Raw genomic sequence first — 72089 nt, 5'->3', positions numbered from 1 at the left:
ATTTAGACCTTCGTCATGATCAATAAGATCACGAAACTACTCTTGTGCATTAATCAAAACATCCTCCAACTATTTTTGAACAGTACTGGCCTCACAAGCCGAGTTGTGCTCTGAATCAGTATCAGAGAGTACATCAATAAGGTCTCTCCCTAACTGCTGGCCTGCACCAGTTATCTCCACAGAAGTAACTGTAACGTCTAATTGTTTGCTACCATTAACAATAGCATCAACAATTGTATCACCCTTGTAGGTATCAAGGCTGACCTCATCAGCTGTTTGAAGATCCGGTATGCCATGGGACGACTTGCTAGTGAGACGGTTACCATCCTCATTAATGTTCGCTAAAGAACTGAAAGCATTAGAGGTTTCCTTTTTCTTGTACACCAACTATTGCCTTCCTTTTACCACCTTCCACCCCTCTTCTCCGGATACAATGAACCACTCTTCTGAACTGCTACATTATTGGATTTAATTAGGGTTTTTGACACTGCATTTGTTTGGCATAATTCGGCCTTATGCCCCACCTGTCGACAGTGAGAGCAGGTCAATGGAATGAACTCATATAGATTTTCTTGTTTGTATTCCTGCCCTTTGATATCAAATCATACCTTTGTTGGACACGTATTATCTAAATCCATAGCCACACATATTTTAGGTTCTGTCCTTGATCTCATTTTGGTAGGTTTGTCCATGAAATTGGATTGCCCACACTAGATGAGATCCCAAATAGAATTTATGGTTCCCAAAATACCACTACCAAACCAGGGAGTTTAATCCATACTGGCACGGTTTGGCGAGTATGTTTCAAAGGCTGGACAGATGGATCCCATTCTTGAATGATTAAACATTTTTTGTTAGCTAACCATGGCCCCTCAGTGTGAGCAATTACCATCTCTTGCTTAGACTGGAACCTAAATAGTTGGAAACACCCATTGATAGAGAAGACCTCGAACTCATGTTTCAACTTCTACATTTTTTGCAACATACCCGTCATATAAGTCCGTTCAAGTCTACACCCCAAGAAATAGCCTAGGAGACAATTGTCCCATCTACTCAAACAAAAGTCCACCATCTCTTTCCCAAGCCTAACATAATATCTACACTCAATGGTTTCATTTGGTGAAGCCTGATACTCATCAAAATAAAAGACACCATTCTGGATACCCTTAGCACCAAAAAGAAGATCTGAACATTTACCCGAACCCCAAACACTTCTAGTAACAACAGGATTCATCCTATTTGATTTTGAGCCTGATATCAAAGGGGCAAACTCCTCCCTTTTGTTTTCTGAATCGTGGGAACCAAAACTAGATACAAGGACAGTATTTTTTCCAATATGAGTCTCATTGAACAAGACTCCAGCCACCATCATTCTAGCACGATTAACAGAGTTATCAACTTCATTGACGGCACTTTGAGGCTCATTATTAGCACCATTAACTGTAAAATCAGCAATTTTCTTTTTTAAAATAAAACCAATACCGTCATTGATACCTTGTTGAGAACCATCAATTAAATTATCCTTTTTATGAGAGGGGTTATTAATATCAGCACTTTGGGGACTCTTACTAACAACAATTTATTCATCCATACTAACCGAATTGTAAGCAGCATTTGCATTGATCAATACATCTGCAGAACCAGCCACATCCATAAGAGAAAGAACACCATGATCATGAATATGACCATTATGTTCACCTGAAGCACCCATACCACAATGACAGATAGATCCGCCAGAACTATTGCGAGAGGCCTCGATCAAACTTATTAGCACCACGAATATGCTCAGCCTTCTTGTTCATGCCATCAATGTTAGAACCAGCAGTAACACCATCACAAGCATCATCAGTAATACAATCACAAGAATCCTCAATCTCCACATATCTGATGCGAGAGGCAGCCCTCAAAGATCCCATGACAGGATCATGCTGAAGGCCATATTTCTCCGCATCCTTACCAACATCACTTTCACCACCATGAGCACCCCTTGCAAATTGAGGAACCTGCAAAACTTCATCGGATAGTATAGAGTGATCAAGAAAAGTAGCAGCCATACTTTCAATGATGGCACGGACAAGATTTCCAGTATAAGTCGTTGAAGAGCTATGAAGTCTATAGCTAGAATCAGCAATCACACAATAACTAGATCTGGCCTCATCCATCACAAGATATGATCCTTTATCAGAGCCAATCTTTTTGCGAGACACAGATCCATCAGCAACTAGAATTGTATTTTAAAGATCCACCTACCAGGATCTCCCATGGTACCTTTAGGATCCCTACCCAGCCCCAAAGATGATCCCCTACCATATCCAATAGGATTCCGACCAAATCCCTCACCAGAAACACCACCACCAATCTGCAGAGACAAACTACTTAGTTCTAGGGGCTCGTCGTCCATGGGAAGTGGCCCACCATGGTTTGGGTTACCTTGAGAATTCGTTGGAAGATTACTATCCCACACAGCCATCGCTCAGCACTTAGACAATGGTCAAGGAAGAAGACCAAGTCACCATAAAGATTACTATCGCATGCAGCCATAGCTCAGCATTTTTGAAAAAGTGGTAAGTCAGTGGGGATTTGGGCCCCTACACTTTGATGAGGATGGAGTCAGAGACCTCACCATGGGGCTCCGCAATACTAAAACAAATGGTATGTAAGTAGGTATTTGGGCCCCTACCGACCGCACCATGGGGCTCAACAATACAACCGCCAAGCCCCAGGCTATTCTCAAAAAGTGGTAAGTCAGTGGGGATTTGGGCCCCGACCTTTTTGGTGAGAACGGAGTCAGAGACCTCACAATGGGACTTGGCAATACTGCCGCCAAGGCACCAAGCCATTCTCAAAAAGTGGTAAAGTTAGTGGGGATTTGGGCCCCTATCCGAGACCTCATCATGGGGCTCAACAATACTACCGCCAAGGCCCCAAGCCATAGATACGACAATTATATTATAGTTTAATATAATTTTAATTAAAGAATTTTAATCGATTGTTCTAAGTTTTTCATATCAATTGATTTTAATAACATATGAATAATTCTATAATACAAATTTATTTTTATAGGTAGAAAATATTACTATAATTAAATTAAAAATCATAATAATATCCTTTCTATGTTACTTAATTTGATATTAAAATTTTATGTGTTATTTAGTATAACATGTAACTAACTTATTCATTTAACTAAATTTATGTCGATTCAATTAAATAGTATTTCAATCATTGTTGTTTGTTCATGAAAAATATTTCATCTCTATGAAAAGTATTTCATTTCTCTTTTGCTTTCTCCATATATGTGCGAGAAACTATTGTTTTTATTTTATTTCATTTTATGTTTTCATTTTAGATTTTGTAAATTTATTTTACGTATAAAAATAACATTACATGCATAACATTTTAATACACCTGGCACACCTTAGTTTTACTACTAATATATTGTTATGCAAATGGCACACCTTAGTTTTACATATCATTTTAGTGCCAGTGTCGTACCCCTTGGTAAATTTTGGGTTTCCAATTGACATGGGTGAAGCATCTCTTACGAAAATCAACTACCAAATGGAGTGTTTGTCTTTAGAGAAATAGAGAGAATACAAGCGGGATTGAAGAGATATTTTGGAAATCATTGAGGAATTAAATCATATCGAAAATGTTAAATATTTATCAAATTAAGAGACATTGTGTACAAGCAATCTATCAAATTAAATAGGATATGTATTGGATGGTAAAATTTAAGAGGAAAAGATTAAGTTTTAGATTTTAGTCTTTTAAGAACCAAAATTTCTTTCATTCAATTATTAATGTTCAGGGGGAGAGGCAGAGAGAAAAATTGAGGACAAACCAAGGATCAAGGATAATAAATCTTTAGTGAACATAATGCGATTGGGGAAGTTTTTCCATCTATGCGTGAGCTAAATAAAAATACCCCAAAAATAGAAATCCTTTTTGTCTATGTGTGAAAGAAATTAAAATATTATAAAATAGATTAGTTAACAACAAAACTGTGTACTAATTGTATGAAAGTGATTTGATTTATATGCAAAAATAGAATTCCTTTTTGTCTATGACCATGATAGCTGGTCTTCTTAAGAAGTATGAAAGTGAATTGATTTATATTGCATGTGCTTCTAAACCAACAAAACTGTATCCTAATTGAAATCAGTTAATAAAATTAAATAGAAAGAAACTAATCCTAGAAAGAAACTTGAATATTAACCAAAATGGCCCAAAGGTAAATATATAAAATCTGAAGCTCTGAAGCACTTAGATTCTCTATGTGATGAAAATAATTTCATTTTTTACTGTTAAAAATAGTCCCATATATCTTATATTTAAATAATTTTATTTTTTACTGTTAAAAATAGTCCCGTATATTTCATATTTCACAATCAAATCCCCTTTTGGAGAAGACAAAGTGTATTTTAATTTTGTCTCTTTTTCTACCTATTAGATTAAGATCAAATTTTGTATTTCTATAATTCTAATCATCATAACTTATAAAACATTTAAAGCTAGTCTTATACTCTGCATGTCTAATATGCAATGTCATTTATTTTAAATTATTGTTTAAATATTTTTTATAGGTATATAACAGTGAGAACTATGGACAAATCAAATTTGAGCTTAATCCAATATATTGAAAAATAGATAGAATTAAAATATATTTTACATTCTCAAAAAAGGATTTGATTAGTAAATATGAAATATATAAAACTATTTTTAAATATTAAAAAAAAAATGAGATTTATATTTAAATTTTGCTAGTTTAATATATTGCGCTTGGCTTCATTGAGCTTCCTTTTTCCATATTAATGGCACCAACATAGGGACGTAAAAACATGGAGGGAGGAGGGAGGGGGTGCGAGAAGTCTGGGATAGAGAGAGAGAGAGAGAGAAGTTGGAGATGAACTCCTTGTAGTATTTAATCATACATATGTAATACAAACAAAAAAAATCAGAAAAGAAAACCACACCCATAATACAAAAAAGAATCAAGCCAACATTGTGCTTAATCTCAATGTCAAAGCCCTCTTTCACTATTGAGTCCATCTCTAAAGAGGGAGTATATGTCATTTGCTATGTTCATAGCATCTTCAGATACTCCAAACAGCCCCCTTCTTGAGAGTCCAGCACAGTAGAGACCATTAGGTCCTCTCCAGTGGTTGGGATATTTAGCTCTAGGCATTCCATCTTCATTAAAAATTTCCTCCTCATCCTTGCAAAATAAACAAATTTTCAGTTTAAGTCTGCAAAATAAACAAATTTTCAGTTTTAAGTCTTCAAATACAATTCCAAGCAAGTATTCTAGAAATATAATATTGCAAAACAACTAGTGATTTTCCCAAAACTTGATTAGGATATAAAGTCATGCATTGATTTTTAATCAATTGTTGGAAACTTGATTAGGATCTAAACTCATGCACTAATTTTTCATTGTAACAAAAGGAGCTCATCTAGAACAAACATGAGCACAGAAACTATTTGTTGGAGTAGGGTTGAATGAGATTAACCTTGAGCCATGCCTTTATTGCACTCTTGTAGCCAGTTGCCAATATTATAGCATCGAAGACTTTCTTCTCACCATTAGAAAAATCCACTTCCTTACCTCTTATGTGTGCAATGGCAGGAAGGACCTGTTCGTTACAGAGAGAGAGAGAGAGCGAGAAGTTAAAAGGTGTACACTAATACCATATGCCAAATTCGAGAGGAAGATGAAAACAAGACACCAATTCATGTTAAGTTTAATAGAGGGAGAGACTGCACATATCTAATAAGTTAGAAAAAGTCGGAGATTTGAGCCCCTACCCTTTAATAAGAATTAAGTATAAGACTTCATCACGAAGTTCAGCAGTACTACCACCAAGACCCTAGACTATTCTCACCAATACTACCACCAAGGCCCTAGACTATTCTCACCAATTCCTATGCTAACTTTAAGCTACATGAGAGAGAGAGAGAGAGAAACCTTTATGTCCCCAGATTTTATTTTGTTAAATGTTCCTTGATCAAGGATGGGGCTCCTGCCAGTCTTCCTCTTTAGTAGAAATGGGCCCTCCTCTGGTCTTCGAATGCCAAACTGACTTGTATTTCCATACAACCACTGGCTACAAGCAACCATGAGCCTATCCACTAACCCCAGTGGAAAGTACCTTAACAGACGCATTCCCATGTGAATCAATTCTTTGTTCATCACATGGATCTGCACCACCATAACATACATGGAACATTTATCAAATAAGTATCCACATTGATCTAAATACCACGAAATGTGCTCATGGGGCATAATTTTATGCAAATAAAACATATGAAAAAGGCATGATAACAGATTTAAGGCCATGCACATTCTATTTGAGATTGGCTATTTGCATAACTTTTATTAATGGAGTCTTTGATCAAGAATTCATATCTTTTTCCCTGTGGAGTTTTTTACCATCTTAAAAATGTATTTTTTATCTAAACTTTAAGGGATTCATGATCTATGTTAAGATGATCATGAACATGAAAAATAAAACAAAATTCTTTATATTTAAAATATGACTATTTTGAAAAAAAAAAAAACTCTACACAGTATAAGCTTTATTTGTTTTTTACAACGTCTATTGATGGTGAGTCAGCGGGCTAATAGGGCCCCAAAAGGCTAAACCCCAAGACATGAGACCAAAAACATTTTCAAAATTACACATGATTTCCCCATCTTTTCAAAACTTTCCAAGAGAACATTCTTGTCTCATTGTTCGGAACTGACCTTGCATTTGGTAAATGTCTAAAATACTTCAAAATTTCTATGACATTTGGAAAGGGCGAATTATAGGTGGTCCTGTCGTACTAAATTGTGCATCTAGTCCTCCTACGCAAGCACCTAATAGTGCCAATTTACCTCAAAATTTTGAATTTCGTATTTGAAATAAATGTGATCATTCTGGGAAAAAAAAAAAGATCTCTAAATTTCCTTTGCCAGGCTTCTCTCAAACTGGATCCACTAGATCTCAATCTATACCACTAGATCGCAATCTATAAAAGGTTTTGATTTGAGTCATTTATCTATCTCCAATTTGTTTCGAGGTTTTTGTCTCTAATTGATTATTTGAGTAAGGCAAATGTAATTAGAGAGTTTCGCTGTCAAAGAGATCCCCCTTACATGGTGTTGGGGCCAAAGACCAAATGATTTGGTACTGAAAGAACGCCAAATATTCTTCCTTGAAATAAAAACATTAAGAGGGGGTGATGCTCCACTCATGTCAATAAAAGATGGGAAACTACTTTACAGACGGGTTTGATAGCAAGAAGTGTCTTCTTGGAAGTTTAGAACTTCTTAATATCGTTCAAGTTTCATGCTTGATAAAAAAAAATTGAACTTCAAACAAAACTTAAAGGAACTGTTCAAGTACCAATTTTGCTTTAAAAAAAAACGTTCCAACCCAAGGGTTGGAACTTAAACTTGGTACTTTTTTTTTTATGAATCACCGCCATATATAAAATGTATATATTTTATTGTATAATATACAATATAATTTATTGCATATTATATTTTATTTATATAACACATATTTATAATATTATATAATAAAAATGTATACAATGTAAATATATATATATATACATATATATATATATATATATATATATATATATATATATATATATATATATATATATATATATTATTTTATGTACATTATATAATAAAAATAAAGATTAATCAAAAAATTCACTATATAATATATCTTATATAATACAAATATATATCAATAAAAGATAGGAAACTACTTTACATGCAAGCAGAAACAAATATCCTTTGTACTTTGCTGCATGTTCAATATATATCAAGCATCACAACTATTCCTAATTTAAGCTTAAGGATGCTATGAGGGCTAAAATGCAGCTGCATACGAATACTTTTTCTGCATCTCTACTTAATATTTTCTGAGCTTTGTGTCTTTGTTTTATTTCTTTCCGAATAATACTTCCTTGATATATGGATGTGTTCTATATTTAGCAAGTGTCAAATATATGTCTAATTCATCGATGCATTGACCCCTAAAAATCATTTTCAGCTTTTGTAGACCTTTTCATTAAGGAAATCTATAGAAGCAAAATTTAGACCAATTTAGAGAATATAATATAAATGATTTCTTGGTACGCATACCATGTTGTGTACGAAGCATGTCGGTCCAAAATTCTATTTAGGGAAATTCGTCAAATTACTCGTAAGAGATGAATACTTAAGATTCCACCCATTTGTAACTATTCCAACTCAAGATCATGAGTTTTTTTTATGGATATTTTAAAATTAAATCAAAATATATGAGTAAGTTATTAAATTGTTTGTTTCTCATGGGTAATTCTATAAATTCTCTTTTAATTTATGCTATGCCATTCAAAAAAAGAAAATTAAGTTTTTGTTATATCATTTGTATACCCTGCTACATACGTGTAGATCACCACTACCCTTCATTTTTGTGATGGAGCACTTATGTAGGCCCGTGGGTGAGCAACACATATGCTATTACATAATACATATGGCAAAATAAACCCCTGTGTCAAGAGATGTCAAACTGGCCAACAACCCCCGACAACCCTGAATAACGTGATCTGTACTATGTATGGTATGCACACCATGCATTCCACGTGAATCGTAACATACATAACATGAACATGCAATTGCATTTTGCATGGTCATCTCTTCTTATGATATGCATGGCCACATTAGAAATCTATAGATGAAAACAAAGGAAAATGCTACGAAGTCTACAACATGCATGCAAGACGGGGTTTCTCATCAAAACAAAAACGGGTTTCTCATCAAAGTTAAAACTAGGACCCTGCATCTAGGGACATGTTGATGCACAATGCACGATTGGTAAGTAGATTGAAATCAATGGTACAACATACCGGGTTTCTCACGACAATCGAAGCATCGGCACCGTGAATTGAGAGATCCAAAGCAATCTCCATGCCCGAGTTCCCGCAGCCAACCACAAGCACATTTTGGCCACTGTGAGTCCTTCCTGACTTGAATTGGGAAGAGTGCAATACCTCCCCCTCAAAGTCAGGAAGTCCAGGAATTTCAGGTATTATGCCCACACTATTCTCCCCGGTAGCAACAACCAAGAATCTCCCACTGTAACACTCAACATTTTTTGTGCATGTGTTAGTCACATGCAAGATCCACCTCTGTACCTCCCTATCATAGGTTGCTTCAATCACCTCCCTCGAAAACAGAGGTTCTACCCCGAAACGGGTAGAATAATCATCTATATATTTAATAAAATCTATTTTTGATATGAAAGTGGGTGCGTCGGGCGGGAAAGGAAAATGAGGAAGCTCGCAAAATTCTTTGCCGAGGTGGAGATTAAGGCGATCATAGCAACGTTTCTTCCATAGAGAAGCAGAGCAGTCATCCCTCTCGATGACTACATTTGGGATGCAGAGGTTTTTCAAACATGCAGAAGTCGCCAGACCCGAAGGCCCGGCCCCTACGATGATAACGACCTGCTCTCTCATTGCCATTCCCATGTTTATCTAGCAATGCAAGTAACAAAGCAATGGCAAACAACAAGACCTATGAAGACTTCTTCTAGCGATGGCAAACAACTACAGTTATATGAAGACTTTATATAGCAATGGACTGTGAACTAGTTATTAGTAAAATGACTAATTTTCCCATCTTGCTAGATTTAACCTTTTTTTAGTTTTCCTTAATCTTTTTCTTTTATATTGAAAACATAATTCAAGATTGAAACTTAATCTTAAAATAATTTCCTTTTAAGATTAGTTTTCCTTAATCTTTTTCCAAAAAGATTAAAAACAAAATTATTCCAAAAAGATAAAAAAATATTGAAACAAAATTCATTTGTATATAGATTGAAACATAATTGGATTGTGGCCATCCAATTATTCCAAAAATATAAAAAAATATTGAAACAAAATTCATTTTGTACATAGAATCATTGAAAGTAATTTCATAATTCACCCTCTTATCTCCAAAGCGGTTGCACCTATGCTTTCAAGATTTTGCCTGCCCTCCTAACCATATTACTGGATCCAAACAATAAACTTACTTGATGATACTACATATTGGCTACTAGGTCATTTTAGTGCTCGGACACAAATGATTTCATGGGCATTTTGGTTAAATTGCTGTTAAATTTTGAACATTTAGGTTAGTTTATATTATTGAAATAATGTTGAAATTTAAGTGCACACTAAATGCAAGGATAAGGCCAAACAAAGGCATTAAACCGTTGCTGCCCTGTACCAGCTAGATTCCCTCGTCCTTTAATCCTCAAAATTCAATTTTTCATGGTTTTATTTTTTTGCTATGTATTGTTAAGGCTCAAACAATTGTTGATAAGATGCTTTAAGGGCGCATGGATAAAGTTTCTCTTAGTATGAGCCGCTTGCCCTTCACTTACCAAACATCCGGCTTCCCCATTCATGAACCACTTGTCTAAGTCTCTTGGTTACTCTCTCTCTCTCTCTGAAAAGAATGAATTGAGTCTCTAAGTTTCTCTCTCTATCTCTATGAAAATGAAGTGAATATCTTGGTTTCTCTCTCTCTATCCCTAGAAATAATGGGGAGTAATTGTGAAATCATTTGGCGTCTAAAACAATGTTAGCATGCCAAGAATACTTTTTATCCTTTGCATGTGTCGTCCTCTCTTTCCCATTTTGGAGACAAGTGATAAGCACAACTTTTTCTTGAGAAGTCTATTGCCAAATGGACTATTAATTGTGACTAAGTGGACAGAGAGAGTGAGTGTGGGTGTCAGATTTTTCAAATTTATAGAAAGAGTTTAATCATGAAAATTAGATATATTTAGAAACCCACATGAAGAGATAGACACAAATTTTTAATTATCTATAATTAACTATATACATATGGAAAACGTTTATACAAGGTTGCAACCTTAAAAATGTAGAGGTGCACCTTAATTGTATTGTTTAAGAATGCAACCTTTTATATATATATATATATATATATGGGTGCGGTTTCTATAAGGTTGCAATCTTAAACAAATCAATTAAGGCGCACCTTAAAATTTTATCATAACATGTAATTTTATTGTAAAAAAAACTTAGTATTATTTGAAAATCTATTTTCATACCTAATTAGAAAATTTTAAAATCCAAAAATGGTTAAAATCAAGTAGATCTATAAATATATGAAAATCTTGAAAAATGGACGGTCTAGAAAATTCTTGAGCTTTGAAAGAAATCAGTTTAAGACTTATATTATCGCCAAACTCACATATTTAATTAAGTATATTTTAGGAATAAGCTATGCCTGATGCCTCTCAAAACTCATGTTAATATAACAGTAAATGGTTATACAATCTCATATAAAAAAACAATCAAGAAAATACTATGCTTAATCTCAATGTCCAAGTCTTTTTTCACTTTTGACTCCAGCTTCGACTCTCAGAGTCCAGCGTTATAGAGACCATTTGTCCCTCTCCAATGGTTTATTTTGCTCTAGGCATGCCATCTCCACTGAAATGCCCATCCTCGTACTTGTACAAAAAACAAATTTCCTCTTTGTTAAGTCCTCAATTATAGTTCCAAGCAAGCATTCTAGAAATATAATACGGAGAAGTACACAATGAGATCGTCTACCTTCTAATGTGATTGAAATTGGGTAGCTGTACTTATGCCATTCACCTAACTCGAAATTCAAGAGATTTTTCTCGAACTTTGTGATACGTTCAAGCTATCAAATTTTATATGGTTGTAAGAAATTGTGTCTTCCTTGTAACAAAGAAGGTCTCATTTTCTATAATCTCATACAATATTCCAAAAAAAGCTAGTCATTTTTTCCAAACTTGATTAAGATCTAAATTCATGCATTAAATTTTAAATCAAATCAAAGGGGCACAGGTAGAACAAACACTAGTCAAGAAACTATTTGTTGAAGTAGGGCTACTTAAATGAGATTAACCTTGAGCCATGCTTTTATTGTACTCTTGTAGCCGGCCGGTTGCCAGTATTGTGGCATCGAAGACCTGCATCTCATAATTAGAGTACTCCACTTCGTTACCTCTTACGCATGCAATGGTGGGCAGGTGTTGTTCAAGAGCGAGAGATAGAGAGAGACAGAGAAGTTAAACGGCATACACCAGAACCATATACCCAATTCGAGCGGAAGGCAAAAAAAAAGACAGTAACTCATATGTTAACTTTATGAGTGAGAGAGAGTGTGTGCACATATTTAATAAGTTTAAAAAAAAGGCACATTGAAATGAAGTTCTAAATAATAAGGAAAAAAACATAGACACCAATCCGCATGATTAAAAAAAAAAAAAGTTAGTGGGGATTTGGGCTCCTACCCTTTGTTAAGAATGAAGTATGAGACTTCATCATGGAGCTTAAGGGTACTACCACCAAGGCCCCAAACAATTCTCACCAATTCGTATTCTAATTTTAAACCAAGAGAGCGAGAGACACCTTTATGTCCCCAGATTTTATTTTCTTAATTGTTCCTAGATCAAGGATGGGCCCCTGCTAGTTTTGCTCTTTAGTAGAAATGGGCCCTCCTATGGTCTTTGAATTTCTAACTGACTTGTATCTCCATACAACCAATTGCTACTAGAAATAAGGTCTGTATTGCTAGTGGCAGTTTTCACATACCTAGGAAATAGGGTCTCAAGCTAAAAATGAATGGAATAGTCATTTATATATTTTTTAAAGTCCATCTCAAATATGAAGTTGATTGTGCTGTGTGTGCGTGAGTAATGTAGTACTTCACAGAAAAATTCTTTTGCATTGTGGAGACAGAGACGTTCATAGCACCTTCCCTTCCACAGATCTACAGGGCAGCCTTCTCTCTCGACAATTATGTTCAGAAAGGAGATTTGGTCAAGACAAATGAAAGTAGAAAAACCAGAGGGCTCTGCCTCGAGAATGATCACTACTGCCTCTTTCATGGTTGTGTTATCAAGAAATGGAAAATGAGACTTTCTCCAACAATGGAAAAATAGTAAGATTCTTTGTAAAAGTAGAGAAGCTCGGCTTGAGCTAGTTTAACACAATACAAAAACTCTATATTATATCATGGTATGCAAATCTTAAAGAGGAAACTCATTTTGAGCTATTATATTAAATACTCACGCCTTGGAAATTAAATTGGTTAAGGCATTGATGATTACAACATAACCTTCCAAATTAAAGCTTGACTCAGGACCATGAAATCGTATGATAAAAATTCATATTATCACGACAACTTGCTTGTTATGATGTGATCTGCTGGTTACTTTTGCCGATACATACTGGTTTAAGCACTCATTTGAAAGCCCAGTTTTTTAGAATTTAGAAATAAAATCCCTTACAATTGGGTATCATTAGCTGGTATATCAATTTTAAGAATGGCATGCCACTATTCATGGCTGAAAGTTTGCAAATGGAACCCTGATCATCAGTAAGATGCCATTACTAATGATACTTTTTTTTATAGCCACGTGTTTACGATGCAAATCGGAGAGATCTTCATAGGAAGATCCCTAGGATTCGAGCACCACAACCTAATTTTAAAAATAAGTGATAGGGATAGTGAGGACAATCGAATTTTGATCTGAGGCCAAATCTACTCAGAAATGAGCACATCTGCTCTCAGATCAGTGGCAGAGCCAGCATTGATCCGAAATATGAAATACAAAATAAATTTATCAAAATTAATCTAATTCTAATTGAAATGAATAAAATAGAAAAGAAAAGCAGAAAGAGTAAAAAGAGTACCAAACCGGGCCAGATGGCCTGGGACTCCCACGGCTTCGAGGCCACGCCCGTATCAGGACCGGTTGGATTTTTTCCATGTGTCCTCTTTATCTCTCTCCAAGTTCTGACCAAGCCTTGGCTTGGTTGAATGACTTTCTTGATATAAGAGTGGCTTAAAAATAGGGTTTTCCTAGGTCTAGGTCAAGTCTCAGGTCTAGGTCAAGCCTCTGGTCTAGGGTTTAAGAGTCTAGATATCTACAGGTCTCAAATTATCAGCCTTTAATTCTCCACCTGTGTCTGAAACTCAAAAAACAAAAGCTCTCCAAATCTCCCCGGAATCATGCTTTTATAGCCCGAAAATCATCTACGATTGGAAACATGTCATAACCAGCAGATCTCCTAACCTGGACTGCCGTTTTGGTGGTCCAAGGCTTGGGCGACACAAGGAGCGTCGCCCAGGCCAAAATGGTCCAGGTTCAATGAACCTGGCCAAAATTGTCTTGAGAAGGCTTGGCATGCGGAAACTGCCATTTTGGAGCAGTCAGAGCTGGGTGACAGTAAGAGATCGCCCAGGCCAAATCTGCTCAAAACTGACAGATTCCAATTCAGGTTGATTTTGGGGCTGTCAAGAAGCTCCCTGCCAAAAATCGACGGATATGGGTCAGTCTTGGACTGCGCAACACTAGGTGCGTAGCCCAAACCAAATCTGTTCAAAACGGTAGATTCCAATTCAGGGTAGATCTTAAGGCTGTCGAGACGCTACATACCAAAAATCAGTGGATTTGGGTCTGTTTGGGCTGGGCAACACCTGGAGCGTCGCCCAGCCTTGGGTGACACCAGAAGCGTCGCCCAGACCAAATCTACCCAAAATCACAAATTTCCAATTCATGGCTGATCTACGAGCTCTTTTGATATTGCTTGCCAAATTTGGGTCAAAACAAGGTATTTTACTATTTTTAATGATTTTTTTACTAAAATAAGGTGTTCTGCAGAATTTTGGATCACAAGGCAGGCAGTATGGACTATAGTGGTCTATGATCTGGGGCTTTGCTTGGATAGTGTGATCCTAGGGGTTCAATAAAACCACAAAATTTGCTAGTTTTAAAATGGGGTGTCTACACCACGTATTAAAACTTTAAAATTGATTAAAAACTAGAAAACCTATTTTGTTGCTATTAGAAATATCTTGAATATTACTATAATTCGTTGTTGTCACTTAGAGTGCCTATTTCACAGCTACCCATAACGGCAGTAAAGGTTAAGGTTTGGATTGAACTATGGAATGTGAAAAATGGCATATAAGTAAATAATTCAATGTAAACCAGGCTCAAGCCAATTCTCGGTCTATTCAAGCTCAAGCTGGTTGCTTCAAACTGCTAGTCCACCAGCAGTTGAAAGCCATACTTTAGCAAGCCTAAGCTCGGCTTGCTCGGCTAATTTTCATTTTTAAGGGATACGCATTGTCCTCAAAATATTTCATAATTTAGTAAAGTATGATAGTTAGTTAGGAAATGTCTTTATGTTAATAGACATTAAGCTAATAAGGTGTGTTGGTCTTTTTTGAATTGTTCATTGTTACTCCTTGCTAACACGAGCGAATTTTGGTAATATATTTTAAAACATTTAGAATTGGGCCTTTTTTTCTCATATTCATGAACCACGCGTCTAAGTCTCTTGGTTACTTTTCTCTCTCTCTTAATTTCATTCTCTATCTCTAGAAAACTGAAATGAATCTCTTGGGTTTCTCTCTCTAGAAATAATGGGGAGTAATTGGGAGATCATTTGGCGTCTAAAACAATGTTAGCATGCCAAGAGTTTATCTATTCATTGCATATGTCATCCTCTCTTTCCCATTTTGGAGACAAGTGTTAAGGACAAGTTTCTCTTTAGAAATCTATTGCCAAATGGAATATTAATAGTGACTAAGTGGATAGAGAGAGTGAGTGTGGGTGACAGACTTTTCAAATTTGTAGAGAAAGAATCCTGAAAATCAGTTAGCTTAGGTTAAGAGTTGACGTTAAAATTCATACATACGACTGAGGCATTTGTTTCAATGTTGTCATATTCGTTTCGGAGTCTTTTTTTGTTTGGTGAAAAAATTGACGCAATTCGGTGCTCAATTCGATTCAGGGAAGACTTTGGACATCCAATTGGCCCTGTAAAGAGCAGACAATTCAGCATGGTTTGCAGTTGCACATCCAATTAGCCCTACAAAGGAAAAAAGAGTATTGCCACAAGAATCCCTTACCACTCCACCAACTCTAGCCCTTCCAAGATTTCCAAGGGAACCACCATCAAAATTAAATTTTAAAGTACCCAATGGGGGGGGCAACCCAACTTCATTTTGGTCAGCTGCTACAGGTACCAAGAAGAAAGAGATTTCCTAGATTAGCCAAAACATCGATCCTGAATATTCACTAGCCTTCTTTAGAAACGGATAGCCACGACCATATAGACAACTTGATTGAATGGATCAAACAATCTAAGGAAAGGAAAATACCTTCAAAAGTCTACCTATTTCTTTCTTTCCATATCTCCCATAGGACAACCCATTTTGCTATACACCACAAAGCCTTACCATCCTTCGGCAAATGTGGTAAAGACAATTGTGGAACAAAGGCAAAAGGAAATAAATCTAGGGAGAGAGACTTGAGTGTATAATCACCCGCCCACATATGGTGCCAAAAAGGAACATCATTCCTATTCCCAATCGACCAACTAAAATAGCCTGCAACCATGGGCCAAACATACATGATATGCCTCCATATCTGAGAAATCTCCCTTCCAATACCTCGACCAATCCAAATGTCCTATCTACCCATACCATACTTAGCAAGGAGGACTTGATACCAAAGCTAGTCTTTAAAGTGGAGGCTCCTCCACCACCATTTACAAAGCAGAGCTTGGTTAACCAATCTTATATTTCTGATACCTAAACCACCTTTCTTATTTGGGGTGCACACCCTACCCACAGCGATAAATGGAATATGCGACAAGGGCCATCAGAACGCCAAAGGAAATCTCTCATCATATTTTCAATCCTTCTAATAACCAAACCTGGCATATTGATCAAGGACATCTGATAAATTGGAAGGTTGGTCAGGCACAAGCTCAGAAACATGACCCTACCACCAAGGGAAAGGTACTTTGGTTTCCAAAGATCAAGCTTATATTGTACTCTCTCCAGAACCCTATCCCATACTGATATAGGAAGACGTGAATCTGAAATGGGTAAGCCAAGATAGAGAAGGGGAAAAGAACCCACATTACAACACATAGTTTTTGTTTTTGTAGCAACATACTTGGTTCATTTCTCATGAAGCTCCAATGGCGGTTTGGAATCAATTTATTTCATTAAGTGTATTTTAGGAATAAAATAAGCCTCATGCTTTCGAAATTCATTAGGTGTATTTTAGGAATAAAATAAGCCTCATGCCTTCAAAACTCATAATAAAAAAGCTAATAAGATGCATGTGCTTCATAGGTTCCTCAATCTATATAAATTGAGAAATAATAGGGAAAGGTTTTTAAACTTCCCTTACAGCATAGAAGAACTATCCTCCTCCTACCATCCAACCGTCCAATTTTGATCAAGAGAGCCACTCACCGTTTGATCTTAGATCTGAAGTCTCAAAGTATTTTATTTTTATTTTTTTTATACGAATTGTATGAATATGAAATTTGGTACATGCCATCTTTTCCTTGGGGCGCACCTATAAAAAAATATTAAAAATAAATTTTTGATAAAATATAATGACCAAAATACCCATTGAATCATTCAAGGGTATTTTAGTCATTTTATTTATTGAAAATATTTTTTTTATATTTTATGCTAGTGCGAGTTTAATAGAGGGTTGGATGTCCAAAATTTAGTGTCAAAATAGTTTATAGAAACAAATTAAAAATAAAATAGTGTAGAGACGTGACATTGTGATTGGGGCAATCTTACCCGGATAAAGGGAAGTATATAAGTTTTATGCTGTAGGGAAAGCATAGAAAGCTTGCCCGAAATAATATATGAGTGAGAAATATATTATTTTTCTCAATCTAGGCTATATAGTTGAATATTAGAAATTTATTTAGTAAATGAGTAAATTATATATATGATATTTTAATATAACCAATAAAATTGGATATAGTATATTATCATAATTATATACGAATCTGTATAATTTTCATTACATTATCATAATGAATAAATAGTATTTAATTTAATAATTACTTATTTTACTCCAAAAAAAAAGTACATTTCATTTTATATTTATTTTAGCGTATCTGATATTACTTATGTGATAATTTTACTATGGGATGTATTTTATGTTAGAACATGCATTCACCACATTTACAATACCATAATTATTATATTATTAGAGATCTATCTTTATTCTATTATTCATATATATAGCTATAATATTATAAACACATTATAATTTAGATAAATTAATTATAATATGCAATACATGTATAGTTAGTATATATATATATATATATATATATATATATATATATATATATCAAATTAACTAGGTTTAATTTATATAATGTCGTAATATTTAAGAGATATTGGTATCATAAGCGACAGAGACCTCAAGAGATAAGTCAACATACAAATGACTTTTAAATAATTAACTTTGATAGAAACATTAAAAATAAACATAGCCTCTAATGTCTTATTTTAATAGAACCAATTTCAATATTTCTACTTTCTCAGTTGTATATACTCATGGTGATTGAATCTAAGAGCTTCTTACTCTCCAAGGATGTGAAGGTGGTGGTTTGATGTTAACGATGAAGAATAAAGCGTGTAGATGATGATGGTGTGCATTGCTAATGCGATGATGCATACTAACTCTATGCACTATGTTTCCCACATAGAGTGTAATTCAATTTATTTTATTGGAAAGTTCAAATCTTTTTAATAATCAATATTATAAGGTGACAACCTTTATACAATACAAGTAAGGCTGACCTTTAAATTTTGCAATAACATGCAATTCCAATGGTTGGAAACCTACAATGGCTTCAAAATCAATGTTCTTACTCTATTTATAAAATTTAGATTTACAAATATGGTACAAATCGAGAAGATTTATAAATACTTGAAAATCTTGAAAATAGACGGTCCAGATAACTTGTTATAAGATGCACAAATTTTAGGACTTGAAATTCTTTTCTTTTTTTGTATATATAAATCTTGAAGTCGAGATGATCAATTGAAAGGTTTCCAACATCAGAACAATCTTTTTTTATTTATTTATTTTACTAGATTTTGAAGTGCACTTTAGTTCAATGTTATAATGTTGCAACCTTATATAAAATTTATCCTTATATAAATTATATGTTTAGTAATTTTGTAAACATAGGATATTTATTATAATAATATTATATAACAGTTATGTTTATAGCCTTTTATGATATATAATAAGCTCTAAACAATTCGTTTGGATAATATAAATCCTTCTCATGTTTGCAATTATGTATTATTTTATATATTATATGTTGACCATCTGATTTTGTATATGTTTAGTAATTTTGTGAAATATAATATTTATCAATATGATCATTTCATTAACAGTATTAGGATGCACTCTCCAATCATCGTTACAGTTTTTACGCGAGAGCCATGTGTGACCCTAATTTAACATTGAAGACCTATTAATTGATAATATTAATTCATTAATGTAATAAGTCTGATGTACAAACTCAAATTCCATTGAATCATACCAAAAAATTTATTATTAATTACTAATATTTATTAATGATTATTTATTCCTTATTACATAGTGAATGATACTATAAAATTAATATTTGTATATTACGCACAAAGTTCAACAAAAAGTTTATGATAAATCCATTTTATTTTTTATGGATAAAAATAGTCCCTTATATCTCATATTTCACAATAAATTCCCTTGTTTTTAGAACACAAATTGTATTTTAATTTTTTTTAATTTTTTTTAACAATCAAATTCATATCAAATTTGGTATTTCTTTAATTCTAATCATCATAACTTATAAAAGAATATTTGAATATAAATTTAAAATAATAACATTTCAAACCTACTCCTATACTATTCGTGGGTAGTTTGCCCATTTTATTTACTTTAAATTATTTTGATGAGGGAGGGGGTGGGCAAAGTATGGCGTACCTCGTTAGGTTGCCTCCCCTCTATCTCTCTCTTTCTAAATAAAACCTCCCCTTACAACAGGAGATTTTATCGAAATTCCATCAAAAGCTTCTTCAAATATTAGAGAAATGGAATAATAATCTCCCATCTAAATTATCACTTCTAATAAATATGTAGACACATTGGACATCAATACTGAAAGAAAGAAATAAAACAATAGAGAGAAGTTGGAGATAAATTCGTGGTAGAACTTAATCATATATCTATATAATCCAAACAAAACCACAGACAACCATACCCATAACGCAAAAACAATCAAGCCAATATTGCCCTTAATTTTAATGTCAAAGCACTATTTTATCCTTGAGTCCATCTTTGAAGAGGGAATATATGTCAGTTGCTATGTTCATAGCATCTTCAGACACTCCAAACAGACCCCGTTTTGAGAGTCCAGCACAGTAGAGACCATTGGGCCCACTCCAATGGTTTGGATATTTGGCTCTAGGCATGCCATCTTGAATGAAAAATCCATCCTCATCCTTGCAAAATAAAAGAATTTCCAGCTTAAATCCTCAAATACAATTCCAAGCAAGTGATGCATGATCTTTAATCAATTGCTGGAAACTTGATTAGGATCTAAATTCATGCACTGAGTTTTTAATGAATTAAGATGAGTGCAGTTAGAACAAACATTAGTTAAGAAACTATTTGTTGAGGTAGGGTTGAATGAGATTAACCTTGAGCCATGCCTTTATCGTACTCTTGTAGCCGGTTGCCAGTATTATCGCATCGAAAACCGGCTTCTCATTATTAGAGAACCGCACTTCGTTCCCTCTTATGTATGCAATGGCGTTCATGACCTATTTAAGAGAGAAAGAGAGAGAGATAAGTTATAAGGCATACACTAAAACTATATATCAAATTCGTGCGGAAGACGAAAACCCGGCACCAATTCATATGTTAACTTTATGAGAGAGACATATTCCTAATTAATAAGGAAGATAAAACGAAGACACCAATTCGTATGCTAAAAAACTGATAAGTTAGAGAGGATTTGGGCAACTATATTTCATCATGGGGCACAACGGTACTACCACCAAAGCCCCATATCATTCTCACCAATTCATATGCTAACTTTAAATTACATGAGAGAGTGACCTTTATATCCCCAGTTTTAATTTTCTTAATTGTTCCTAGATCAAGGATGGGGCTCCTGCCGGTCTTGCACTTTAGAAGAAATGGGCCTTCCTCTGGTCTTCTTATGCCAAACTTGCTTGTATCTCCATACAACCATATGCTGCAAAAAACCATGAGCCTATCCACCAACGCCATTGGAAAGTACCTCAACAAACGCATCCCCATGTGAATCAATTCCTTGTTCATCACATGGATCTGCACCACCATAACATACATGAATCATTTATACAATAAGTGCCCACATTTCTCTAAATACCATGAGATAACATAAGGAAAAGGCACGACAATACATAATTAAGGCCATGCACATTATATATATGAGATTGAGTATTTGGATAAATTCGAGTAATGGAGTCTTTGATCAAGAATGAATATATTTTTCCCTGTGGAGCTTTTGACCATCTTAAAAATAGATTTTAGAGATTTATGATCTAAGTTAAGATGATCATGAGCATAAAAAGACCAAAGTAAAATTTTTTACCACTGTAATCCTTCCCTGATAAATAAAAAAAACAAAGAAATTTAGGATTGATAAGTAGATTGAAATCAATGGAATCCACATACCGAGTTTCTCACGACGATCGAAGTCTCGGCACCGTGATTAGAGAGATCCAAAGCAATCTCCATGCCTGAGTTACCGCACCCAACCACAAGCACATTTTTACCACTGTAATCCTTCCCTGACTTGAATAGTGATGAGTGCAATACCTCCCCCTCAAACTCAGGTAGTCCAGGAATTTCAGGTACAATGCCCTCACTATTCTCCCCAGTAGCAACTACTAAGAATCTCCCACTATAACACTCAACATTGTTGGTGCATGTGTTGTTCACATGCACGATCCACCTTTGTACCTCCCTATCGTAGGTTGCATCAGTCACCTCCCTCGAAAACAATGGCTTTACCTCGAAGCGGGCAGAATAATCATCTATATATTTAATAAAATCTATTTTTGATATGAAAGTGGGTGCGTCGGGCGGGAAAGGAAAATGAGGGAGCTCGCAAAATTCTTTGCCGAGGTGGAGATTAAGGCGATCATAGCAACGTTTCTTCCATAGAGAAGCAGAGCAGTCATCCCTCTCGATGACTACATTTGGGATACGGAGGTTTTTCAAACATGCAGAAGTTGCCAGACCCGAAGGCCCGGCCCCTACGATGATAACGACCTGCTCTCTCATTGCCATTCCCATGTTTATCTAGCAATGCAAGTAACAGAGCAATGGCAAACAACAAGACTTTCGCGAACAAAAACATGAGTGTGAAGAAAATGGGCATGGTATGAGGTTTTTTATAGGGCAATAGTTATTAGTAAAATAACTAATTTGCCCATCATCCTACGGCTACATTTAATTTTTATTTTTAGAAAGATTTCCTTTCTCTTGTCCTTTTATATCTTTCACATATGAATAAGTCATACATATTTATTAAATTCCCCTTATGGCCATCCATTTATTCTGAAAAAAAAAAAGAGATCGAAAAATCTTTACAAGGCCAACTTTTCTCCATTGCTCAAAATTCATTTTGTATATATAGAATCATTGGAAGTAATTTCATTATTCACCCTCTTGTCTCCAAAGTTGTGGCACGTATGCTTTCAAGATTATGCCTGCCCTCCTTACCATATTAGTTGATCCAAACTATAATTAGTAGAAACTTTACTCGATGATATTACATATTGGCCGGTAGGGTCGGTAAGTTCGTCATTTTAGTCTCAGGACACAAATGATTTCATGGGCATTTTGGCAAAATTGCTGTTAAAATTTGAACATCTTGGATAGTTCATGATATGAAATAATGTTGAAATTTAAGTGCACATCAAATGTATCAGCTAGATCCCTTCTTGGTTTAATCCTCAAAATCCAAATTTTCATGGCTTTAATTGTGCATGGATAAAGTTTTCATTGCTTTAATGGTGCATGGATAAAGTTTCTCTTAATAGGAGCCGCATGCCTTTCAGTTACGAAACATCCCGCTTCAGCATTCGTGAACCACGGGTCTCTCTCTCTTTCTAAAGACAATGAATCTAGTCTCTTAGTTTCTCTCTCTATCTCTAAAAACTGAAAGAATAATTTGGTTTCCCTCTTTCTAAAAGAAAATGAATCCAGTCTCTTACTTTCTCTCTATCTCTAGAAAAATGCAGAGAATCTCGTGGTTTCTCTCTCTTTCTCTAAAAATTATGGGGAATAATTATGAAATCAATTGATGTCTAAAACAACGTTAGCATGCCAAGAGTTCATCTCTTTCCCAAATTGGAGACAAGTGATGGTCAGTATTAATAGTAAAGAAAAACTAAGTGTGCAGAGAGAGTGAATGTAGGTGTCAGATTTTTCAAATTTGTAAAAAGATTTCAATTATGGAAATTAGAGATATTTAGAAGCCCACATATATAGATAGATAGACAAGTTTATAATTATCTATACTTACATTCCTGAAAATCTGTTTATTAACTAGTGAGAGAGAGAGAGAGATTCCTGAAAATCAGTTAGGTTAGGTTAAGAGTGGATGTTAAAATTCATACATACGACTATGTCAGTTGTCCTTTTTGTCTCCCAGCTTATTAACAAAAGAAAACGTTTATGCAAGGGGTGAACCTTATACTATAGAGATAAGGCACACCTTCAAAACTCACTACAAAAAGGTTGTTTGATGTCCCAAAGCTCTCTAATCAATCATCTTAATTTCAAGATAGTTTACCGTCAAAATTATTAATAGGGACTGTATATAAGTTTTATGGTGTAGGGAAAGCATAGAAAGCTTGCTCTTTATTATATTATTAAAAATCTATTATCATTATATTATTGATACATTAGCTACAATATTATGTACACATTACAATTTAGATAATCTAATTAGTATACACAATACATGTATAGTTAGTATATATTGTCTATAATTTATATAGGAAGATACTACAAAACGCCTATAGACGAAAATGAACAATGATTTCGCCTACCCTCATCACCATCCAAACTTCATCACACGGTCACAGTTGCCTGGTAGTGTTTCAATTTTCATTTTGTTTTTACTAATTAGAATGATCTGAAATTTGGAGCATGTGTACATCTTAATGAGGTGCACCTAATAAAAATATGAAAAAAATAATTCGTAAAATATAAATATACCAAACTACCCCAATAAATTTTCAGGGGTATTTTGGTTAATTTATATTCTGCGAATTATATTGTTCATATTTTTATTAAGTACGCTTCACTGAGATGTACACACGCTCCAAATTTCAAATAATTTGGATTTGTAGAAAAAAATAAAAATTAAAACACTACTAGACAATTGTGACCGTGCGATGAAGTTTGGATGGTGATGAGGGTAGGTAAAATCATTGCTCATTTTCGTCTATAGGCATTGGGAAGAGTTTTCCATTTATGAAGGGAAGATACTACAAAATACCTATAGGGACAGTGATTTCGCCTACCCACTTCACCATCTAAACTTCTTCACACATTCACAGTTATACGGTAGTGTTTCAATTTTCATTTTGTTTTTACTAATCAGAATGATCTGAAATTTGGAATGTGTGTACATCTTAATGAGGCGCACCTAATAAAAATATGAAAAAAATAATTCGTAAAATATAACTTGATCAAAATACCCCTGTAAATTTTTGGGGTTATTTTGCTCAATTTATATTTTACGAATTGTTTTTTTCAAATTTTTATTAGGTGCATCTCACTAAGATGTACACATGCTCCAAATTTCAAGTAATTTAAATTTATAGAAAACAAATGAAAATTGAAATACTACTAGACAACTATGACCGTACGATTAAGTTTGGATGGTGATGAGGGTTAGCGAAATCAATGTTTATTTTCGCCTATATGCGTTAGGAAAAGTTTTTCATTTAGAAAAGAAAGATACTACGGAAAGACTCTAAGCGAAAATGAACAGTGATTTTGCCTACCCTCATCAACATCCAACTTTCATCGCACGGTCACAGTTGTCCGGTAGTGTTTCAATTTTCATTTTGTTTTTACTAATTGGAATTATCTGAAATTTGGAACGTGCATACATCTTAGTGAGATACACCTAATTAAAATATAAAAAAAATAATTCGTAAACTATAAATTGACCAAAATACCCCCATAAAGTTTTGAGGCTATTTTGATAATTATATTTTAGGAATTATTTTTTTCATATTATTATTAGGTGCGCCTCACTAAGATGTACATATGCTCTAAATTTCAAGTAATTTGGATTTGTAGAAAAAAAATGAAAATTAAAATACTACCAGACAACTGTGACCGTGTGGTAAGTTTGGATGGTGATGAGGGTAGGCGAAATCACTGTTTATTTTCACCTATAGGCATTGGGAAGAGTTTTCTATTTAGGAAGGAAAGATACTACAAAACGCGAACAGTGATTTCCCCTATCCTCATCCCCATCCAAACTTCATCGCTCAGTCACAGTTGTCCTATAGAGTTTCAATTTTCATTTTGTTGCTACTAATCAGAATGATTTGCAATTTCGAACGTGTGTAAATCTTAGTGAGGAGCACATAATAAAAATATGAAAAAAATAATTTGAAAAATATAAATTGACTAAAATACCCTATAAATTTATGGGGGTATTTTGGTTAATTTATAATTTACGAATTATTTTTTTCATATTTTTATTAGGTGCGCTTCATTAATATGTACACACGCTCCAAATTTTAAATAATTTAGATTTGTAAAAAAAAAATGAAAATTGAAACACTATAGGACAACTGTAAACGTGCGATGAAATTTGGATGATGATAAGGGTAGGCGAAATCACTGTTCATTTTCGTCTATAGGCGTTAAGAAGATTTTTCCATATATATATATATATATATATATATATATATATATATATATATGGAAAAAGATCATGTCAGCCCATGGGTTGACTACTACAGTAAACACCCACGGATCTGACGGTCAAGATCTCATTTCGTATTTGAATTTTTATTTGTTTTTTACAAATCCAAATCAGTTGAAATTTGGGATGTCTATTCTTCAAAAATAGTTGAATCTAATGAAAATATAAAAAATAATAGTTCGTGAAATATAAATTGACTAAAATACTCCCAAAACGTTTCAAGGGTATTTTGATCAATTTATAGTTTACGAATTATTTTTTTATATTTTTATTAAGTGCACCTTAATGAGAAAAATGAACACTCTAAATTTCAAGTTATTTGGATTTATAGAAAAAAATTAAAATTCAAATACGAAATGAGGTCGTGACTCTTAAATCAGCTAAGAATCAATCTGGGTCATGGGCGTTTACTGTAGTAATCTGCCCGTGGGCGTATGGAATCCACTCCATATATATATATATATATATATATGATACCATAAATAGTGGAAGCATAAACATAAAAAGGAAAGAGTAACATTCATACATAATAACATTGAACAGAAGTATAAAAACATAACAGAGATAGTTACTTACATGAAAGCTTGAAGTAGAGGTGAGAGGCAGAAAACAAAATGAAAGCTCGAAGTAAGGGTGAGAGGCAGAAAACAAACTTGAAGTACTCCTAGTAAGTACTCAGGCTTACAACAATCACTCTAAAATTATAATCACTCAAACTTACAACAATTACTCAGAATACTAAAACCCTAGCTATGATATTCAGAAGGAAATCCCGAGGTCTCCTCCTTCTGAGGCATGGTCCTCCTTTTATAGAAGAGGGGAGGGCAGACTCTAAACGTTCTTAAGTCCGCACTGACAAGGTAGATGCCTTTTCTTTCATGTCAAAGCAAAAGCACATATTCTTGTCGCTTTTTACTATAGCAATAGTGTCTGCAATAATGCTTCTTTTACTGTAACAATAGTGATTGATGTTTACTGTAGCAACAGTGTCGGCAATAATGCTTCTTTTACCATCGTTTTTTGGAGACACATGTTCTGAATGGTGATGGAGTCGTACCGTCCCTGATATTTTATCTAATTTAGTTGGGAAAATATCCCCATACAATGATCTTCATTTGGAGGGTCCAGATCTTCGGTTTCTGTTTTATTTGAGGAAGTTGGTATTTTAACTTCGACTTCTTCTTCCAGGGAAACGAGTAATGTTTTCCTGAGCTCTACTTTTGACCGAGTGGGATTTTTCTGTTGCATTAGAACAATGTAGTCGAAGAATCCCAATCTGATTCTGGTGAAGAATTTGGAATTGCCTTCAAACATATTTTTTTGGGATCTAGATAATCATTCTTATAGTTGTCCCACCATTTAATTGAAATTTGTCTTTGTAGTTCTGGAATATAATCCCACCGGTCTAAGTCATCTTCAGAAATCTGGTAGGACCATTTTAAAATCCAGGGAACTTGATATAGGGCCATGAAATATATGTGATAGTCTCGTTTTAGACTAGCTTTATTATATTCAAAGAATTTTCTCTGTAATATTTGGAATTTTTCTGGAAGTATTTGGCTTAATGATCCCCATAACAAGAACCAACTTTTAAACTAGTTTAAAAATTCTTTTGGCTCAGTTCTTTTAACTGCACATACCAGCTGTGTCTATTTTTTGCATTCTTGTAGGTAAAGACTGTCCATGCCTTAATATATTCAAAATAATGATATGATTTGATTTTAAATCCTTTGGTAATTAATGCCCTTGGTTTTAAGGGATTTAGGCCCCAGTCATTATAAGAGATAATCTTATGTATTTGGAATTTTGAATATGTTATTTCAGTGTCATTGTTTCTATAGTGGTGTACTATTGACACCAACCCGGTTTCCATTAAACTAGCTTCATGCCATTCTCTACAGCTTTCTCCCATATTAGGATGTAGATGATGGCGCAGATATATGGCGGCTAATTCAACAGGGTCTTTTTCCCTGTGTTCATTTTCTATTATAATCAGCGGGACATAAGCTGTATCAAGAAATGGAGTTCTATCAAGGTTTGGACTATTATAACTTAAAGGGGATTGTTGAATCTCTTGAGCTTGCTTTCTTATTAAAGCATTCGGATTTGATGAGGATGCCAGGGATTTTCTTGGGCTTGAACTATTTGTAGCCATGTATTTTCTTGGGCTATTATATATAGTCAGGTATTTTCCTCAGCTAGGGACTATATCCATCGGCTGTATTCTCAGCTTTTGGCTTCTCCTTCCCTCCCTGCAAAAATTCTCTAGTCAAAAAGTCAAGACGATGATTATTTTTCCCTTGAATATATTCAATATCAAAATCAAAAGCGGAAAGAATACCTTTCCATCGAGCGAAAATTTGCTTGGCGACGAGATTTTTAACATATTTTTCTAAAATGTCTTTGGCTAATTTGCAATCAGTCTGTATGAAGAATTTTTTGTTAAGTAAGTCACTTTGAAATTTTGTGACACAATGTATCATTACTAAAACCTCCTTTTTAACAGTAGAATATTTCTGTTGTGCCGGATTTCAGGCTTTAGAGGTAAAGCGTATAAGTTATTCATCATCTAGGATTCTCTGTTTAAGGATACCCCCTAATCCTATTTCAGAGGCATCTGTTTCAATAATCTTAAAAGCGGTAGGATTGGATAGAGCTAAACAAGGTAATTCTTTGGCCTTTTGTTTTAATTTTCTGACTACAATGGTATGCTCGTTAGTCCAATTCGGAGGATTCTTTTTTAGTCTCTGGAATAAAAATGTTTAGCATCTGAAGCTAAATCTTTATAAAAATTTGAAATACAATTTAGACATCCTAAAAATATCTGTAATTCCTTTTTATCTTTTATGATGTCAGGAAATCTGGAAGCAAATTCAATTGCCCTATCGATAAGAATTATCCTTCCTTGAAAGATATTATGCCCAATAAACCTAATTTTTGTTTTAAAAAGTTTATTTTTTTTACAGAAACAACTAGTCCGGCATTTTTTATAGCTTTAAAAAATATTCAAATGTTTCCAATGTTGGTCAATATTATTAGAATATACGAGCACATCATCAATATAGACAATAATGAATTTAGTATATGGATTAAAAATGTCATTCATAATGTTCTGAAATTCTAAAGGGGCATTTTTTAACCCAAAAGGCACTACATTCCATTCAAAATGCCCGAAAGGAACATTAAATGCTGTTTTATATTTATCTTTATCCAAAATTTGAATTTGCCAATATCCTGATTTTAAATCAAACTTTGAAAAAATACAGGCATAGACTAATTTATCAAGAAGATCCCTTTTATTTGGAATAGGGTAGCGAATCCATCTCAAAACCTTATTCAAGGATTTGTAATTTATAATAAGGGGTCGGGCTCCCCTTTCAATCTCCGAAGCGTTTTCTACATAAAAAGCTGCACAGCTCTAGGGTGAAGAATTTTTTCGGATTAGTTTTTTGTCAAGGAGTTCTTGTACTTCAATTTTACAAATTTTTAGGAGTCTACTATTCATTTGTATTGGCCTGGCTCTAGTTGGAATTTTATGTTCATTAAAGCGTGGTTTATAAGGAAATTTCACAATGTGTTGCTTTCTATTCCAAAAAGCGTTAGAGATTTCTGCACAAACTTCTTTTTCCAATATCATTTTGAAGTTATTGGTTTTATTTTGTATTTGTGGAGATGTTAATTTTCCATCAATAGTTTTATACTTAACTTCTTCTTTTAAATGAACAAGAAATCTTATTTTTGATGCTATTTATCTCATGAATTATTAGTTTATCAATGAAGTCAAATTTTACTTCATATACGTCAATATCTGCTTTTATCTTAGTATTATCAATTATAATGGGATAGAGCATGTTTAAGAAGGGAGTTTCAAGTATTACAGGCTGGCTTAATCCTTTAACCATTATAAAAAAAAATTAAAGCATACACCATTATTGCAAACTGCTACATCAGATAGTTTATATTTTATTATCATTTTACTACCATCAGCAGTATTCAAAACCTGGGTTGTTTTGCTGAAATATTTGGTTGGTACTAGTCCTTCATTTATACAATTTAGATCGGCTCCTGAATCGATAAGAGCAGTAGTTTGAAAAGTGAATTCCTTTTGTACCACTATTTTTATGATGGTAAACCACCTTTGGGTTATCACTTTATCCAAGAGGTTTACATATTTATAATCTTGTCTTTTTCTTAACATATTACAGTTATTGGAAGTTTGTGGATCGTCTATTACTTTTGGGAGTGTATCTTCCATTTCGAGTGGTAACAGATTGTGATTATAATCATGCATTAGATTATTAAATTCTTCTTCAAGATTTTCATCCTCATTTCCACTTTTATTTCTAGTGGCTGCTACTTCAAGAATTTTTACTCTAGTTTTTAGAGTTATCAGTTCATTTCGAACCTCATTTATTTCATTTTTTAGATCATGAATTGTAGGTTCTTTTTGGTGTTGAGTTCTATTTTGAACTCTTTTCAAAATATCACTAAAGTTGTAATCTTCATAAGTAGGAACAAGAGTTGGTTTAGGAGCAAGAGAACTTGAAGATTCTTTGGCCATGTTGATATAACGAATTAAGGCTTCTCATTTAGCCTTAGGGTCACTTATTTTATCAATTAGGTCAATTATGAGATTTTCTTCTTTAGTCAGAGTATTTAAGTTTAGGTCTTTCAAAAAATTGTACTGACAATTTATATATTCAGAATATGTTTCAGAATCTGAACTAGAGAAAATTAATTCTTCATCATTTATTTCTCCGATGAGCATTTCTTCATCTGAGTCAGAAGATTCTTCAGAATCATCTCTTTTAATTAAGATGATATTAAATAATTGGTTTTTTATTTCAAGGTCTATTTCCAAAGCATTTTTTTTTTTTCACACGACATTTATTTTTATAGTGTCATACTTTTCCACAGTTATAGCAAACTGGTATTTTTCCTTTTTTCCTTTTGTTTAAATGAGTGATCTTGTAAGAATTTCTTAAGAAAGGTATTTTTCTTTCCTTTTGAATATCTAGACTTTGTTTTTCTAGAATCTCTAGAGTCTCTAAATTTCTGTTTTTGAGAGGGCTTGGAAGTAGATATTGTATTAAAGCCGAATTGCTCACAAAAATCTCTCAATTCCTTTTTGCCCGTCTTTCTTTGTTTCTCCAATTGCCTTTTTAATTTAAGTCTGTGGATAAAGCAAGACCTTCAACACATATTTCTGCTGATAATTCTCCCAGAGTGTACAAAGAATAAAGAATAATTCCTCCATCCTTATTTTTTAATCTTATCTTAACCTTTTCTCAAACAAATGAGGAAGTCCACCAATGAATTTTTCTTTCCAATGGTCGGCTTTACTATCTTCTCTAGATAGCAGTCTGGAATAAATACATCTTTATATCATTTGATATGTGAGAGTTTTGGACAATGAAGATTTGAAAATAGATCCTCAGATCTAGCTGATAAAAGCGTAGTACTCCCCACAAAATGAAGTGTGATGGTATATATTAGAGTATTTACTGCATCTCCATCAGTAACTATATTCTCAAGAACCTGTCTTGGTCCTACCTCACTTTTTAACAGCCCATTGCTTAGTAACATTTAAGATTTGATTTTTTGCCTCTTCATCCATATGAAAATCCCACCATCTTCTAAGTCATCCAGTAAAACCACATATAGTAGCTTTAGCAATTTCGTAGTCTTGATTTCCACTTGCTTTACAAGCGATGGCATACATAGTCACATGTTTCATGAGATCGAGGAATTGATTTTCTGACATCCCATCTATATTTCAATTTACTATAGATCGTTCTGAATAGGAAATTGAGGTAGTAATGAGGTCATCTTCTATTTGTAGATCAACAGGAGCGGGCTTAGGATAAGGCTTAGTCTTTTTCCCATAGTCAATCCTATTAAACTCCAAGCTTTTTGGTTTAAAAGCTTCTTCTATTTTAGATATTTCAATATCAGAAAAATTTTATCGTGTTGAAGTACTTGGACATTACTTGAAGTTCTTTTAATATCTAATTTTTCAAATCTTTTCATCAGCTCATCTACCAATTCTTTATTATCTTCTTTTCTTTTAACTCCTTGCAGTTTAAATTTTCCTACGGCAATATTTGGAGGCGGTTTGAATAAAACTGCACTCTATTCTTTATCTTCTTTCTTCTCTTGAGGTTTTATTTTATTTAAGACGTTTTCTATTCTATTAGTTTGTTTCCCTATAGTATGTAAGAATAAATTTGTATATTATTTTGTTCTATTATATGGGGTATGGCTTCAATTTTAGCTATCTGGTTATCAAAATCTTTTGGTCCAATTTTGAAAGGTAAAGCTTTTATGTCTTGTTTTTCTCCCATTAGGTTTAAAATAGTTTCAGGCGGATTGATAGCTTCAATGCTTTCTTCTTTAACTGTATGAAATGTTTGAAAAGTGTATTGGACAGTATTAATATTCTGGATAGTATTACCCTGAAGTTCTGGGTATTTTATTCCTTCCTTTTTAAGGATATACCTAAGCTATTTAAAAAAAATTATATTTGTTTTATGTTGTATCATGAACTTATTGAATTTACTATGAAAGAGTTCTTTCAGTCTTTCATTAAATTTTTTGAGGAACCATTTCCTTATTTGTTTATTTCCTTAAAACAAAAAATATATTTTACCTATTCTTTATCTATAACAAACTTATATTGGGTTTGAATTGTCAGAGCTTCGAAATCGAATTCAGACATGGTTGGCTCAGCAGGCTCAATCTGAGAAAAACTGGGAGTATTTACAGTATAAACTAGATGTTGTACCTATTTTTCATTTTTTCTTAATCCTTCTAAAATGATTTTATCATCATGTGCTTTTTCATAAATTAATTGAGGCACTGAAGAAGTCGAACTTCTAGAAGGAATATAAGTTGAAGGTACAGTATTCTTGGCATGCTGCCTAAGAGCTAAAACAGTATTTGGAATACACAATCTGGTTCTTCTAAGGGATAGAAATTGAATTTCGATTTCTTCATTTGGATATTCAATTATTTGTTTAGGCTCTTTATTTTCCGGAATACGTAAATGAGTCTCAGTTTATATAGACCAATTTTCAGGTATGTTTACCTGCTTCCAGCATATAGCTTTAGGCGTGACAAGATTGGATTTTTCCATCTTAGTTTGAAAAAATATTGTTTGTCCCTTTTTATCCATTGATCTTGCATTAGCACAAACAGTATCCATAACTTTACAACAAATTTATATAAACAAAAACCAAATTCTGGGATCCAGGGTCCATGTCAAAACCTTGAGTTTAAAAGTTAAGGGTTAACACTTTTAATAAATTTGGATCGGATAAGGATGCAGAAAAATTTGGAAAACAGCTAAAATATATAGGTTCATTGCAGACACTCGACTCAACAATTCCTAAAAAAGAATCACTGAATCTTCTATATCTATTATCTCTCAAACAGAGTAAAACCGAATTATTTAATCCTTATCTGGTTAATGGTTTTTCTGCTATTTGTACAAGACCTATATGAAGATAGTTATAACCCCTTTTAATATGATCTGGAATCATTCTACTTAAAAAGAGTTGAAAGCTATCTTGATTTTCCATAACTGAGAGAGTTTCTTCAACCGTTTTTATTGAAAAACTGCGTTTAAACTCATATGTTCCCCTTTTATAAATATCATTTGTAGGGACCTTTGGGATATTCCAGTTTTGCAATTGTTTCTCAATATTATCTATTATTATTTTTTCTCTATTATTCACTCGTAGAGTATTATTACTAGAACTACCAGAAGCGGTTCTATTCAATATTGTTCTAAACAAATTTGCCATTTTATCTTAGTTTTCTTTCCCTGAGTCAACAGGAAACAATCCCTGCACCTTATGGCCTTCCTGGCTCACGGTGGTCTTTGGGTCACAGTGACTTTAGGTATGTTAACCAGATAAATGTACAAATTAGTTCAGTTTTCTACTGAATAAACTCGGCTCTGATACCATAAATAGCAGAAGCATAAACATAAATAGGAAAGAGTAACATTCATAAGAGTAACATTCATATATAATAACATTGAATAGAAGTATAAAAACATAATAGAGATAGTTACTTATATAAAAGCTCGAAGTAGAGGTGAGAGGCAGAAAACAAAATGAAAGCTCGAAGTAGGGGTGAGAGGCAGAAAACAAACTTGAAGTTATATATATATATATATATATATATATATATATATATATATATATATGGAAAAGTTTATATAGAGCCAAGGCTCTAAACAATCAAATCAGAGCCTGCCTCAAAAATTTTACTAGAAAATGTTGTTTTGATGCCCAAATATCATCAAATTAATCATCTTGACATCAAGATGCATGGACATGAGAAAAAAATGCATTTCAAGTTTTGGAAATAGTGTAATTTGTAATGTATTTTGGACTGTCAATTTTCAAGATTTTCTAAGTTTTCATAGATTTGCTCGATCTACACTATTTTGGAAGATTTAAATTTTATAAATAAATATGAAAATATATTTTAAGGCTATCACAAAGATTTCTAATCTTGAAACCACATTTCTCGATAATATTTGAAGGTAGGTTCTAATTTGATTGTTGAGCCTAGGCTCTATACAAACTGCACCATATATATATATATATATATATATATATATATATATATATATATATATATATATATATATATGCTGAGATTAGCCCACTAGCTCACAGGAACATATGAGCCCAACAGCCCAGATTGAATTTGGGCCGATCTGACTGCCGATATGACGGTCACGACTTTATTTCATGTTTGAATTTTAATGTTTTTTATACAAATCTAAATAACTTGAAATTTTAGACTTCGATTCTTCTCATCAAGGTGCACCTAATAAAAATATTTAAAAAATAATTTTGCAATAAATAAATTGACAAAAATACCGTCGAAACTTTTCAGGAGTATTTTGATCAATGTATTTCTTGTAAATTATTTTTTTGATAGTTTTATTAGATTATCCAATTTTGAAGAAGACACTTCTAAAATTTCAAGATATTTGGATTTGTAGAAAAAAAAATTTAAATTCAAATACGCAATGAGGTCGTGACCGTCAAATCGGCCTAGATTTAATCTAGGCCATTAGATTCATATGTTCATATGAGCTAGTGAACTAATCTCATCAGTTTCCTATATATATATATATATATATATATATATATATATATATATATATATATATATATATATATATATCCTATATTTTAGACATTTAGAGTGACACATTAGAGGAGTTAACAAAATGAGTAAACAACAATTTATATTCTTTGGGCAAGTTTATTTAAAGGAAAAAGTTTAAGTGTGAGGCTTTAAACAATCAAATAGGGCGCACCTCAAAAATTTCACTAGAAGAGGTTGTTTTGATACCCAAAAATCCTCAAATTGATCATCTCGACCTCAAGATGCATGGACATGAGAAAAATGGATTTCAAATTTTAGAAATACTGCAGCTTGTAATTCATTTTTGGCCATCAATTTTGAATATTTTCAAGTTTTCATAGATTTGCTTGATCTGCACTATTTTGAAGCTTTTAAATTTTATAATTAGAGATGGAAATATATTTTAAATCTATCATAAAGATTTTTAGTATTGAAACCATATTTCTTATACTATTTGAAGGTATATTTTACTTTGATTATTTAGAGCCCGGGCTTTATACAAAACGCACCCTCATTTGAATGAAAGCGCATTTCCAACACCTTGAGAAAGTTCATTCATCTTTCTTATCAACCTGTGAAAGTGCTTGTATATTGCTTTCACACGGAAAAGGGCGGGACATGGTTTTCTCGCAAAAAGGCCAAAAACTGGAAAGTACTTACCCTATTGATATCCACTTTCCCAAGAAACAAAAATGAAAGGTGACAGTCTTAGAAAAGTTCTCTCCCAAAAAAACACCTCTTGCTCTAGAGTATTCCCCCTATTTCCACCCAAAAAATTGGGGGAAACATAGATCACAATAAAATGTAAATTTGTCTTTTACGTTGACACTCTATTCATATCTATATCTTTAAGTCTAGAGATTTAGTGCTCCCGCCATATCATAATATCTGTTTACTCCCTCAGAGAAAATCCAATCCTGAATTTCAAATTTTAAAGATGTAACATCTTCAACGCACATATTAATCTCAAAAAAAAAAAATATTAAATCGCACTATCTGTGCACTTGAAACAAATACTATCTCGAGATTGAACTGAGATTGTCCAAATTTTTGATGTAAGTGTTAAAAAATTAAGTGGCATGGTTTGTATATCGTTGCAACCTTAAACATTTAAAAGTAAGGAGCACCTCCAAATTTTATCATAAGATGTAATTTTAGTATAAAATATTATTAAGATGGCTTGAAAATCGATTTTCATATCTAATTATACAATTTTAAACTCCCAAAATAGTTCAAATCAAGTAGATAGACATGAAATTCTTGAAAATGAATGATCCAGATAATGTGTTGCTAAATGTACTATTTTTTGGACTTAGAAATTTTTTTTTTTTAATATTCATACATCTCAATATGCCAACGATCAATTAGATGATTTTGTAATATCAAAACAATCTTTTTTTGATGGATTTTTGCATCTTAATAGGTTTGCAACCTAATATAAACTTTTTCGAAATTAAATTTCATATTTTTGTCTTCTAAAAATAATCATTTAGAGATTGTCATGTAATTTCAAAACCTAAAAGATATTCTACTCCTACAAGAGTAGAATGTCCATTTACTCCCTCAAGTAAAACACCACTTAAAATCAAATTTAAGACCCCAAATTTTGGATATGTATCCTCTTCAACCAATAGATTAACTTCAATAAAAAAATTTCCTAATTGTACCTTCTATATGCACTTGAAAAAATAATGTTTTGAGATTCAAAAAGACAATAATGAGATCTAAGTGTCATAAAACTCTAATTCCAATTTTGTTTTACAATAATAATCTGTAACTCTTAAGTAATCCTCAAATTTAAAAATTGACAAAATCTCAAACTATGTCTTTTCACCAAGGGGAGGGAATAGAAATAACCATGCTCCAGAGTGAACATTTGAAAAAAAAAAAAAAATAGTTAAAAAATCCTCATTCTAACCAAGGGAGTAGATAGACAGTGTGCTCCCGCATAAGCATGGTATACCATAATCAATAAATGATGCCTTCGCTTCGCTCACAAGTAACATAACCACTTTCCACCTAGAAACCAGGTTGTCGTCCTCTCTCTCTTCAAGTGAATCCCACCCCCTTCTGCATTTTTCTGCATTTATTCCCATCCTTTTCAAACTCGTCAATAAAAGTGCCCGTCCTCTCCTTTACGGATTTTCTAGAGACGAGATCGATAGATGAGGAATTGAAGTTTGAAGGAGAGGAAGGAGAAGAGGGATAAGTACATGTAACACTTTTTATTCCAAATTTTAATTCATTTGGATCGAAATATGTACTTCGTGCATTTGGAGAAAGGAATAGGCTTCTAGGGTTTGTTTTGGAGAGAGAGAGATGTCGTTAAAGTCATTTATAACCAATCTGTTTGTTTGTTACGCAAAGAGATTTCACCTGAATTTTGAAGCATTTTTTTTCGAAATTCATGGGATTCTTAACAAGGATCTTGGATGGATCGGAGAAAGGCTTTTTGATGAGCTTTGGATGGGATTCTAGAGGGAATTAATTGAAACCTTACAAATTCACCAACCTTTCCTTAATGTGGAAACCTCTTTCTCGGATTACATGGCACCAATTTCTTCAAAAAAGTGCTATTTGTGTTTGATATGGTTATTATTGGTGCGCTAATTTCTGAATCTTAGATGCATTTTTTATATATATATAGATTTTAGGTATTTTCCACTCAAATCTGATGTATATCAATCGGAATTAAACTATTGACACAAGCTGTAGTATGAAATAATGTATCAAAATCCAACTTGATAACAACCATTGCATCTCATATGTTTAATCTTATTCTGAAATGATTCTAGAGAAATCTGTTGTATAACTTAGGAAAAAAGAAGTATTATAGATTTGTGAAAAGATTGCAGTTCTTGTATGATTAGTTTGCAAGCATGCTATCAAATTCGCTTCGTTTTGGCCTCTTAGGCCAAAGCCTTTGGATTTTAGGCAAAAACCGAAGAGAAGCGAAGAACGGTGTTGCCTCGTTGGTCAGATTTGGACCGCTTCGGTCAGATTTGGACCGCTTCGGTCAGATTTGGACCGCTTCGGGTATGTTCGGGTCTCCTGCGGCCAGCAAAAAAATAGTTATATAAATGTATTTTAAAAAATATTTTTTATTTTAATTTTTTCCATTATTTGTATACGTTTTATATATAAATATCTAATTTATTTATATATATATAGGAAGATACTACAAAACGTCTATAGGCGAAAATGAACAGTGATCTCGCCTACCTTCATCATCGTCCAAAGTTCATCGTACAGTCACGATTGTCCGGTAGTGTTTTATTTTTCATTTCTTTTCTATAAATCGGAATGATCTGATTTCTCTCTCTATTTGTGTGGATATGGTATAATAGAATGCAGTGCAAGACTCAGTGCAAATGATGCAGACATTAGGCGGCTGGGGTGATGCTAGCACACCGTTGGGAACCTAACACTGCCAGCATTGTATTCAAACCCAAGCACAAAGAAACACACATGCACACACACACATAGACAGATAGATAGATAGATGGAAGAGGGGAGAAGGGGGTCGGGGGAATGGGGTTCCTCTTGTACCTTTGTACTTTTTATGCTATCGTAATGCTGATTGTTTTTGGACTTTTTTGTCTGCAGGAATTTCTTCTAAAATCTGAGGCTTGTTGGTTTGGCTAGAAACTTTGATGGATCCATCAAATAGTCCAGGGGAGTTTGATTATTTATTTAAATTGTTACTTATTGGAGACTCAGGAGTAGGCAAGAGCAGTCTCCTTTTGAGTTTTACATCTGATACTTTCGATGATCTTTCTCCCACAATAGGTATGAAAAACTACTACTATTTGTTATTTTGCGTATAAATTGAAACTCCTCTTTATTTTTAACGTTTCTAATGGACAATTATTTTACTATCATGGGTATGTGCATCACGATATTTGTTAATATCTTGGGCAATCAAATTAATTTATATTGATTGTGAAAGATAGAGTAAATTATGTTCTAACTGTATGAAAAGGTTTTTGAAGTTCCTGTGTTGATTTCCGTTGATTTAATACAAAATTTACCACCTCTTTCTCTGCTAAACATGTTTGGATGAGTTTCCGTTTTGAGTTCTATAAAAAGGCCATGTTATTGTGTTTAGGGTTCAAACTGGTCTTTTCTAATACCTTTCACACACAAAGTGACAGCGAGTCTTGTGTCTGTACATGCCTAAAAAGGTCTAGAAGATGTCTTCACCAGAAACCAGTGAAACACATTCCCGATATCAACAAAAAAGCTGCCGAAACATCATAGTGCAAGTTTTTCTTGGCATCCGACAAAGCCTTATTTTGTGTTGTGAATTGCTACAGTGTTGTAGTGTTCATTATTTTGTAGAATCTACTTTAAGTTGTGGGAGAAAAAGCAAATGAAAGTAAGCAATAAAATTCACTCTAGAAAACTAAGTAAGGGTATTTGCATAACATCCAATGGTGAATCTCCTCCCCAGGTGATAATCCCAACAATGAATTTGCAGGAAATTGTAGCTCTTAGTTGTTTGCAAAGAGAGATTTGTATCCTTTTTATAGGATATTTCCTTTTTCATTTTTAATTAATTTAGAATGTTTCCTATATCCCTGAGCATGACAGTGTTTCCATGCATAAACCATGTGGGTCAATGTCTCAATCTGTTTGAGAGTTTAGAGACTTCATGTGTAGTCCCATGGGCTCCAACAGGGCTGTTTCATCCAATTTCCTTCCTCTTAAGCAACCCCATAGCAGCTACATTGTTAGCATGATGAACCTTTAGAATGCTTATTTTATTTTATTTTTTATTATTTGAATGCTTATTTTATTAATGTGGTTAATTCATGTTTGAATACATCACTAAATATCTACATTCATAAGGTTTATATCCTCAGTGGAATTATTTGACAGCAATTTTTTCCAGAAAGCCCTCTAAAAATCCATTGGATTGGTGAGTCCCTCCTAATCCATCTGAAGTCGCTTCCTAATGTTAGATATTGACTCGTGAGAAACTGCCACTCACGATATGAATTCTAATCACACATGCATTTCTTTTAGTACAAATTCATTTCGTGTTGTGTTGGTAGGCCAGTGCAATTCTTTAAGACAATACCAACTCAGTAATCGAGTAATGCAGACTTGGATTTGGCTTAGTGACACTATCAAATATCTGAGGAAGGAATCACCCAAATTTTTGGTCGCCTCTCTGCTCAAAAAAATATCTGAGAAAGGAATCACCCAAATTTTTGGTGCTCAAACTTTGCAGATTGTTCTTACCCATGAATTTTGAGGACCTATCAGTTTTAAATCATCCATTCTCTGTCCTTGCTACGATCCAAGCATTTATTTGTTAATTTTCTCAACCCATCTCTGTGTCCACTTCCTTTAGTAGAAATTTACTATCTATATCTTTCCAAATTCTCTTGAAAATTGCTAGATTGCATTTCATCTCACCCCTCAAATTCATCTCATCTCTGCCCAAACATGCAATAAATTCATGAATAAGTAAGGCTTTCACTTCTACACTGGCAAACGCTGGCATATCATACCATCCCAGGGGGACAGACTATTAATACACTAACTCACTAACCAAGAAAAAATTGTTTCCTCCTAGAATTAAGTGGATGCCAGGCTAAGAGAAGACTTTAAGTCGTAGGTGTTCAGTGGTAAGAATTTTACTTCTGCATAATACCTAACCTTTTTCCCTTTCCCTTTTTTCCTGTTTTTATGATTTCATTCTTCATGTTTCTTAATTCCCTCTATTTTCTTTTTTTATGAAGTTTAAAAAGCATAGACAAGGCACGCATAGCCAACTCAGAAATTGGTGAGTCGACCTGCCTTGAGGACAGGGCTGAGTCCTTGTGTTAATACACTGATCTTCAGCAAGGGTTAAAAGGGATGTGATCCTACAGGCAATACTCCTAAACTCCTCCTTGTTCAAGCCCATAGCATCTTAAATCTTCCAATGGTGCATACATTACTCTTTCCGCTCCTTTTGCAATCATTTGAGCAAATTTAGGCTGGACTCCAGGCAACCACACCCTTTTCGGTTACAAGTGCCTAGTGCCTACATTCTTGCCAACCTTCATTTCTTCTTTCCAAGATTTGTAGCCATCACTTTTCTCTTGGTCAATGTTCCCCTTTGTTTCTATGTCACCAAGGTACAGCTTAATCTTCCACCCCTTTGACCTTCAAAATATTTCACCTGAAACCACCTTCTTCCCTTCTCCCCTTTTAGGCAAGAGCTCTTGTTCCTCCCCTGGAGTTTATCCTTATTAAAAATTGTTTCCATTTGTGACCTTACTTTAGAGCTACTTCTCCACTAGATCTTTTAAAATGGTTGGTAGCTTCAACTACGATCCTGGTGATATGTAGCACCATCCGAGTGTTGTAACTTTTTCAAGTCATTAACTTATTAATTGCACTGAATTGGAGGACCACTTGAATCCAGCTTTGGATGGGAAGATCATAAGCCCATACTTGGTGCCAGCTCCATTTGGATTCTTCTACCTATGTCTGGTTCTTCTACAGTCATAACTTTACCCAAATAAGCCAGCTTGTTTGGTTTGCTTCCATATAAACATCCCTTCTATCCCCACATCCATGTGGTGAAATCCATCATTTATAAAACTGATCAAGGCTCTTCCCCTAGTCTCCAATGCCTCTGCGCACACTTCTTGAAAGATAGGAAATTCAGACACAACAATTCAATGCTAGAGAGCCTTCCTTGTGAATGATAGACCCCTTCCCTGGGCGTAAGAGAGTGCAAATGTCCTCTGCCAAGAGGCTCCCCTGAGAGTTGAACAGAAGGGAGCCGAGCCTCTTCATCAGGAGAGACAGGTTTGGCGTCTTGTGATACGAGAACCATGAACAGGGTTCATCTTCTTTTTAATTTTTTTTTGGTTACCATGAGGTCTTGGGCATGAGGGCCTTCCCCATTGAAGAAGAGCCATGAGCAACTGAAGCTGATTTCATTGTCTTCATTACTCTTGAATTTGAAATCATTCTGTTTGTTGTTTTTATGGGAAAGCATTCTGTTTTGCACCCTCTCTAGTGTGCGACCTTGACAAATATTGTCAATAAATTCTACTTCAGTATTACTGGCAGTTCTTTCCATACTTGTTTTGTATTACTGCTCTTCGTTGCCAGCTTAGCTTCCTGATTCGTGACTATTATTATTCATTTCTGTTCTTTGCTTAGGTGTGGACTTTAAAATTAAGATGCTCACTCTTGGAGGGAAAAGACTGAAGCTTGCAATATGGGACACAGGTAAGGTGCTTGTGGTTGTGTTTTGTGGATGCAATACTTTGTTAAGATCCCATTTTCATTCTGTTTGCTGCCACGAGAGTGGCATAAATTAGAGCCTATACCTTGGCTTGCTTAGTTTCAATGTTATCTTTCTGTAGCATCGCCCAAATATTTGCATGTTGAGCAAGTAGAAAGATGAATTGCGTCTTTTTTTTTGTATATTTTTCAGGTTACTCACTGATGAAAATGTATTGTTTTATGGTTTTGTAAATATTAGGTGGATGCGTGAAACTTGGGCAATTTTGATGCAGAACACCTTATGAGCTAATTATCAGTGTGTAATTGTGATTTAAGTTCCAAATTAGGATGACATTAATTGAAAACTTTATTGTACCTAAAGTTATGCCAGATCACTTGAAGTTTCGATGGCTTTTGAAAATGCTAATTGAGATACCACCATTTCTTTGCAAATGTACCGACCATACAGTTGCACAAACAATAGTGCTTCTAATGATAAGTGTCATCAAGCTTGAGCAATGGACATTCTCACCAGCCTAACAACTCTCGTGAAGAAACTTTGTCGATTTCATATTGCCCTTACTTACAGAAACGTGATTTATCAGTTTCTAAGGCCTCCTTTGGATGTTGACCTAAACCACATCTTGGGTTGGGGCTGCATTTTAGGTGCCAGCCAAAATGTATGTCGGCGGCTTCTTTGGGTGCCACTTTATGCACGCTTTTAGGTTTGCACCCACTCAAGAAACACTGCTGTTGTGAGATAAAAGAGAAAATACCTTTTTTATCCAAAGCTCAAAAAACACCGCATTTTAATGAAACTGAGACAACTAGTTTACCAGAACACATGTTGCAGCCAAACTACGACATATATAATCTCTTCAATAATCCAAACCATAATTACAGATGATATTTTATCTCTTCAATTTCAAAAGGAGTGGAACCAGCACGTCAGATATGGTCTGACCCAGGGGTCTTCATTACATGCTTTGTCCACATGGTCAAGGGCCCAATTCTGGTTAGAATCTATCAGACCCTTCAGTCTGATCTGGCCTAATTTCAAGGCCAATGACTGTCCATATGTAGGAAATTGGATGTACAGTTCCATTTGTTGGTAATATGGGACCTGTTGGGAGATTCTCTAGTAGGCTACACATTCTGCAAAGGATTTTTTGGTAGTGAATTGTTGTTCCTTTTTTTTTTTTCTTTTATCTTTCTTGGATTTCATGAAAGTTACTGCCCTTCATCCTTCTCTTTTTATTACCTTTACATGTGCAAGGGTCATGAATGCCAACTATTCATAAATTCCTATTTCTAATTAGAAAGCAACATCCTGTTTTCCCGATAATTGGAAAGATCTCTTAGTTGTGTGTGTTCTTAGTTGCAAAGGGTACAAGATACATAGTTTTTCCAGAAACAATTATCTTCAAAATCAGTCTCAGGATTGAATTTCCTTGTTGATATTTCAGCTGGACAGGAGAGATTCAGAACGTTAACCAGTTCATACTACAGAGGTGCTCAAGGAATTATACTTGGTGGGTCTTCTCTTCTTTTGTTTTTTTTCCTTATTTATTTCTATTTTGTTTATTGTTTGTTTAAATTTCTTTTTAATTTTTAATTTTTCTTTGGAACATCTTCCCCTGAAGTTTTGTGATTACAAGTGTATATTGATGTACAAATTTATGCCTCAATAAATCAAGTTGTAGATCTCTATTATAAACAAAAGAATAGTAACTTATGACTTCCGCGTTTGTATTTTTTTATTTTTGTGAAGTACCAAAACTTGTGGCAATCTTTTTCATTACATTTATATAATAATCAGTGTTTCAAAAAGTGGACCGCCCAGCGTCTGGGTGGCCGCCTAGGCGGTCCAGAAGTCTTGGGCGCATCGCCCAGGTCTAGGCGGGTATCCTTGGGCGCCCGGGAACCCGCTTAGGTGGCCGCTTGGGCGGCCGCCCAGGGCCTTTGCCCCACCCAGGGGCGGAAATGCCGCTTGTTGAGGCCATTTTTTTTGTCATTATGGGTCATTTTTTTTAATATTAAAGGTGAAAAATTGTGGTTTTTAGGTTTCAAATGAACCTAAAACCCATTAGAGGATATTTTAGAGAGAGAAAACCCGAAAAAAATAAAAATTACTGGGCCACCTAGGTTCTGGGCGGCCTGGACCCCCCCGACCGCCTAGGTGCCGGCTAGCGCTTTTTGAAACACTGGTAAGAATCATAATAATATACTCAATCCAAGGATCCTGATTTAATGGAAGATCGATCCCTTGTTGAAAGCCTCGCTATGAATTATAGCATATGGTGGATCCCATACTATTAGAACCACATATTGGTGGAATCTGGCTGCAGTATACGTATGGTTCCTGTGTTACAATGTAATAGAATCTGGATCCCATGACACTCAGGACTAAGAACCCTAACACACAAGAACTAGAATACTGGATCCCATTGAAGTATGGATCTCATTCACATGATGAACAGAACTCAATCCCTTGAAGAAGGGATCGAGATCCAAAATTCTAAAACGTAGATCCGTAGAAGACCCCTTTTCATGATCCTAAGATCAAGCTTCCGAAGTGGATCGCCAGCCAAAGACCAGGCGATCCTAGTATTTTTTTTTTTTGGGGGGGGGAGGGGGGGGGGGGGATCAGTTTTTATAAAAAAAAATATTGAGAAGACAGAGCATTTTAGGGTTTGTAATTTTATTTTTGGATTATAGATCAACATGGAATAATTTTATTTTGGAACTTAGGCTGACATGGAATAATGTTATTTGGGAACTAGATTGACATAGAATGCTGAATTAACGTAACTTGGGCTAATGCTTGGAGGCGGAAGCTACTTATCAATATCCACAACCTCGAAATTCCTATTTCATTTTAAACGAGCGCTCAAAATCTCTTCAGCTACAAAAGGACTTTCATGAATTCGACCCTCAAGGAAAAGACTGGATGCACCTCTGTCTACTGAGAGGGAATTCCAGCTATCACAGTTAATGAATCCATATTACTTATATATACTTATATATAGGAAAAAGTTTAAATAGCGTTGCAACCTTAAAATGTAGAATTACAAATGCACCTTAAAAATCCATTGGAAAATGTTGTTTTAATGTTGAAAAGACCTCTAATTGATCATCTCGACATCGAGATGTGCGAATATGAAAGAAAAAAAGATTTTGAGTCCTAGAAATAGTGCACCTTACAATACATTATCTAGACCGTCCATTTTCAAGATTTTCATATGTTTATAGACCTGCTTGATTTTAACCGTTTTTTGAGTTTAAAATTTTAGAATTAGATATGAAAATAGATTTTGAGATGATCTTAAGAATTTTTTTTACCAAAATTACATGTTATGATAAAATTTGGAGGTGTGCCTTAATTGGATTGTTTAAGGTTGCAACCTTATAAAAACCACACCCATATATATATATATATATATATAGGAAGATATTAGGGTGAGCCCACTAGCTCACATGAAAAAATGAGCCCACCAGCCTAGATTGAATCTGGGCCGATCTGACGATCACGGATGTCCGGTAGTGCTTGAATTTTAATTTTTTTTCTACAAATCCGAATCACTTGAAATTTGGAGAGTGTGTACATCAAAAATAGATGAATCTTTGAAAAATATCAAAAAAATATTTTACATAAAATAAATTGATCAAAATACCCCCAAAAAGATTTTGGAGGTATTTTGGTCAATTGTTTTTTCACGAATTATTTATTTTTATTTTTATTAGGTGCATCTTGATAAGAAGAACACACGCTTAAAATTTCAAGTGATTTGGATTTGTAGAAAAAAAATTAAAATTAAAATACTATCAGTCATATGTATATATATAATATACTGTGAGACCATTTACTATTGTTACGAGGAGGTCACAATCATTCCTACCCATTAGATGTCAAATTGGATGGCTTGGGGTATGTTAGAAAGTTCGAGATTTTTTATTTTTTTTAAAAAATTTTGAGTTTAATCAATGACACACCTACAACCAACAATTTAACATTTGATGGACAAGAATGATTGTGAAATCCTTGTAATAAAAATAAATGGTCTTTTTGTATATTTTTCTACACACACACACCCATATATATATATAGGAAAATGCTGAGATTAGCCCACTAGCTCATGTGAACATATAAGCCCAACGGATTTGACGGTCACGACCTCATTTCGTGTTTGAATTTTAATTTTCTATATACAAATCCAAATAACTTGAAATTTTAGGTGTCTATTCTTCTCATCAAGGCGCACTTAATAAAAATATTAAAAAAATAATTTGTAATAAATAAATTGACCAAAATACCTCCAAAACATTTCAGGGGTATTTTAGTCAATTTATTTATTGTAAATTATTGTTTTGATATTTTTATTAGATTATACTATTTTTGAAGAACACACGAGTAAAATTTCAAGTTATTTAGATTTGTAAAAAAAAATTAAAATTCAATTACGAAATGAGGTCGTGACCGTCAGATCGGTCTAGATTCAATCTGGGCCATTGGGCTTATATGAACTCATATGTTTATATGTTCATAAAGAGAGAGAGAGAGAGAGAGAGAGAGAGAGAGAGAGAGAGATGACAATCCCCCACACTAATATCCTTTCATTTTCTTGATAAGGGTTATATTATGTTTATTACCCCACACTGATATCCTTTTTGCAAACCGGATCCTTTCACATGGAGATTTGTGATTTAGAGGGGCTGCTCTTAGTCTGTGCAGATAAAGTTCGGGGATGCCAATCCCCCTTAGGCAGAACAAAGCATATGGATCAAGGCTATTGGTATTCTTTGCATGCTTGGAATGAGGATGTATTTACAGCTGTGGGCGGGCAATGTCTGCGGATGAAATATTATGCTAGATTGTGACTCTATACCAGGAGAGTGGTTCGGATAGTCAGAATCAACATAGGACCCTAAATCCAGCCTCCATCTCACAGCTTATTCTGTTAATCCTAGATAACCAAGAATTACACAATCTCTGTTATGGCAGAAGTTTATGAGGGATCTATCATACCTCCCCTGACAAGTGCAAACCCCAAGCCAAATAACGAACCACATACAAAAAATGCCCGTGCTCTAGTCAGGAGTGGAAGCTTGTTGTCAAAAGACGGGCCAAGAAGCAGATGCAAGGTAGGGAAAGATATCAGGAAAAGAGAGGAAGACCAGAAAAACTGGCCAAGCAAAGAATGCCTACTGGGATCCAAGTCATATAGCTGGAACGAAGATCCCACAGATCTTCTTTATAAATCTCAATGATACTGCACCAAAACCACGATCTGTAGAGGGTACATAAAATCAGAGAGTATGAATGCATGGATCTTCACCCTCTCACTATGCGCCATGACAATCTTACAGTTGAGAATGAAGCTGTTGCTGGCCAAGTTCATCTGTGGGCCCAGATTGACAGATCTGGACAAGTTCATATGTGCGCTCAATTGACAGATCTACATCCATTCTAGAGAGCAGAGCTCATCTGAAGGGTCTGATTGAACAGATCAAGGTTCATCCCAATGTCCATCTCCATCAGGGTGGAGAATAATCCATCACATGGTTGTTGGGGGCAGGGGCAGCAGCAGGAGCAGGGATCATTGCTTGTTAGTAACCTAGTCTGAGACGGCCATGAGGGCACCTTACAATAACTATATGAAACTAGAAAAATTTTAAAAATAAAAATTAGTTGTAAATTTCTTTTTGAAAAACATTTAGATACAAAATTGGTATAATAGGAATATCTTTAAAAAATCATATAAAAAAAAAATTAGTGAAATAAAACTTGAGAGTAACAAGTAATATTTATTTACTTGAGTCTTCTCATAATATAAGCCCTTCACAATAATATATTAGAGATATTCATTTGATGTTACATCGCAATGATAATAAATATCCTTCATTTAGCTCAAATTATATACAACTCTTGTCCTTTTCTTCACATTTCTCATTCATTTAATTAGAAAAAAAAAACTAAAGCATGAGGTAAATTGATAGGAAAAGATTCATCTGTCCATATTCAGAAGTAACCACCATGCGAACAGATCCCAGCCCCACCCCCCCCCCTCCCCACACACACACACAGCCGCACCTAACCCCCAATCCATCCAATCCATCTCGACCATAGACCAAAACCGAACCCCAATCCTCTCTAACAAAACCTAATGCACTCAACAAAGCCCCATGTAACCTAACCATGCTTATTTCAGTCATCAAGGCCATAAGAATGCTAGCCAAACCAGATTTCATTTGCCTAACAAATCCAATTTTTGTTTCTGGGTCCAAGTTCAGAAAATATCAAACCATAAAGAATCCTAACCCCAACATTAGATCACAGTCCCAAATATTCAACCTTTTTTGGCATCAACTGAACCTAATATGTGCAAAATCCTTGCCTGACATGAACCCAATCCTCTGCAGAACCCAAAAACTCTAGACTGGTGTAAATTAAAGAAAAATACGTGGCTGAGGTGAATGAAGCTGAATTAAGAAGCACTACATGATATATTCTATGCCCTTGATTCACATCAATGTTTCCTGCAGCTAATTTGGTCTAAGTGGGCTGTCCAAGGGTTAGACCAGGTTTCGCCATAGATTTTAAATGGGGTGCTTGTGGCTGCTCTGAGAGATGTGATGTTGGTGAACTCTCATATGGAATCAGCAGTAAATACTTTCAGTACTGCACAGGATGAATCCCAGGCTAGTTCTTCCTCTGTAAGGACCAAGTGTTTATCTCACGTACAGCCTTTGTGATCTATTCCATGAGGAGATGAAGTGGTTCTTATACCTATTGCACTGTCTTCCTGCCATAACAGCAGATGAGCTGGCATAGTTGAAAATGAGGAACATGCAGTTGATGAGGAATACTCAATTCAGAAATCCACAGGTTTGGAAGAAAGGATAGCATGAAAAGAACTAAACAAACAAAACATAATGAATATGATGGTCATGGGTCTCTCATATGAGGAGTTGGACGGCATAGCAGTGGCCTTCAGATCAAATGATAAAAGGAAAAAGGCTCAAGGAGTCAGGAATTGAGAAAGATGTCTGTAATATTTAACTACAACAGACCTGCTCCAATGCCTGTGCCTCAGGAAGATCGAAGAACAGCAGCATGGCATAAACCACCCTGTCAAGAATGAAGATCTTGCACGGAATGTGAAGGGCCTGGGGGACCTGTACAAGCAGAGATCTACCAGAAATTGTTCTCAAATACTGAAATCTTTGCTATTGTTGTCACAAAGAATATGCACTATCTATAACCGAGGTTTAAGGGATATGAGGAAGAAATTCTGCTCAGTGGAAGGCAGTACCCTTATTTGGTGCATCAGACGGCATATGGGTTTTATGGAATCTGCCTGTTGGATGTCCCTCTCAATGTACTTGTTCCAATCACTCTAAAAACCCAATCTAAGTAAGCTAGATAAATTCCTAGTATTCCCAGACTTGGAAGCCCAGTCATGTTTCACCCACTCCTATGGCCTTCAAAAATCAATTTTAGACCATGTACCAATCATCCTAGATACATGCTGAAGAATAACAATGAATATCTAGAAGAGCTCAGGGAATCTAAGTGTTTTTTTCTAGTCAACATCATGATTCTCATTCTATCGGTTTCTTTATAGTAAATCAGAAAATTGTTATCTTGTCCTGCTAATTTGACCAAAAAGTTATTACTTCCAGGTCTAACTAATTGATCAAATTTTATGAAAAGTAAGGAAAAGGGCATCCTTCTTCCATTAACTTTACCTGATCTGGTTTTAGGAGATATAGAACAGTCGTATCTAGTGTTACATGGGCACCACCAACATGAGGTGTTAGTTTCTCCGAGTGTCATAGGCATCTAGTACTTTGGCCTAAAAAACCAATATAATTTGTACGCCCATACATTTATTTTTTTATAAAGAAAATGTTGTATTTTCTATAATGTATGTTCTAGCTTTCCCTTTTTAGCATTAACCATTTGGGTGGAGAGGCATTAGAATGAACTAAAGAAGCTCAAAATGAGCCGATATCGAGCCCCTTCATGTCTTCCTAATTTATTTTTTGATGTTGGTATATGTATCTAGTGTCCCCACGTGTCGACATGTGTCAACATATCGACATTGACACAAGGCCAAAGGCCACATGTTGCAGTAACTCTGATCAATCTCTAAGGATATGGGTTCTTAACCTAGCATATGAAGCTTTCTCTATATCCCTAACTTACCTATTGAAAATAAAGGGTTTTCTTACTTAAAATGGGTATCTTTTCATCTCTGAATGAAGAAAAACTGGATACTGTTAGAAATGCCAAACCTCCACTGTATTAGATCACTATCATCTATACTAAAGAGGTTCTAGCAGTACAGGATACACTCATCATCATCCATGATGACTAAGATAGGAATATTTTATTCTTTTTGTTGTTTGGGTAATCTCCTGGGGAATGTTCTTTTTTCTTTTATTCTAGAATATTTTTCTGGTAAATTCTGCTTATTAATGCTGGCTGATTTGCAAAGGTATGAGATTGTATGATACTGATGGTTGGTGAAGAAGTTTCCTCAGTACGATTATTCTCATACCTTTCTTCTGTAGCTGGGGATTCATAATTCTTATTGCACAGACAGTCTTTTACTCATGTAGCTGTCAAATCAGTAAAATCATTTTGATTATTTTTTCTTTTTACCTTTCTTCTTTTATGATTACACTGAAGTTGTTCTGCAGTTTGTTTGATCATAGCATCATTTGTTTGTAATTCTTGCAGTATATGATGTTACCAGGAGAGAAACATTTACAAACCTGTCAGATGTATGGGCAAAGGAAGTGGACCTATATTCCACTAACCAGGACTGCATCAAGATGCTTGTTGGGAATAAAGTTGATAAGGTAATTCTCATAGAAAGAGATAACCAATTTTTGTTTTTTTTTTTGGCCAAGTGAAAAGAATTGCCTACTGCCTTTACTTAATAAGGGAGTTCAGTAGTTTATGGCTTTCAGCAGTTGGCCGGAATTGCATTTGTTTTGGTTGATTCTCTATGTGCAATGATCCTTATTCTGTTTTTGACACAACTGCTAATGGTCCCAGCTCTATCTTAATCATCAAACTACATAGTGTGATGGGTTTTGATATGCATAGGGGCCTACGTGATATTTGAAGCTATCACCCATTGGAGCCATAGCAAATCCAATAAAGCAAGCTATCACGTGAGTTCCAGTATGTACCTGGTGGTTGGACTAATATAAGCTACTAAGATGGGAATTGCACACATAAGAACATAGGAGAGTTACTGTAAATAAATGTACACCCAAAAATGTACACCCAAAAAGGGTAGTAAACCAATTCTTTTGAAAAAGGTTAGGCGACAAAAAATGAGAATGCCTTTATATTAGCAGTTCAATTGCCTCAAAATGAGCTTGCGGACAAAAGATTATTTCCTTTTGGGGCCTTGTGCAATAATTTCCCTACAGAAGCTCTGTTTCAAGGCCCGAACTGGGACTGCTACTTAACCATTGCAGCTTGGTTATTGGAATGGTTCTTCTTTTTGAGTGAGGTGTCTAAATAACACTAGTCCACCACGGGGCATGTGTCTAGCTGCAAAAATTTTCAGTTGGAGAAATTTCAGCTTTGAAAAGGTGAACACTGATTTCCTTAATATAACTTGGTGGAAGACCAGTCTGCCAAAAGAGCAGTGTTGCTTGTGCAATCGTTTTGGAGAATGCAATCTCCGGAGTTCATTAGCTCAATCCCAATATATTCTATCATTCCTCTATAAAGGGTTTCCTCTTGTACTTACTTGAGAGGTTTTATTTATGACAATGGGTAGGTGATCTTTCCCTCTGATTTACCTAAAACGACATTCCTACAGAACCTCATTTTGACCTTTGACAAGTTCCTCTTCAGGGATGGGGTATTCACATGATAATAACTTTCTGGGTGGCACCCACATGATAGTATCTTTCCAGGTGCTATGGATGACTTTTTTCTCACTCGACATGACAACCCTAAAGTATGGTTCTTCATCACCTTACATATGCTTGCTTGAGAGGGAACTCCTCACTTGCCTGCAACCCAATTCAGGCTTGCACAACTCCATGATGCAAGAAGTTTGCATTCATTCATAATCCCATAGTGCCAAGTACTCACCTTGAAAGAAAGTTCATGTTTTATTACATACCAGGTATGGTGTTGAAGTCTGTGATTAAGGTGTACTGAATCCTCACTGTTAACTGAAACAGGCCAAAGAATCTTCGACAATTTTGTTAGGCTAAACCTTTCTTGTAAGAGGTATGCCTTTCATTTCCAAATGGAAATATCCAACTCGAACTATTTGCTCAGGATCAGCTACTAATTTCATACTTGAAATTGGATAAGGATTCCTTGTGATCGTGTCGACAGTATTAAAATCTTGCTGCTTCATCAGCTTCCTCATCTTGATCTGTTCTGAGAGCCAACACATTGGATACTCGATCCTCCTTGCCTAAACACTTTGTTACACGCATTATCTCATGAAATATTTTAGTCCTGGGGGAATTTGAATTGCTGAAGATAGTTTGGGACAACATTTATTTTCTAGAAGCTCTATCGCTTTTCTTTTGCTAGGAAATCAGCTTTGAAAACTCAGCCAACATGGATCATATGCATGTGACTAGATTATTCTCCAATATCGTCTCTCTCATGCTTACCCAAAAATGAGCCCATTTCCGGAGCCCCTTCGCATTGATCAGTTGTTGCAGCCCACCTAAAGAATTCTTTCTTCGTCCGTTTCTTCTGATCTTCCTGGAGCTTTGGATATGTGGTTCTCTTCTCATTACACTAAGTGGTCATCTCTACTTAAGCATTGCCATTATAAATTCTTGTTTTAATGCTTCTATATCACTGCCATAGGCATTTGATAATAATGCTTAAGCTAGAGAGGAAGGCCAATATATCTTTGAACGAAACCATTATGCCTTTAATTGACAAAATCTTATCGTTCCAACCTCCTTATCACCTCCATGCTCACTTTAGAACTGGTGCTCTAACTTGCTTCCTTATAATTTCTTGAGCAACATCCCCCACAACTTCCTCATTTTGCTTCTCCCTGTTAACTTTTGGCATGCCCGATATGGCTCAAGTCACATGTCCAACCTCGGACTCATTAGATACTTGTCCTAAGGTTCTGAGCAATGACTCATTCCCAATGAGAGTATCTCAACTCCTAAGATAGAGAGATTGATCCCCTAAAGCATCCTCAAGCACCAGTATATGACCCACAAAATGCAAATAAGAGACCTTTATTGTTCTGGCTCCAGGTTTAGAATTCTTCAATACCCTAGCATCTGTCACCTCATTCAAATTGTCAGAAATAACTTAATAAAGAGGGAGGCTGAAAACAGGCTGTCTTAACATCCTGCTCTTTAGTTAAGATTTTGGGAAGAGGATCAATAGTAGTTATTAGAGGAATTCAATCAATCATAGTTGTTAGAGGAATTCAAGTTTTATTTTGACCACTCCAGCTGTTTCCATTGATGTACTCCCATATAGATAACATAAATGGCATTTCCCATTTCGATGCTGATCCAAGATCTACTTTAAGCAAGCAACTATTGGCCTTCCTAGTTGTGATCAACTCCAATTGTTACCAAGGAACCATCGGATATGTGCCTACCTTCAAGTTAGGCCTAGCACTATGGTGGTCTGACCTCCTTCCAGCTTTGTGTTGACACTTCAGGTTACAATCGGGTAAAGACACCCTGTTCTCTTTCAACCCGTATTTCTAAACTTGAAGTGATGATTGTATTCATCCCAGTATCATCTCTATGTATGCATGAAGTATTTGTGCTCTTTATTTATGTTACTCGTTAAACTTCTCGAAATGGTTAAGAAACAGTGTGTATCACCACCTTGTCTTGATGATTGTCCCAAAAAGCATTTTCTAGCCGCACAGCAGAGCTGAACTAATGGGTACAACCACTATCTACTTGTTAAGGACACCAACAGTGTTGATAGTCATATGAAGTAGGCATAGGTCAGTTTTTGTCCAGTTAGCCCTTTGTTTTCTTTTATAAACAAATGCACCTGTCAGACCTGATGGAGATTTTGTTGATGATGATACATTTTTTGAAAGATTGTGTCATGCTTTTTTTTCATTATCATCAATTCATGTTATTCAGTATAATATCAACATGAACCTCTCTATATTCTGGAAAATGAGGGCAGTTCAGGTTTTGAACCAATACTTGTTTTTTGTGTCTTCAGGAGAGTGAAAGAGTTGTGACGAAAAAGGAGGGGATAGCCTTTGCAAGGGAATATGGTTGCCTTTTCATTGAATGCAGTGCAAAGACTCGTGTTAATGTACAACAATGTTTCGAGGAGCTTGTCTTGAAGGTACTCATGGTCTTCAGTGAATGTTTGGCCTTGGCTCCTGATGAATCTTGGATGCCCAAAGGAGCTTTGTCGATTACTTTCCCCTGAATAGTAGTTGCCTACAATTATTAGCATTCATTTCAATTATGATATGACACTGAGTTTTCTTTTTAACTGCATCTGTTATGGAAGAAAGCACTGTATAAACTTTTAAAGATTTTTTCTTTGCCTCAATTTAGTAAAAGGAAGGTTGTTATAGAAATATTAAGACCATACATGGAAAACAATGTCAGAAATCTGATACTTAAAACATTCTGTTGGCCCTTGGATTTTATTGCAATTGTTTTGGAATATAATGCATACCATTTTATGCTTTGAATCATCTCTAGATAGGTGAACAAGATTGGTCTGATCAACATGCTTTGGTTGGACCTGACAAATAATGCAGTCTGGCCTCTTCCTACTTTGCACATACGTTCTTCTATCTCAGTAATCTATATGAGACTATTGTAGATACCCGTATCTCTTTATACTGTGGTAGATACTGATGTGAACTCCTCGTTACCAGAATCCAATTAACACTGAGAACTCTCCTGCGACCGCCCTTCCCTGGTGAGGCCGGGTGCTTAAGCTTCCGTTCCTCCGCTTATCCATTATCTATCCCCTTCTTTTATCCCCCTCACTACCCTTCCTCAACCGTATTTTTGCTTGGTCTTTTATGATATCCATACATAATTCTTGAGCACACTTGTATGCGTACTATCTTGCGACCTTGTCTCCTTGCCCATAGATGTCATATGTTGTAGTAATAAACTTTAGATTGCAGCTGAACTGTAAGTTACACTTGAACTTGGTAGTTGGCATATCTCTAACCTTTAAAAGGTGTCAACAAATCTTTCTTTTTATATAGTTTGAAAGTTCACAACTTCAGATTGAACTCCAAAGGGAACCACAGATTTGAAGCCTTTTTTATCATGATCGGCTGTTTTATTATGGTATATGTGACTGTCACGATTAGGGAAAGATGCTGAACTTGCATTTTTCTGCCATCGCAGAGCCTATCTTAGTTGTCTGTATGATGGAATGACTTGCTTGGCAGAGTACGCATCATCCGGAAAGATTGAATCTACTCTTACATCAAGCAAATGAGGACCATATCAACCACAATCCCTGCTCTTTTATAGGAGTCTCTCACACCAAACCATAGATCATGAAAGCAGATATGAATTTTAGCTTCTTCTTCCAAAGTCTTACCTGTTTCAAAATTCCATGGGCTTCTGTTACCAAGAATTCTCAATGCTACTTGACATGCAAACTTCAACCTAATAGCATAATCTTCCTTTCCAGTCCACAAAATGTGCTCTTCAAAACTGCTGCAACCTTGATCCTGTAGAGCCTGGATTCACGAAGATGAAGATGGGCAAAGCTCACTGGAAGTGATCCTACCCTTTTGCATAACAAGAAGGATATCTTTTGAGCCACTAACTCTCCAGGAGTGAAAATCATTATTATAAAAAAGAAATTTAATATCTCATGACCAACATGGGAAATGTAGCTCAAAATTAACCATGTCAACAGCAGCAATGAACACCATACCGAAATGTGATCTTCTTGATCCAATATGGAAAATTTTGTTGATTTTGCAATTCAAATATAAATTCTCACATTCTATATTTGCACTGAACAAGATTGCCTTGGCCTTGGGACTGAGTCACCAGAATAGTTTTGCTGTGGCCAGTATTGGGTTACAAACTGTCTTGGACTGATGGGAAGTTTCTGAGGTGAGAGTATCATATTCAACTCTTTGATTTCGTGGAGATTGCAGCCTCTCCACATCTCAAATAGACACAGCTTCCTTCCACCAAGAGAACAAATAAACACAACTTCCATCCCTAGCTTCCCTAGTGAATATACATGGTTTCCAACTGAAAAAATAGGTACCTTTTCACCTCTGAATCGAAGAAAAACTATAAACTGTTAGAAATGCCAAACCTCTACTGTATCACTATCTTCTATCATGGTTGCTAAAGAGGTTATAGCATTACAGAATACACTAACTATCATCCCTTGTGACAAGGATGGGAATATTTCATTCTTTTTGTGTGCAAACCAACTCACTACACTTATTGCAAAAGCAATATTAGGCTTATTGATGGTCAGATAAATTAGTGTGCCTACGAGTTTTCTGCACCTTCCTAGATCCTCAAACTACTTCCCATTATCAGCCAATAATTTTGTATTTGAATCCATAGGAGTCTCAACTGGTTTAGCACCTAATGTTCCAGTTTCTATCAACAAATCAGTCACGTACTTTTTTTGAGACAGTTTCTATCAACAAATCAGTCATATACTTTTTTGGAGACAAGTGAATTTCATGCTTTAATCTGGCTTTTATTCTCTCAACATTGCCATCAAGCTGATATTTTACTTCATAAACCCAACGACACCCAACTGTCCTTTTGTCTAGCTCATAATTCAGTGAGCTCACATGTATTCCATTCACCAATCCATGGAGTATTAGCCCTGTGATGCACAAAGTGCTTCAAGTGGACAAAGTGACCAGTATCCTCTATGCGAGCAGCAGACTCCTCCTAAATCTTGTGCATATTTGGAGGATGAGAACCTAGGAGGGTTACCAAGAAGAACAAGAAGAGTTTGGCATAATTGTCTAGCTACTTTAGGGTTATTTTTAATTGCTTTTATTTTTGGGACCAGTTGGGGAATTTGTGGTCATTTTATGGTCAAGGTCATTTATTTTAAAAGTCGCTTGAGTTGGGACTTTTTAGTCAATGTACTATTTGCACGGACACCTATTGTCTTTTGAACATTAAATAGAATATAAAAGTGGTACATGGGGCCTAAATGTCTCATCAACGTGGTTTGTTTCAAAGGCCCATCTTTTGAAATCCTAGCCTGGTTTGAAGAAATATCCTAGGTTCCTATAGTTTGTTGCTTTGTGTTTGGTTTAAATTACTATCGATTTTATGTTCTTCAAATTTCCTAGATCTATTTGGTATCAGAGCTTAGGTTTATTTAATAGCAAGGTGAGGAACCTACAACTAGGGGTGGCAATGGACCTGGACCCAACCCGGGACCCACGGGATAGACCTGCCTTGGGTCCAGCACTTGGACTTGGCGGGTAGGGTCCGGGTCCATCTCTAGGACCTGAAATAGACGCGGGTCAGGTACGGGTGCTGCCAATGGACAGGCTCTGTTTCGGGCCACTAACGGGCCAGCCAACGGGATGCTAACGGGTTCGGAGCCTCTAACGGACGGGCCACTATGGACACTGTTGTTAATGGGCCTCTAACGGGCCGGCTCAGAAAATTTGCCCAACAGGCATGATTGGCCCAGCCCATTTAGTTTTTTTTTTTTTAATTTTAATCTTCACTCTTCAAGCTTTTTTTATTTATAGTATGCCAAAAAAAAAAAATAATAGATATTAAAGTATTTTTTAGAAAACTTAAATTCCTCTCTCTTTAAAAATCCAATCTCTCTCTTTCTAAAACTCAATCTCTCTCAAAAAACCCAATATTTATTTCTATCTAAAAACCCAATATCTCTTTCTCTCTCTAAAAACCCAATCTCTCTTTTTATCTCTAAAAACCCATTCTTTCTAGAAATCTAATCTCTCTCTAAACTCATTCCTTCTCTTTCTAGAGATCCAATCTCTCTCTCTCTAAAAAACCATTTTCTTTTTCTCTTTAAAAATCCACTCTCTGAAAATCTCTCTCAAAACCCAATCTCTCTCTCTAAACCCTAACTTTCTAAACCTAATTTTTTGTCACCTCTCTGCTCTCTCCAATCTCCAACCCATTCTTAAGGTTCCATCTCTCTCTCTCTCTCTCTCTCTCTCTCTCTCTCTCTCTCTCTCTCTCTCTCTCTCTCGCTAGGTTTTGCAGAGATTTAGCCCTTCATTGATGGAGAATTGTAGCTTCCTCAACTGCAAAAAGATCGATAGAATGGCAAATTGGGTGGGAACAAGCGTGGCCTCTGCTTTCTTCGCCTCTCTAAAGAGATGTTCCTAGATAAACCTCAACACAACAGACATTGAGGAAGACGAGGAAGAGGCACAAGATCGCCCCCTCACGTTAACCAAACCCGTGGTTCATAAAGTCCTAGAGAAGGCCTCAAATGGAGTCGACCCAAGTCCAATTTGAGGCCTTTCTCACTCTTTCATAATTTTAGAGAGAGAAATGATCAATGTGTGATACGTTTTGTTGGGTGCGTTCTTTCCTCTCTTTTTTGTGTTTCTAATGGAGATTTGTTGTGTGATATGATACAGGAACTCGTGATATGGTAAACTTTGTTGAAATTCATGGTTGGGTCTTGAAATTGAATGGATCTTTAATGGTTTCTATCAAAAAAAAAAAGAGGGAGAGGGAACCCTAATGGCAAGGAGTTGCAGAAGCTGATCAAGGTTTTTTAAAGCAGCGGACAACCGGGCTTTTTCGAGCCAGGACGGCTTATCCAGGCAGAGCCTTTTCATAATTTATTTTCGGGCCGGGCCTATTCAGGCTGGTCCCTTTTCCTGGCCCGGTCCATTGGCAACCCTAGTTCCAGTGAACCCAACCCGGAATTATTAATATATATATATAGATATATATATATATATATATATATATATATATATATATATATATATATATATATTAATTTTATATTTCTCTTCACTCTCTTTCTTCCAAACCCTATTTCACTCTCTTTCTTCCAAACCCTATTTCACTCTCTTCCAAACCCTATTTCTCTTCCCCTGTGAAAGCCCTATTTCTATTCTCTCTCTCTTCCCCTACAAAAGCCCAATTCTCTCTCTTCCCCTGCAATAGCCCAACTCGCTCTCTTCCCCTATGACTATGAGAGCCCAACTCTCTCTTCTCTCTCTCTCCTCTCGCTCTCTCTCCCTCTCTATTTCTCTTTCCTTGCCAAACCCTATTTCTTTTATATGATTTTCGTGCATTCTTTTTTTTGCATCTTGATGCTCGGTGGAAGATCAGCAAAAATGGCAAGTATTTGATTTTAGTGCTTTCTTTTTTTGCATCTTGATGCTCGGTGAATTATCAGCAAGAATGGCAAGTTTTTATTTGGTTTTCATGCATTCTTTTTTTGCATCTTGATGCCCGGTGGAAGATCAGCAAAAATGACAAGTTTTTATTTGATTTTTGTACTCTCTTTTTCTGCATCTTGATGCTTAACGGAAAGATCAGAAAAATGGCAAAGTTTTTATTTGATTTTCGTGCTTTCCTTTTTGTATCTTGAAGATAAGCAAAAATGACAAGTTTTTATTTGATTTTTGTCCTTTCCTTTTTTGCATCTTGATGCTCGGTGGAGGATCAACAAAAAATGGCAATTTTTTATTTGATTTTTATGCCTTCTTTTGTTTCATCTTGATGCTTGGTGGAAGATTAGAAAAATTAGCAAGTTTTTATTTAATTTTCGTGATTTTTTTTTGCATTTCAATGCAATATTTTTAGAAACTATCTCTCCATGAAAAAAGCTTCGTAAGGCATAGAAGTATGCATTAAAAACGGGATCTGCCCATTTTTGTCTCAGGTATGGGTCTTTGGCCCGTGTCCTAATCCATATCCCAAGTACGGGTACGGGTTTGTTGCTCTTTGGACCCATCAGGTATGAGTCCGAATACGGGTCCATAAGTGGTATTTCGGGTCCGGGTCCAGGTTCAGCTAAACCCGACCCATACCTGACCCGTTGCTACCCCTACCTACAACCAAGTTGGGGTGTGCTTAATTTGGACCAGGGTTTGTTGATTCAATCCCGGGTTTGTTGAATTCGGCCTAGATCTGGCTGATTTTAGCTAGGTTTTGTTTAGTGGTTGCAATGGACCTAGCTAGATCCGGGACCTGACGGGTAGACCCAACCTCGAGTCCGAGTATGGGTCTAATTTTTGGACCCGACAGGTCGGGTCTGGGTCCAGGTTTTGGCCCTGAACACTATTCGGGTCCAGCCAAACCCGACCCCTACCCCTACCCGATCCGTACCTATAAACTGATGGGATAAAATACTTTACTTTGAGCCCTATTCGTTTAGGTGTATTAAGGATTGTATAGAATAAGAACTCGTAGTAATATGTAGTTATTAAATGACAAATCAGACGGCATGAAATCTAATGGCATGTGATTGTGACCTTGGTGCCAATAATATGGGTATATGATGGCCAAAAAAGGGCAAAAAAGGGCAAAAAAGAAAAAAGAAGCTCATAGTCATAGGGCGCCAATGAACCGGATCAGACCTGGGATCTGATGGGTACGGGTATGGGTCCAATTTTTGGACAGTCTAGGTCCAAAACCTGGACCCGAAGACTATTCGGGTCCAGTATCGAGTCGAGCTGGACCCAACCCGTTGCCACCCCTAGTTTTGTTGATTCTCTATTTGGGGTTTGTGATTTTAGTGAACCCATTGTAGCAACGAGGAGCCGTGGAAGGGAGGTTTTTGTAGACCCACTTCGTGATCCCAGATATGAAGAGATTGAGGACCTCAAAAGGCAAGTTCAGCAGCTTATGCAGTAGCGCAAAATTATCAATCATGCGCAAAGATGGTGATCCTTCAGCCCAAGAAAAATCTCAAGTACAACTCTTTTCACCATTGCGCACTATTGGAATTGAGTGAGGAGGACAGTGAAAAAAGGCTTAGACGTGGGAGGCATCACTCTAGGAATGTCGATGTGAAAGTGGATATACTTGGTTTTGATGGTCAGGTTCAAGACAAGGAGTTATATATATTGGTTAAATATTGAAGAAAAGGTTTTTTATTATAAGGAGATTCCTGAAAATAAAATAAAATAAAAAAGTAAAAGTATTGCCAGATCACGAAGGTGCATCAACATGATAGGAACAACTTAGGCCTAGAAGGGAGAGAATAGGGAAATCCAAAATTAATACCTGGGAGAAGATGAAAAGGAAATTAAAGGAAAAATACCTGCCTGAAATTATTTCCAGTCTCTTTATCATAGGATGAATAATCTTCGTCAAGAGAAAATAGTGTAGAAGAGTACACTGATGAATTTCAACAGTTGAGAGTGCAAAGTGATGTGGTTGAAAGAGAGGAACAGTCCCTAGCTCACTATGTTGGTGGGTTGAGAACATCAATACAAGATGTGGTGGTGCTACAGCGCTACTGGACCTTATATGAAGCTTATAACCTTGCAGTTGAGGTTGAGGTTTAGGCTCAGCAAAGGCATCATCGTCGAGACAGGTCGCTGCCTAGGGCAATACAAGTGGCAGTGGAAGCGAATTTAAGCGACAAAGGGGGAATACAAGTGGCAGGGGGATACTATGGGTGTTGGGAGCAGTTCTAGTCACCCAAATCACTCAAACAACAACATTATTAAGTGATAAGAAATCAGGCATGTCTCTTCTCAATGCCCTAATGGAAAAAAATTTAACCTTTGATGAGGAGTTTCTTGAAGTGGGCATCAAGTTGTCATTTGATGGAGACCTTTTTTTTGATGAGGAACCTGAGGAAGAAGAGCCAGAAGTGACATTTAGTGACCATGGGCCTTGATGATTTGGCACAGCATGATTACACCTTGAATATTATATGAGGATCTGGGAAGGGAATTTCTTCCCCAAATCCTTGATGATCAATGTGATTTCATTGGTGATCCAATCTTTTACAAGAAGCCTTTTGATGAAGATGATGCTTGTCTTTGACAGTGATCCCGTCTTTGATGGGGTTGCTATCTTTGATGATGATTTAGTGGATGATATTATCTGTGGACAACAAGGTGAAGGCAAGGATGATCAAAGAGATGATTTGGTGGATGATATTGCACTTGATGTCTTGCCCGAGTATGGGCTATCATGCGAGGTGTGCCCCAAGCTAGGCATGCATGTCCCAAGCCCGGAGAAAGGAGGAGGGTTGTGTTAGGTGGGCAGCTAGTGTAAAATTTTGCCACATATTTTCATGAATCTTGAACCAATGGGTATGGCTCTTGATAGAGCGGAATGGCGGAACAAGATTTGTGTAACCGACTCCAAATAGTTGGGATAAGGCTCGAATGATGATGATGATTATGTGGGGTGCACTCCAATGGTTTGGTGATAGTTTTCTATGAGCTTTGTGCTCTAGTGAGTTTTGTTTTTCTATTTAATTTGTTGTTTCAAAATAAATGTTTTGTTTTATTATATTTTTGTTTAGGTCCACTTAGCTTTTGTATTCTTGGAGGACCACAATGTTTTTGGAGTTTATTTTGTGCACACCACGTGCCTCCTTGAGCATGACGTGCCCCTCTATAATTGCTAACTTAACAAGTGGTTGTAGAATCTTTAATTAAGGCTTATTTGACACATGTGAGATGATGTGTACTTTCTCTATATAAACCCCCATACATTTTAAAAATCATTTTTTACTTTTTCTACACACCTACAAATTTTACTTTTCTAGTACTGCTCTCACACTCTCACTCTAAAATCAACTTCATTCTACACTCATCGACTCAATTCCAAGTACATGTATGAGTGTTGTACCTATACATTAATGGCACGATTCAATTTTCTTTTGAATGTTAAGCATTAAATTAACACTAGAAGTACGTCCTTCTAATTGTAGGGGATATATAGTACTTTGAGTTACTGTGTTTTCTTGAAGTATTGATAGATATTCAGTATATTGCTTTATTGTAATATTCTCAATCGAAGTTTCAATACTTATCATATCGATTGGATGACCTTTTGATGTGGTTTTTATGCGATACACTGAGAATGCAACTCAATAACTCATGCAGATTTTGATCTCACAGTATCCTGGGGGTGTTCACCAAGGACCCTATTGCATCTCAGAATTTTACCAAGGGGTGATTAACACTTCAAATAAAGCAAGCTCCTCCCGTGCCTCTAGATCCTGAAAATCCTTTTGTCACACAGTTTAACTTCCGAAACCTGATCTAATTCCTACGGGAATCTGACTGGTATTAGGAGCATTTCTGTTGCCAGATATAACCTCCAAAACATAATCTAATTCCTATGGTAATTCAACTTGTGCTAAGTGTATTCTGTGATTTATCTATTGATAATGACTTTGGATAAGGGGAGGTGGTGTTGAATATTTGGGAATACGGTAATAGTGAAAGCTGTAAAATATTAAAGTGTTGATTAGTTCAATCAAACTGATACCACGGGATGGCTGTTGGAAGCTCGCTGAAAGCAATGACCCAGTATTTTATAAGGCTGGATCGTTTTGATGGAATTAATTTTAGAAGATGGCAGTCTAAGGTTCTATTCTTGCTAAGGACCTTAAAAGTGGATTGTGTTAAGAAAGCCACATCCCCTTATATTAGTTACACTTTCGCAATCTCCTGGTGATCAGACCACTACAAATCAGATTATTGAAGAAATTCAAGAATGGGACGACAATCTTTACATATGTGAAGAGCATAATAAGTGATTCTTTATTTGATCTTTACTCAGGAATGCCAATTACAAATGAGCTATGAGAAGCTTTAGAAGCCAAATATAGAGAAGAATGATGTCTACGTAAGAATGGGGTATGCCTTGGAAGGCATATTCAAACTCAATGTTTATAATGAAATAAGTACATCAATACATCTTCTATGTATATGCTTGATTCCTTTTCATTATGGTATGGTAGATTAGGTCATGTCAATTATCATGCATTGAGAAATTGGTACTTTAGATATGATTCCTAGGTGTGCAATTTAGAATATACTGTGTGATGTATGTGTACGGTCAAATATCACAAGAAAACCCTTTCTTAAAGTGGAAAGAAGTTTCAGGTCACTGGAATTGGTACATAGTGATGTTTGTGATCTGTGAGAAGCACGGACTCGTTGTGGGAAGAAGTTCTTTGTCACTTTCATACATGATTTCTCAAGATATACTTATGTGTATTTGATTTAGGAACAAAGATGAGGTATTTGAGAAATTAAAGGTTTACAAAACAGAAGTTCAAAAACAATTGAATTTTAGAATTAAGGTTCTTAGAAGTGATATAGGTGGTGAATATTGTTCCACCGACTTCACTAACTATTGTGAGGAGAATGGAATAATTCACCAAGTTACTATCCCATACACACCACAACAGAATGGTTTAGCACATAGTTTTAAAAAGCGGATAGCCCAGCGCTTCGGCGGTCCAGAAGGCTTAGGCCCATCGCCCAGGCCTAGGCGGCCAAACTAGGTGGATATCCCTGGGCGCCCTCCTAGATGCCCAGGAACCCACCTAGGCAGCCGCCCAAGGTCTGCGCCCCAGGGGTGGAAATGCGGCTCTTTGAGGGTATTTTTGGGTCATTTTTTTAATACGAAAGGGGCCAAATTGTGGATTTTAGGTTCATTTGAAACCTAAAATCCAATAGAGGCTATTTTAGAGAGAGAAAACCCCAAAAAAAAAATTTCTACTAGGTCACCCAGGTTTTGGGTGCTCGCCTAGGCGCTTGGCGGCCAGGACCCCCCCGACTGCCTCGGTGCCGCCTAGCGCTCTTTGAAACACTAGTTTAGCTAAACGGAAAATTGCACTCTTATGGATATGGTGAATGCCATGCTCATCAATTCACACCTCCCTGCTAATCTTGAGGGAGAGGCTTTAATGTCTGCTTGTTTCATTTTAAGATGGATTCCATATTCAAAATCTATTGGTACACCATATGAACTTTGGAAAGTAAGTAGACCTGATTTAGAATTCCTCACGGTTTGGGGTTGCGCAGCTTTTGTAAGGCTCCCTGACCTTAAGAGTCTTAAACTTGGACCTAGATCTACAAAGTGTGTTTTTGTGGGCTATGCTGAACACAGCAATGCATATAGATTTCTGGACCTAGAATCTAATGTGATTAAAGAGTCCAGGGATGCGGAATATTTCAAACACGCATTTGTTGGTGAGCAGGATAATGAATATGAAGAATGACAAAGTAAATGTGAAATTGATGAGCATGAAAACCTTGAGCACTTAGAACCTAGGAGACTTAAGAGAATCAGGCAGCCAACTAATCTTCGTCCTGATTTCCAAATGTATCTTTTGGAAGATCCTAAAAATTTCCAAGTTGTCGTGTCCTCACATGACGCTCCTTTTTCGGAGGAGGCAGTCAACAATGAGGGGAAATCGATACTAGAGAATGACACTTGGATATTGGTGGATTTACCTTCTGGTGCTAAGCCCTTAGGATGTAAATGGATTTACAAGAAAAAATAAAGGCAAATGGTACTATGGAAAAATATAAAGCAAGGATTTAAACAAAAGGAAGCTGTTGTTTTCTTTGACACCTTTGCTCTAGTTGCTCGAATTGCTACCATTTTAGTACTCCTTGCTTTGGCTTCTATGTACCATTCCTACAAAGACATCATTGTTTTCTATATTTGGTTCCAAAGCTTCCCATAGCTCATATGCAATTGGCATTTCTGTATAAGGATCAAATAAAGTATCACTTAGAGCATTCAAGATATGCTCTTTACATAATCATTTTCGTCTCATTCTTGAATTTTCTTAGTAATCTGATCTGTAGAAGTATGATCACCGATAGCTTCCGAGGCGTAACTGATGTAAGGGGACGTGACTTCCTTAGCAAATAGTCCACTTTTAAGGTCCTTAGCAAAAATAGAACTTGAACTGTTATCTTCTAAAATTAATTACATCAAAACGAACCAACCTTATAAAATCATGGGTCATTGCTTTCAGCGAGCTTCCAGCAGTCATCTTATGGTATCAGTCTAATTTAACTGATCAACACTTTGAATTGTTATATTTTATAGTTTTCACTGTCACCTTATTCTCAAAAATTCGGCAGCATCTCCCATTAACTAGAGTCAGTATCAGTAGAAAAACTTTAGAATACTCCTAGTAATAGTAGAATTCCCATAGGAATTAGATCAGGTTTTGGAAGTTATATCTAGCAACAGTAACGCTCGTAGTACCAGTCAAAATCCTATAGGAATTAGATCTGGTTTTGGAGGTTATACTGAGTGACAAAGGGATTTCTGGGATCTGGAAGCATGAGAGGAGCTTGCTTTCTTCGAAGTGTTGATCATCCCCTACTCAGTATAATTTTGAGATGCAATAGGGTCCTAAGTTACTGAGTTGCATTATCAGTGTACTCGCATAAAAACCACAACAAAAAGTATTTCAATCGGTATGGTAAGTATTGAAACTTTGATTGGGAATATCACAATAAAGCAATATACCGAATATCTATTGATACTTTAAAAAAACACAATATGTCAATCTCATTCTTAACATTAAAAAGAAAATTGAATCATGCCATTAATTAATAGGTACAACACTCATACATGTACCTGGAATTGGGTCGATGAGTGTAGAATGAAGTTGATTTTAGAGTCAGAGTGTGAGAGAACTACTAGAAAAAGACAATTTTTAAGTGTGTAAAAGAAGTAGAAAACAATTTTTAAGATGCATGGGGGTTTATAAACCATGTAAGAGAAAGTACACCTCATCTCACATGTGTCAAATGAGCATTAATTCAAGGCTCTAAAGCTGCCACTTGTTGAGTTGGCAATTAAAGAGGGGCACATCATGCTCAAGGAGGCATGTGGTGTGCACAAAATAAATTCCAAAAACATTGTTGTCCTCCATAACTACAAACTAAGTGGACCCTTAACAAGAATATAATAAAACAAAACATTTGTTTTGAAACAACAAATTATATAAAAGGTACCCACGAATGATTGATTATGCGATTCCTAATGTTGGAGTTCAGCTTCAGCCATCATTTTGTTTTTGAGTGGAGAACCCTATATCTAATCACCATGTGCGAGCTAAAGGTAATCTAGGGGGTAACACAACATTAATCTTGAGCCACTTCAATGTTTGTGGTAGAGTATTCTCCGATGTGTTCAAGACCAAGTATGTTGTGCTTATGTACTACAGTGTGGCAGTTCCCGATGGACACAAAACGTGGTTGATCCAATACCTATGTTGGGTAAAGTAACATGCCACACCTTAATCTGAAGTCTCGTTAATGTGGGAGATTAGGTGATGGTGTATTTCATAAAGGAAAGGCATCCAGCAGGTAAATATAACAAGTTGAATGATTGTAAGGCGGGAGCATTCAAGATTTTGAAATAGATGAGCCGCAATACTTACAAGTTCGCTTTGCCGTCACATATGGAGACCTTGGATATCTTTAACACTGCTGATTTGATGACTATTTGGGGCTGGAGATGATGAAGATGAAGGGTCTAACTCGAGGGTAACTTCTCAACCCGAGGAGAATGATGTGCAAAATGCATCAAGCAGAAAAAGTGGCCCGGATCCTCTATGGGAGCAGCAGATTCTTCCTGATTTTGACGCATATATGGAGGATGTGAACCCTAGGAGGGCCACCAAGAAGAACAAGAAGAGCAATCATTGTTTGGGATAACTGTCTAGCTATTTCAGGGATATTTTCAGTTATTTTTAATCGCTTTTATGTTATAGACCAGTTGGGAAATTTCTAGTCATCAAGGTCATTTATTTTAAAAGTCACTTAAGTTAGGACTTTTGAGTCAATTTATTATTTGTATGGACACTTATTGTCTTTTGAATGTTATATAGAATATGAAGTTGTGTGCGCGGCCTAGTTGGCTCATTCACGTGGTTTATTTCAGAAAAAGAGAACGAAACGCTCATGCTTTTGAAACCCTAGCTGGGTTTGGAGAAGAAATCCTAAGGCCTGTTTGGTTCGCTGGATATGCATGGCCTGAGGAGATGCCTCTCCTAGTATTGGTATCGCCTGGAATTGGCATCTCCTGGAATATGTATATCTCCTGTTTGGATAGCATCTGATAAGAGACCTCGAACATACCTGTCCACTACTTGGATTCTACTAATAATATTTTTTTAGTCTTCTACTAATAATATTATATTATAATACTTACTGTATTATAACATTATCATCAATAATACTATTGATATTATTAATATAAGAATAGTAATTATTAATGCTATTTATATTAAAATAATATTAGTAATAACAAAGTATTAATAATATTATTATAAAAATAATATTATTATTATTATAAAAATAATGATAAAATATATCACTAATAAGATAATGTGCATAATAGTAATATATTATTATATATTTTAAATGCTAATAATTGTTTTATTATTATTTTGGTGGAATGGACATCTCCATGTTTTAGCCTTAAAACATGGAGATATGTATTCCACCTATTTTTGTGGATTATACATCTCCATATTTTGGCTTCAAAACTTAGGCACTAATATCCAAGTGGAGATTGAAATGTCATCTTCATACTGCATCTAAACTACGGAAATGCCCAGTATCCATGGAAATGAGTCACCCAGACACCCATTTCCGGGTAACCAAACAGGCCTTAGGTTTCTACTATTTGTTTGAGTTTAGCCTGAATCAGTGCTGATTTTCTGTTCTTCAAATTTCCTACATCACCCTGTCATTGGGTTTTGCTCCACACAGAAAGAAAGATCCTCGAGGTTCGAGAGCTTATCAAGCAAAGCTCTTGTGATTTCATTGAATGTTAAAATCACAGTTGTGAGGCTTCTATACCTTCCAAGCTTTTCTAATGAGGACCGATTAATACGTGTGGTCGCAGGATTAAGAATCATTAGGTTTTAATTTCTTGTGAATTTTTGGGCTAATAATTTTGGTGTAGCAGTCGATGAGGGATCTCACTGTGCTGTGTTGAGGTTCATGGTTCGCATCTATCAAACTTCTGTGCTCAGTTTTGGTCCTTCAAAACACACACACACAGATTTGTCCATTTTTGTGAGATAGAGGAAGAGGGGCTGATTAAGAGAGAGACTCGGTGAGTGGGAAAAAGTTTGGGGAGTTTGGAAATGAGCTCATGCTTAGGATTAATCATCCTTCATCTCATGGGCAGTCTGAAAGAATTTGTAAGCTTTAGAACATACATATTAGGCATGGATGATGGTGGTGCTTAACAAACCATTGAAATGCGACATAGGGATGCTTGCTGGGAAACTGTGGGAAATAGTGAAAGCTTTTGGTGTCCTGTTGGTCTTTGTTACTCTTAACTAGGGGCAACAAGATTACTTATGAAATGGAAAACTAGGAGGGAACAATAACCTGCTTACTTTCACACCCTTTCCCTGAGCACTTTATTGGAAGAATGATTCAGATTTATGATTAGATGGGCAAGTGGAGAGGCAGGAGAACTTAGTCGATTGTGGATTCATGGAAGTGATCCTTAAGAATGACTAGGAGTTTGTCATTTCCTTTTTCCAATTGCCATGTATTAAGGGATACTAATGAGACTGCTGATACTCTTGTTAAGGTGAGGGTGTTTGCAAGAAGTCAACTATTGGGAACACTATTCCTCTCCCTGCCATTGCCTCTATTCATCGTCATCATCATCATATTAGCTTTATCCCAATTATTTAGGATCGGTTACATGAATTTTGTTCTTCCGTTCTTCTCTATCAAGGGTCATACCCTTAGTAAGATCAAAAGTCACCATATTTTTTTGTACTGCTTCTATCCATGTTCTTTTGGGTCTTCTCCTTGTCCCTTTAGAGCCTTCCACATGAATCAAATCACACTGCACATGGCTAACCCACCTAAGTCTACTTTCTCTCATGTTATCACCTAATTAAAGCCACACGAAAGTTCCCTCGTATGTATTCATTCCGAATTCTATCCTTTTGTCTTGCCACTCATCCACCTCAACATCCTCATGTCGGCTGTACTCATCCTATGAATATGTTGTTTATTGACCGCCCAACATTCCATCCCATAAAGCATAACTGGTCTTACAGCTATCCTATAGAGCTTTACATTGTCTCTATTCGTACTTGTTTATTGCTGTAAACATGTCAACGTCGGCAATGAACACCATTAACAAAATGTGATTTTCTTGATCCAATCTTCAAATTTTGTTCGTTTTTTATATTTGAATATAATGCTTACGTTCTATATTTGCATTGAACTAACTTGCCTTGGCTTTAGGACTGTATCACTAAGATAGTTTTGTTTTGGGCAATATTGGGTTACAAACTGTCTTAAGACTGTTTGGAAGTTGTAGAGATGAGGGTTCCATGTTCAACTCTTTGATTTCTGGGAGAATTGTGGTCTCTCGACTCAAATGAACACAGCTTCCATCCACAAAGAGAATGTTACTTTCTGCTCATTATTATTGTAAAAGCTGTTTGGGGCGACAGATGTGTAACTATGCTATGTATTGTTTATGAATCTTTATAAAAGCTCGCATGTGCACTTACACACCCACACACGGTACCTTTTCACTCTCTTTTCTTTTTAGTTGCTGCTTCTGCCTGTCTGCTTATGTTGCTCCCACTTAACTAATGTTAGCGTTAAGCAATGCAAAGCCGCACATAACCTCTTGGCTTGTCATTGGTTATACTTAACTAGCCACTTGAAAGGACGAATGCCCTGATGAGATTGTGTTGCTTTTGTGTGATTATAAAAGAAGAGAATTGTTATTTGTACCCTATTTCTGCTTTGAAGTGCTAAAAAGAAGGGAATTCCTAAAAAGAAATTGATACTACAATGCCAACTCTCTTCATATTATATCATTGAACTGAAGATAAGAAATTGTGATGGTGATGCAGATCTTGGATACACCAAGTCTATTGGCTGAAGGATCAACAGGAGTGAGGAGGAACATCTTCAAACAGAAACCACCCACTGATGCCTCCACTAGCAGTTGTTGCTGACACTTTTTAACACTTGTATTTTTTTTCTCTCTGGTTCCCTTAAATGCTATATTACTAACTATTGACTGTGCTTCAATGTTTCGTTTGGGTGTTGATTATAGAAAGCTTTCTTCATATTCTCTTTTCCTTCTGTTTTGTTCAAAATTGGCATATAAATTTTATTTCAGAAACATTACTAACGACTTATGTGTGTGCGGTTTGTAGCAGCATTCCTTTTACTTCCATTAGAAAGCTGGAGTTCACAATATTCAAAATTTGTCATACATCGATTTCTACTGCGGAGATTGTACCCTTTATGTTTCAGACAATGATATATTTTTGATCCACCGTAACAACCATGACTTTATCGCTGTCCAATCAATTGGTTGGACGGTGATGGTGGGATAAAATTCATTAAACAGTGGGATCCACTTTCCTCCATCACCATCCAACCCATTGATCAAATGGTAAGAACATCTGTCATGGGATGATTATAATATGGATGATACTGTACAGGCCTTAACCCATCCGAAGTGATTAAAAGGTATAATCTATAAAGAATAACGAATATGGTTCAGGATCTATAGTAGAACTTTACCTTCCATTCCCAAACAGAAGACGCATATTAATATGGGTGCAGTCTGTATACAGTCGAGGTTCAAAACAATTGAAGTAAAGTGAACCTTCAAATGGTGTCGAAAAAAGTAGTTTCAATATTAGAAAATTTTATGATAGCCTTAAAATATATTTTCATTGCTAATTATAAATTTTAAAGCTTCAAAATATTGTAGATCGTGTAAATCTATGAAAACTTAAAAATCTTGAAAATTGACGGTCTAAAAATGCATTACAA

At 35.5% G+C, this 72089-nt stretch overlaps 3 protein-coding genes across 11 annotated transcripts; 1 reads left to right on the top strand and 2 right to left on the bottom strand.

Moving 5' to 3' along the window:
* Window positions 1-4887: 4887 nt before the first annotated feature.
* LOC148779907 (putative indole-3-pyruvate monooxygenase YUCCA11) lies at window positions 4888-14497 on the bottom strand. Of its 3 annotated transcripts, XM_088852305.1 has the most exons (5): window positions 13732-14497; window positions 11939-12002; window positions 5966-6199; window positions 5511-5633; window positions 4888-5215 (listed from the first exon to the last, which is right to left on the bottom strand). In XM_088852305.1, the coding sequence occupies exons 1-5, from the start codon at window positions 13806-13808 to the stop codon at window positions 5021-5023; spliced, it is 693 nt and encodes a 230-aa protein (XP_088708431.1). In that variant the 5' UTR covers window positions 13809-14497; the 3' UTR covers window positions 4888-5020. The 3 variants fall into 3 exon arrangements, with proteins under 3 accessions (XP_088708431.1, XP_088708432.1, XP_088708430.1); XM_088852306.1 differs by lacking the exon at window positions 11939-12002 and having other exon boundaries at window positions 13732-14422; XM_088852304.1 differs by lacking the exons at window positions 11939-12002; window positions 13732-14497 and adding an exon at window positions 8893-9677.
* Window positions 14498-20080: 5583 nt separating this feature from the next.
* On the bottom strand, window positions 20081-22292 carry LOC18436952 (putative indole-3-pyruvate monooxygenase YUCCA11). The gene is made up of 4 exons (XM_006847172.4): window positions 21600-22292; window positions 20997-21230; window positions 20576-20698; window positions 20081-20377 (listed from the first exon to the last, which is right to left on the bottom strand). Exons 1-4 carry the CDS (start codon window positions 22221-22223, stop codon window positions 20183-20185), a joined length of 1176 nt encoding a protein of 391 aa, XP_006847235.2. The 5' UTR covers window positions 22224-22292; the 3' UTR covers window positions 20081-20182.
* A 14792-nt stretch (window positions 22293-37084) lies between these two features.
* Window positions 37085-71371, top strand: RAB18 (RAB GTPASE HOMOLOG B18). Of its 7 annotated transcripts, none has more exons than XM_088850771.1 (9): window positions 37085-37273; window positions 37993-38094; window positions 38230-38323; window positions 38665-38847; window positions 42229-42297; window positions 43761-43826; window positions 51041-51162; window positions 54515-54643; window positions 71153-71371. In XM_088850771.1, the coding sequence occupies exons 4-9, from the start codon at window positions 38712-38714 to the stop codon at window positions 71255-71257; spliced, it is 627 nt and encodes a 208-aa protein (XP_088706897.1). In that variant the 5' UTR covers window positions 37085-37273; window positions 37993-38094; window positions 38230-38323; window positions 38665-38711; the 3' UTR covers window positions 71258-71371. The 7 variants fall into 7 exon arrangements, with proteins under 7 accessions (XP_088706897.1, XP_088706895.1, XP_088706898.1 ...); XM_088850769.1 differs by having other exon boundaries at window positions 37972-38094; XM_088850772.1 differs by lacking the exons at window positions 37993-38094; window positions 38230-38323 and adding an exon at window positions 38406-38470.
* Window positions 71372-72089: the final 718 nt, after the last annotated feature.

This window comes from Amborella trichopoda, chromosome 11 (assembly GCF_054954075.1).
Source record: "Amborella trichopoda isolate Santa Cruz 75 chromosome 11, AtrichopodaSantaCruz75HAP2 v2.0, whole genome shotgun sequence".
Taxonomy (NCBI): Eukaryota; Viridiplantae; Streptophyta; class Magnoliopsida; order Amborellales; family Amborellaceae; genus Amborella; species Amborella trichopoda.
The sequence above is the reverse complement of the archived record's forward strand: the minus strand, read 5'-3'. Positions and strand labels throughout refer to the sequence as shown.

What these genes read in the sequence shown, in the direction of transcription:
- LOC148779907 (XM_088852304.1), bottom strand. Translation starts at nt 9,516, where the DNA reads ATGGGAATGGCAATGAGAGAGCAGGTCGTTATCATCGTAGGGGCCGGG. An exon ending in CGATTGTCGTGAGAAACCCG is followed by an intron (nt 6,200 to 8,892) that starts GTATGTTGTACC and finishes ATGGTGGTGCAG; the next exon opens with ATCCATGTGATGAACAAAGA. An exon ending in TAAAATCTGGGGACATAAAG is followed by an intron (nt 5,634 to 5,965) that starts GTTTCTCTCTCT and finishes TGTAACGAACAG; the next exon opens with GTCCTTCCTGCCATTGCACA.
- LOC18436952 (XM_006847172.4), bottom strand. Translation starts at nt 22,223, where the DNA reads ATGGGAATGGCAATGAGAGAGCAGGTCGTTATCATCGTAGGGGCCGGG. An exon ending in TTAAAACTGGGGATATAAAG is followed by an intron (nt 20,699 to 20,996) that starts GTCACTCTCTCA and finishes TCTCTTAAATAG; the next exon opens with GTCATGAACGCCATTGCATA. An exon ending in CGATAAAGGCATGGCTCAAG is followed by an intron (nt 20,378 to 20,575) that starts GTTAATCTCATT and finishes TTATTTTGCAAG; the next exon opens with GATGAGGATGGATTTTTCAT.
- RAB18 (XM_006847171.4), top strand. Translation starts at nt 38,712, where the DNA reads ATGGATCCATCAAATAGTCCAGGGGAGTTTGATTATTTATTTAAATTG. An exon ending in TGATCTTTCTCCCACAATAG is followed by an intron (nt 38,848 to 42,228) that starts GTATGAAAAACT and finishes TTCTTTGCTTAG; the next exon opens with GTGTGGACTTTAAAATTAAG. An exon ending in TCGAGGAGCTTGTCTTGAAG is followed by an intron (nt 54,644 to 71,152) that starts GTACTCATGGTC and finishes ATGGTGATGCAG; the next exon opens with ATCTTGGATACACCAAGTCT.